At 50.3% G+C, this 71,356-nt stretch overlaps 2 protein-coding genes and 2 long non-coding RNA genes across 6 annotated transcripts in view; all 4 read right to left on the reverse strand.

Annotated features, from left to right (window-relative positions):
* The window catches only part of LOC142922485 (U3 small nucleolar ribonucleoprotein IMP4-like), a 6,439-nt gene extending 1,997 nt beyond the window's left edge, over positions 1–4,442 (reverse strand). Inside the window, exons 1-4 of the mRNA XM_076063299.1 lie at positions 4,293–4,442; positions 2,993–3,179; positions 1,038–1,522; positions 13–122 (exon numbers count right to left, since the gene is read on the reverse strand). Of these exons, the coding sequence (XP_075919414.1) occupies positions 13–63 (51 nt within the window). The 5' untranslated portion in view covers positions 64–122; positions 1,038–1,522; positions 2,993–3,179; positions 4,293–4,442. The remainder of the gene's footprint in view (positions 1–12; positions 123–1,037; positions 1,523–2,992; positions 3,180–4,292) is intronic.
* A 22,101-nt stretch (positions 4,443–26,543) lies between these two features.
* On the reverse strand, positions 26,544–29,214 carry LOC142922486 (uncharacterized). The gene is made up of 2 exons (XR_012940082.1): positions 29,077–29,214; positions 26,544–28,643 (listed from the first exon to the last, which is right to left on the reverse strand). It is a non-coding gene; the product is annotated as an uncharacterized LOC142922486 (long non-coding RNA).
* A 773-nt stretch (positions 29,215–29,987) lies between these two features.
* Positions 29,988–36,489, reverse strand: LOC142922487 (U3 small nucleolar ribonucleoprotein IMP4-like). The gene is made up of 4 exons (XM_076063300.1): positions 36,265–36,489; positions 34,972–35,158; positions 31,998–33,508; positions 29,988–30,738 (listed from the first exon to the last, which is right to left on the reverse strand). Exons 3-4 carry the CDS (start codon positions 32,046–32,048, stop codon positions 30,565–30,567), a joined length of 225 nt encoding a protein of 74 aa, XP_075919415.1. The 5' UTR covers positions 32,049–33,508; positions 34,972–35,158; positions 36,265–36,489; the 3' UTR covers positions 29,988–30,564.
* A 21,781-nt stretch (positions 36,490–58,270) lies between these two features.
* LOC142922488 (uncharacterized) lies at positions 58,271–67,990 on the reverse strand. Of its 3 annotated transcripts, XR_012940084.1 has the most exons (7): positions 67,827–67,990; positions 66,585–66,765; positions 65,010–65,111; positions 63,606–64,707; positions 62,230–62,378; positions 60,697–60,767; positions 58,271–60,263 (listed from the first exon to the last, which is right to left on the reverse strand). It is a non-coding gene; the product is annotated as an uncharacterized LOC142922488 (long non-coding RNA). The 3 variants fall into 3 exon arrangements; XR_012940083.1 differs by having other exon boundaries at positions 66,585–67,989; XR_012940085.1 differs by lacking the exon at positions 65,010–65,111 and having other exon boundaries at positions 66,585–67,989.
* Between the last annotated feature and the right edge of the window lie 3,366 nt (positions 67,991–71,356).

The following is a 71,356-nucleotide window of genomic DNA, read 5'->3' on the forward strand; positions in this document are numbered from 1 at the left end:
CCGTGCCCGCACCTTGATGAACTGCTTGAGGAGGGAGCTGGGGTCGCGTGAGGTCGTCGCCATGATGTGTGGGTCCTTCACGCCGGCTCAGCGGTACTCGTCATCCATGTGGCTGCTCACTCCTACTGACACGGGGGGGGGGGTGGATAGAAAGAGGTGGTAGATGGGGCAGGGGGGACGGAGAGGGTAGGTTATCATTTGCCATACTTCACCGTGCAGGTGAGTGAAGGTGTGTGTGTGGGTGGATGGATGGAAGGAGCGACCAGGAATGGTTGAGAATATCACTCTGCAGTGATCGCGTTGATTTTGTGTAGCGAGCTGAGCAATAATGAGACCTGGATGAGTCCCAATTGCAAGAGTGGGTGGGTGATATGGCAGGTGAGTGGGTAAATTGAGTAAAATGATGAGTGAGTGAATGAGTGCGTCAGTGCATGTTAAACCTCTTTGTTACAGCACGTAGCCAACCGTGGTAATCGGAAGTGTGACAAACTAACCACAAAAAGTAGTTCTCAAGAAATGAGTTTGTCAATCTAGACGATGATTTAAAAGTGCAAAGCTCCAGTGGCTTCCTAATATTGTAAGGAAGACCGCTCCAGAAGGAAGACTGCTCCAGAAGCACACGTTATGTGATGACCACGGCCTTCATTTGACATTCCACAAAAATTTACGCCAGCCATCACACACACACGGCCGACTCTTTTTCCACGTTCACGCCACGGGATTTTTCAAAGTCCACTTGGGAAGCAATCGCCGTGCAGTATTTACGGTCAACGCAACTGCGGCATTAAACCCATTAAACCGGTGGGGGGGGGGGGGGGGGTTGAGGGCCCGCCGTTCTCGAACCGCGAACCTCCGCGGCAAAACACGGTGCCACCGCTTGGCAGGAAGGACCGACGGCGAGCCGGGGATGCGCGCCGACTCGGCGTGTCTAGCGGGCGGAGACGCGCGACGCTTATCCCTCTGCCTCGGGAGTCTCGCGGGAAGGAAGAGAGAGAGAGAGATGCGAGGAGACGTGATGGTGAGGGATGTGAGATCACCCTCCCCTCCCTGGTCGAATTCCACGGCCTTCTGGAGTTCAAGCACCTCCCACCGCAGGTCCGTAGGCAGCACCAGGTTTTCTTCGGTGACGACGTCAGGGGGACAGGGGGCAGTGGGTAGGGGGCGGGCAGGAGAGAATTAACAAGGAAGAAAAATCATGCGCACGCATGGATTCATTTGGAAACGCTTTCCACGCGCGGTTGTCTTCTCGCCTGTATTGTCAGACCGTTTTGTCCCATCTTAGTCCGTCTTGCGTGTCTCATTGTCTCTAGATCCGTCTCTAGTCTGTCTTGCGTGTCTCAACGTCTCTAGTCTGTCTCGCTGTCTCTCGTTCGTCTTGTCGTCGCGAGCCCATCTCTAGATCCGTCTCGCCGCCCGTTACCATCGAGCGCCCTCTTGAGCCGCGCCTTCTCCTCTACGAGAATCTTCTTGGCCTCCTGCGCCTTGCGGTAGAGGTACTCGCCGTGCAGTTGCGCCTCCTCAGCTGCACCACCAAACAAAGACAAAGATCCCCCATGTAGCCTTCGACAGGACTGTCGGGTACAAGTGCTGTTAACGAGCAGCACCTTTGATACACGAAGGGGGGTAGGTGGCCAGCACCACATCCGGCCGCCTTAATCTCCCCAGTGGCGATGTTTACACAACGCACCAGGTACTCATTTGAGGCTGAGTTGACCAAGGGGAGGCCCAGGAACGGAATCGTCACCAGTGTTGGCCATGAGCGGGAATTGAACTCGGGTCGCTGGGTTCGTAGTGCAGCGTAGTGCTAATCGCGAGACGACCATAAACAACAACCGCCATTCGCCACGAAGTGGTGGAGATGTCACCACGGCGCTCGTGCCAGGCTATGTGCAGGTTAAGGCCACATGAAGCGTCGAACGCCCGCTGGCAGCAGGAGGTCACAGACAGACAGACCCAGGTTGCCATTGGTTGCTTGACTGAGATGACTGGCCGATGCACCACCTGTGCCCCCGACTGTGCTACACCACCGCTCCCACCTACACAAACTCTCTTGGGCTATACTCTTTGGTTCTTTCGGTAAAGTCATATAGGCATAAAATATACAATAAATTAAATCACGACGTTTCGGGCGCAACACAAGCGTCCATCATCAGGTGGGACAAACCACAGCAAGAAACAATTGCCGACGTGGGCAAAAGAGCTGCTGTAAACAAGAGACTATATAGGTAAGAGAAGGGGGGAGGATCAGGGAGGAGAGATAGAGAGGGGGGGGGGGTATGAGGAGGGGAGTGCTGAAGAGAGCGGGGCTGGGAGTGGGAAGCTTAAGAAATTAGAGATGCGGAAAGTTAAGGCAACACCATAAAGCAGTTAAGGTTTTACCTGGTTAATAACATTCTTCCAATGATTACTCAATTTGTATCCATCTTCTCGGTTGAAGTTATGTCTGTGTTTATATATCTGGATGGCTTCATGAACAAACCTTTGATAGTAGCCCGAAGGTTTGCAGAGCGGCACCACGATACTCCTAGCGACGTCGTTGATTAATTTCTGTAATTAATATCGATGGTGAATCTCTGTAATTAATATCGATGATTCGATTCCACGAGAACAGATTCCACAATAATCGATTCCACAACTATTTTAGTAAAGCGAAGTACGCGATTCGATTCAAACGTGTTCGTTCCGGTCTCATCAGAATCGGTATTGATTCTGTGCTGGAGGAATCCAATGAGCTATAAAGCTCTTTGATCACAGATGTGCCAGTAGGGGGCACGGGGTCATAACGTCACAACAAACAATACAAAAACGATAGGAGTGCAAAGGGAATGGTAGCAAACCACTAAAAATAGGTTAAATAAACCATATAAGTTCATACTCTTTGGTTCTTTCGGTATGAAGTCTCGCTCTCTGTTCCACCCACTACAACTGGCGTCAGAAGTAGCCAAATAGTAAGATGAATCGCTATAATGGAGACGCGAAGAAAAACTCGTACCAGGGCTCCAGTGGAAGAGGAGGACGACTCAACACCACTGGGGTTGGCAGCCCCGGAAGGGGGAGGAGAAGCGACGCCGGCCGAGCTGCTCACTGCCCGGCTGCCCGGCGGCTCACCACCGTCGGAGAGGGCGCTTCAGGTGGCTCACTCCCGCCTCGCCCAACTCCTGCACGCGGCGGCATCCATCCTCGACGAAATACATCGCGGGTTATAACCACAACAAATATAATCACAATCACTGCGACCATAATCGCCATAACCACAAATATAACCATAACCACGAGCTACATAACCACAAGTATAAACACTACTGCCACAAATATAACCATAACCACGAGCTACATAACCACAAGTATAAACACTACTGCCACAAATATAACCATAACCACCACAACCATAACAACCAATATAACCACCACAACAACCACAATGATGCTGATACACTCTCACACCATGTGGGTCCCCTTGTCTCCTTGTGTCTCCCTGTGGGTGAGTGGATGGGTTGGCGAGAGAGTCGGTGGGTTGGCAAGAGAGTCGGTGGGTTGGTGAGAGAGTGGGTGGGTGGCAGAGTGAGTGACCGGTGGCAGAGTGAGTGACCGGTGGCAGTGGGCGACCGGTGACGAAGTGGGTGCGAGAGTGGGTTGCTGAGTGGGTGGCCGAGTGGGTGGCTGAGTGAATTGGTGAGTGGATGAGTGCCAGAGTGGGTGGGTGAATGGCTGAGTGGGTGGGTGAGAATCAGTATGTTTTTGCTGGAGGAATCCGATGAGCTATGAAGCTCTTTTTCATAGATGCCCAGAGAGTGGCTGAGTGGGTGGCTGAGTGAGTGTCGGTGGGTGTGAGTGGGAATGAAATCTAACCTGCACCTCTGCATTGCAAGTCCAGCGAGCTAACGCCCTGCGTGTGGTGGGGTAAAGTGTGGGCATGGCCACTTTGCTCCAACACGTCCGGACCAGCGTGGAAGAGTAGACCAAATACCTCTATATAGCGGCCTCTAGTGGATGCCTTTTCCAACAGCAGGCGATTCGCCTCCACAACAAACCCGTCCCTCCAGGGATAAAAACACACGGCAGTCTGGGAGTGCCTCTCATCAGCTATGGCTCAACACGAGGGCCACTCTGGAGCCGGTTTCCACCGTCAGCGCCTCATCAGCAGCAGCAGCAGGGCCGGGCTCTGCTTGAAGCAGCGCCGTGAACTCAGCAGGCGTCTAGGACGTGACGGCTGTGGGCCAGGCGCCTCCTCCTCTGTCTCCCCCCACCACCGCCGCCACTGCTGATGTGTGCACACCGCGCGAGGTTCTCACCTTCAGGCTGAGTCGACGTAGAGGAGGCCCAGCGAGCCGCCGCTTCAGAAAATTTCGCGACCCACTGACGGTGGCCGTGAGCGGGAAACCAAATCAGCCGCTCGCCACCCACAATCCACAGCGCGCGCCGCCTCCACTCGCCCCCTGCCTGACCGGAAGTAGCTGCGGGGGAGGGGGGTGGGCAATGGGGGCGTGAGGGGGGGGTTGAGGGGGAGCATGGGCGGGGGTTGCCAGGGGGGGCAAGGGGGGTCGCGAGAGGGGGGGGATGCTTGGGGGGGGTTTGCCAGGGGGGAGGGGCAGGGGGGGGAAAGGGCGAGCATGGGGGAGGAGCTTAGGTGAGGGGGAGGAGCTAATGGCTATTACACCACGCCGAGTCTCGCGCCACGTGCTTCCCCTGGCAGTTTGGCCGTTAGGCGTGGAACCGAGCTGTGGGTGAGTGGTGGCGGTGGTGGTGTGAGTCTTTCTATGTGAGTCTGTGTGTGAGTCTCTCTAAGTGAGTCTGTGTGAGTCTCTCTGTGTGAGTCTGTGTACGTGTGTGTGGGTCTGTGTGAGTCTGTGTGTAGCAGTGACCCGGTCTCAAATGAGTACCTGGTGCGATGCGTAAACATCGCCATTGGGGAGACAAAGGCGGTCGGGCGTGGTGCTAACCACCCACCCCTTCGTGTACCGTGCCGGCCTTCATACGTACTGCTGGCTAACAGGAACTTGCCCCTACTGCCTGTTAAGGCTCTATGAGGATCGTTGTCTTTGGTGTCCTGTATTAGCAGGAGGAGGAGTGGTGGTGTTAATGTTGGTGGTATTAGTGGTGGTGGTGTTAGTGATGGTGGTGTTAGTGGTGGTGTTTGTGGTGTTAATAATGGTGGTGTTGGTGTTAGTGATGGTGGTGTTAGTGGTGGTGGTTGTTCGAGGTATTGTTGCTGGTGTTAGTGATGGTGGTGTTGGTGGTATTAGTGGTGGTCGTGTTAGTGATGGTGGTATTATTGGTGGTATTATTGGTGGTAGTGTTAGTGGTGGTGGTGTTACTGGTGGTGGTGTTGGTGGTGGTGGAGTTGATGTTGGTGGTGGTGTTTTTAGGGTTCGTAGTGTTAGTGGTGGTGTTAGGAGTGGTGTTAGTGCTGGTGTTAGTTGTGGTGTTAGTTGAGGGGAGCGGTAGTGTAGCGGTTAACGTGCTGCGCTACAAACCTGGCGACCCGGGTTCGATTTCCGCTCACGGCCAACACCAGTAACGATTATCTGAACCGGTCCTGGGCCTCCCCTAGGTAGACTCAGCCTCAAATGAATACCTGGTACGATGTGTAAACATCGCCGCTAGGGAGACAAAGGCGGCCAGGCGTGGTGTTAGCCACCCACCCCCTCGTGTGCCATGCCGACCTTTATAGGTGCTCGCTAGCAGAAATTGCCCCTACAGTATATTCAGGCTATACGGGGGATCTGTCTTTGTTAGTGGTGGTGGTGTTAGTAGTGGTGTTAGTGGTGGTGCTAGTGGTGGTGTTTGTCGCGGTGTTGCTGGTGTCCGAACAAAGGAGCGATGCTCACAACAACGACCTTTGACCTGGGCGGCTGAAATGTAGCACGTTGGTACAGTCATCTCAGTCAGTCAACTCTTGGCACCTGGGTCTGACCTGTGACCTGTCAGTGAGCCTTCAGCATTTCACGTGGTCTCAAAGTGCACCTGGCCTGGCATTTGCCGCTACTTAGTGGCAAATGGCGGTCTTTGTTGTTTTTATTGTGTTTCGTGTTGTGGGTGAGTGGTGAGGTTGTGAGTCTGTGATGATGATGTGAGTCCGTGTTGATGATGAGAGTCCGCATTGTGACATGACGCGTGTTTAGACATGAGTATTGTCGCACACCATCGGTTTTGTGTGACCCTCACCTGCGTCTCCCGCTCTCCACGCAGAGACCCGGACCGTGCGAGAAACGCAGTGAGCTCTGAGCACCCTACTCTGCAAGTTGCTGCCATGGAGGTACGTGTGGCTCTTCAACTCGTGTGGTAAAATATGGGTGGACGTGTGTTTTCCCCTCGACTTGTGCCTACCTGTCACCTACCTGTATACCTGGATGTGCTTCTCCTTGTCCGCCTGAGTATGTGTATGTCTATCAGAGTGTGTCTCTGAGATCCTGTTGGTGTGCCTGCCTGTCTACGCGTGAGCATTTACAGCACTATTATCTATCCACTGATGAATGAGAATGCCTTCCTCCCTGAGACCTTGCTACCCCTCAAATGCTGTGATGGAATAATCCGCCAAGCGCCGATTTTGTCGCACCATCTCTCTGGTGGCTCTCCTCTCCGATGTGTTTCCTTCCTTGGCTGCCGCTCCGTTATTTTTCTTCACTATCAGCCATTGTTGTCCCTCCTTGCCATGGCTCGTCATGCCCGATCCCCAATCACTCTTTAACAATTTGAACAATCCCTGCGTGTGACCTCAAAATCCACGCATCTTTCATTGTGAATCCAAGCATGGCATCTGATATTGGCCAAATATCCCAATGCTGAGAAACGACAACATCTCGGCAGGACCCTCCTGAATGTGGAGCCCAGGATCTCAGAGATGCTGGCTCAGTGCTCGCCTTCTGCACTTGCTCCAACATCTTAATCAAGCCTATGTGGTGGACCTTTGTCTTTGTGTGTGTGTAGATGAGCCGAGCTGGAAAGGCTCGGAGTAACGACACGTCTTGCACCACGTGGAGTGCGCTGTCCTCAGACGGCACCGGCTCCATCTGTAGCAAATCGCCGAAAGGTAAGAACAGTAATGAGGGACGTCACAGTGGCCACGGTAAATAGTGGGACATCACGATGGCCATGTTGCATGGGGGACGTCACAGTGCCTTTGGTGTATGAGAGATTTAATGGTGATTGTATGGGTGATGTCAAGATAGCAATGCTACATGGGGGACTTAATGGTAATCATGTTTTGATTTAAAGCTTTCGTGGCTGCAGGGTATCATATTCTTGGTTCTTTCGGTAAACTCACGTAGAAGGGCAACAATAAAATTATAAAAATATAAAACAATAAAATTCTCACGACGTTTCGACTGCAACACAAGTAATCATCATCAGGTGTGAAAACCACAGCAAGAACCACAGCAAGAAAAATTGAAATTTTATTGCTGTGGTTTTCACACCTGATGATGATTGCTTGTGTTGCAGTCGAAACGTCGTGAGAATTGTATTATTTTATTATTTTATTGTTTCCCTTCTACGTGACTTTACCGAAAGAACCAAGAATATGGTAATCATGTTGCATTAGAGACTGCATCATGGTTGCCATGTTACATGGGGGACTTCATGGTGGCCATGTTGCATGGGGATAATTATCTGTGCTCTGGCCTCAGTACTGAAACAACATCAAACGCTTTCAGAATTGCTTCTGCGGCCATCTTGAATGCTCTTCCAATATTAGGAAACCACTGAAGCTATGCGCGTTTAAATCATCAAGTTTGACAACTAATATCTATACTCATTCGCTCTTTCGGTAATGTCACCTAGGTAGAAATAAAATAAAACAAATCACGACGTTTCTATCGCAACACAATCAATCTTCATCAGGTGGAACAACCACAGCAATAATAAAATGCTGAAGTAGGTGAGAGAGCTGCTGTGGCAAGAGGTTATCGGTAAGAAAGGGGGGAGGAGCAAGGGGGGGAGAGAGAGAGTGGAGCTGCGTGAGCGCTAGGGGGAGAAGAAGTGAGGCTGGGGGGGGACGTAGGCGGAGGTAGAAGTGGTAAGCTGAGTATGGGACATGGTGGGAAAGTAAATCTGAAAAATCTACTAGTACCTGGCGCGTGTGATGGAAACAACCACAACCAGTTAAGGCTTTACCTAGTTAATAACATCCATCGAATGATTGCTCAATTTGTATCCATCTTCTCGGTTGAAGTTATGTCTATGTTTGTATATCTGGATGGCTTCATGAAAAAACTTTTGATAGTTACCTGAAGGTTTGCAGAGTACCTTGGTCTCGGAAAAAAACAATATCACGCGAGCCCACAGCGTTATAACAATGGTCAGACACGGCAGAGGTATTGGTTCTGCGATGTTTCAGATCTGCCTTGTGTTCGCTAACACGGTGCGCGACATGTCAATTCGTTTTCCCAATGTAACTGCTACTGCAGGTACAACTCAGTTTGTCGACTCCAGGATATTGCATGTCAGGATGGGATTAGATCACGGATTTTGTGTACTGTATTGAATCGGACTTGGATCTTGTGTTTGTTTAAGATTTTGGAAATATTTTTGGTAACACCTGCTATGTATGGTAAAGTGATGGTCTTGATAGGCGTCTCAGTGGATTGTTTCTACATGGTTGGAGAAACAGCTTTGCGAATAATGCTGTCCCAGTACCCATTCATCTTAAGAGTCTGGTGTACGTGTTCCAGTTCACTGGCTTGGTGGTGTTGGTTGCAAATGCAGTGGCCCTATGGTGTAGTGGTTTGATGAGGGAATTCTTCTGCGCCGGATGGTGGTGGGAATTAGGTTTTAGATAGTTCTCTTCTCAAACAAAACATCCAGGAATTAGTAGCTTACCATCATTCTCCACTTCCATGGTGAATTTGATGGATGGGTGTATGGAATTTATGTTGTTGAGAAATTGATTCAATGTTGGCAGGCCATGTGGCCAAATGACGAAAGTGTGATCTACGTATCTCTTCCACAAGGAAGGACGTTGGGTGCATGTCTGGATGACATCAGTTTCAAATTTCTCCATGAAAACATTCGCTATCACTGGTGATAAGGGGGGACCCATGTGGGTACCTTCATTTTGTTTGTAGAAAGTACCATTCCTGGTGAAGTAAGTGCTGGTTCAGCGTTTCTACTGCTGCATGATTTTTTTTTCCGCCTGAGGACGACCGCTTGTGTTGCGATCGAAACGTCGTCATTTATTTTATTTTATCCATATGTGACTTTACCAAAAAAAACAAAGAGGAAGTGTTAGTAAGGCAGTTCCTAACCAAAGTTGGTACATCAGCATTCAGTCCATGTTGGACCAAGTCTTCAATTATTGCTAAGGTGTCAGGTACAGGAACCTTGGTGAACAGAGAGACTACATCAAAGCTGACGAGCAAATCATCTGGGGACAATGAAATGCCTTTGATTAGAGAGATAAAGTGAGCTGAGTTTCATACTGCTGAGGTAGTCTTGCCCGTGAATGGAAGCAAGGTCTCAGACAGAAATTGGGCCAGTTTGTAGGGAGGTGAGTTGATAGTGGAAACGATGGGTCGAAGTGGAGTATCTTCTTTATGGATTTTTGGAAGACCATATAATCTGGGTGGTCTATTAGCAGAAGGTTTTAGGGAGAACTGCTTGAATGGTTCGATTAGAGAAGTCGAATTGGTAATGATATTGTTTGTTTTTAAAGCCAGGCAGTTGGTCGGATCTTTGTTGATTTTGGTGTAATTGCTATCATTAAGAAAGTCCTGGATTATGTTGCTGAATGTGGTTTTATCCATGATGACAGTAGCATTGTCCTCTCTATTTTTTAATTTGGTGAGTTCAGAGCGCTCGTCCTTGCTGATGTTATTAATAGGATTCTTAGCATTTTTAAAGATGGTGGCAATTTTAAATCTTGCCACGTCTGTCGGGATGTGTCCCAAGCCTTTGAGGGCTACATCTACCTGGGTTTTTATATCATCCACTGGGATGTGTTTGAGGGTGACAGCAAAATTCAGCCCTCTAGCTAGTACCGATTTTAGGCTATCGGAGATTGTGCTGTTACTCTGATTAATAGCAGTCTTTTTTATGTGTGGATCTGGTTTCTTTTTTGACAAGTTATTGAATTTAGCAATAAGGTTAACCTTGCATTTGGAAGACATTGTTGTGGCAGAAGAAGCAGTCATGTTATCTACAAGGTTCCAATCAGATGCGGACATTTTATCTGTTAATGTTAAGTGTGATTGTAGGAGACATTTGTCTAAATTATCAAGTTCAAGCCGGAGTATTCTTATCCTCTCTGAGATTAGAGAAAGGCTAGCTCTGAATAAGATCCGTTTAGAGTTGGGTTAAGTGACAGAAGCAGATGTGAGTTTAAATGTGGTCGGTATTATCTTGTTGTCGCGGCATCTCTTCAGAAAGGTGAGTGACTCGATCATGTGAGCCTTCTTGTCTCGCAGTCTGTTAAAGGTTCTAACAGATGTGTGGAACCTATTTGCGTGGTTAGTTTATTAACCTTCCCCCACACTGTTGATTAGCACCATTGGCTACATGCGGTGCAAAAGAATTTCAACATACATAGCTGGGATTGGCAAAAACATCCCAATCCTGAAATATTTACCCTATAAATTGCTCAAAATTTTGGTTCACACACCTGTTGTTGTTATTCTCCTCGTGCCTACAGAAATCCTGGCTCACTTTGGCCCTCACTTGACCGACCGCGAAAAGCTGGAGCTTGCAGCCATGCAAGAAGTGTGGTACTTTGCACTCGACAACAAACCCAAGGGATGCAACAGGCATGGATATGATGACGACGAACGTAATTACATTCTGGTGAGGCTCACCACAAAACTACAGCCTTGGGGGCGGTCACAGGGCCCAGAGGTAGCGGGGTTTGTGGCTTCTTATTATTGCACCTGAATTACCAACCAGGGCACACACCAACGCGCTTCAAAATCAGAATGTTTAATCCCGAGTAAAGCCCTTTTAGATAAGAAGCAATTTTTCAAGGGAATCTTCGCCAACAGACAGTATCAAAGCATTCGACAATTACACCCACTCACACACTTACTCACCCACCCCCAGACGCACTCACTTGCTGACTCACTCACTCATTCACCCACTCAATCACTCACCGACCCACTCGCCCACTCACCAATGCACTCACCCGCACACATCTGAATCAGAAGTTTATTTCCCGAGTAAAGCCCATTGAGCTCAGAAGCTCTTTTTAAGGGTGACTCAGCTAGCAGACATCTGAGCATTCCAAATTATGGTTAAAAATAACTTCATAATTCCAAGCAAATGTTTTTGTTAAAATTACATTAGCACTTCTTAAACGTTGTGATTTTAACAATAGTCAGTTTAAATGATTATACCTTTTGTTCAGTTCCGACATGATCACCTCCACTACCGCTATGAGGTGCTCAAGATGATTGGGGAAGGAGGTCAAGGCCAGGTGATCCAGTGCCTTGACCACAAGAGGAACACCCTGGTAGCTGTAAAGATCCTGGTGTCACCGTCGAGGTAAGACTTCAGAGACGTGCTATCACGAGGCCGACGTTGTTAAGTCCATTGTCGTGCAATGCGGTGGTGACACTCATGCTTCACAGCGAGAAGGGGGGCCTTGGTTCGGCTCCTGACTCGGGCACCATCGTGTGTGGAGTGTGTACCTTCTACCCCTGTTCTGCATCGGTTCCTTCTAGGTACTCTGGTTTTTCGTCTCTAAAGCTTAAAATACATACACACACAGTGTGAACTGGTATCGGCCAAAACATCCCATTGCTACAAGATTACCTCCACATTACAGTAAGTCATCATTTAATGCTGTAGATACATTCATGAAAAGTTCCGCGTTAAGCGAAAAAGCATTGAGCGAAAAGAATCTCTCCATAAATAATGTAACAATAAAGTTTGCCGAGATGCAATGTATGCATACACTGTGAGATGATGAGACCAATAACTGAGGCTATGCTATAGTAATAGGTTTTACCCTTTTAACTGGCACAAAAACTGACACCTTCTTTGGTTCTTTCGGTAATGTCACGTAGAATGAGAATAAAATAATAAAATAATACAATAAATTTTCTCACGACGTTTCGGCCACAACGCAAGCGGCCGTCTTCAGGTGAAAGTTACAGACCTGTCAGGACGACAGAGCTCAACACACCCGAGACGGCTTTTCTTAGAGCTTAGTCTCCACTGGTGTTGGACCAGAAGAGTGGAGACTAGGCTCTAAGAAAAGCCGTCTCGGGTGTGGACCAATCAAATTTAAGGACAGTGCATATTATTATTATTATCAGAGTTGTCTCTTTTGTTTGCATTTTGACTGCTTGTGTTGTGGTTATTGCAAACATGATGCCTTGAATAAAGGTGTCAGTTTTTGTGCCAGTTAAAAGGGTAAAACCTATTACTATATCTTGTTACTGGCAAAGGAGGTCTCATAATGAGGCTATGCTGTCACGTTACTTTTATCATTCCGAGTACTGTATCATACCGCTCAACAGTGCAGCTCAAAAAAGTATTTTGTTGTCGACTACTCACAAACCACGTTATGATGGGCTTATTCCGTGTTATAATGGGTGCGTATCTTGTTAGAATGTGCGTGTTCCATGTTGTAATGGTCGCGTTTCTTGTTACAACGGACACATTCTGCATTGTGTAAAAAGTGTTGAAGAACCACGTTATAACGAAAACGCGTTGTTTTAACGGGCGTTTGCATTTAGTTTTCCCGAATGACCAATCCGATTTGAATGGCTCTTCACCTTCAAATCCTATTGGGTACCCTACGCCAGCTCCTGCGCCCCGTATGGTACCAATGAGAGTCGAGAACGCTACTCTAGCTCACAATGCCGTTAGACCTGGTGAAAGTATATTTAATTATTAATTCTGAATAGCATTTGCCTCTGGGTGTCCCTTAAGCAAGTGTAAGTTATTAATTTGTGGACTTTCTCTGCGCAGCTCCAAGGAAGAAACATTGCAGAGGATGGAGCTCCAGATAGCTCTGGAACTTCAGAGTGAGGACAGCAATGAAGATTACAACGTCATCAAAGTCCTAAACAGCTTTGATTTCAGGGGACACCACTGCCTTGTCCTGGAGCTGTTGAAGTATGTACCGCGTGTTCCATCTCCCCCTCCCTCCGCTAATAGCGTGGTTAACTGATTAACTAAACAAACTTTTTGTTTTCGTGGGAAAGTCCACTGACCTATTAGTTATTTTTTTGTAAGCGACCTGCCCACAAATGATAGCTTAACAAAGTAACTTATCACGTGGAAATGTATAGCAGCCAAATACTATGAATGCATGTCGATTCGAAATGTGGAGGGGAAAACCAGAGGACCTACAGAATAATCCACATGATCACAGGGAGAACATGCAAACTCCAAATGTACATGCGTCAGGTTCGGGATCAAACCCCACGACCTTACCAGGCGGAGTTGTTATCTTCTCCCCATGGATAACCCTCTACCACCTGGCAAAAATGCCAATGAAATCAAGTTGTCAAGTGGGCAAATGAGCCAACTAATTTGGTTCATCGACAAACCAACGACCTGAACCTACACTGAACTATGACTCTGAATATTGGTCGTGAACATGCACGAACAATATTAAGATTGTTGTTAGCAGAATCAGCACAGCATTTAAGGAGATGACACTGACACTGTGTTGGTGTTGTTTCTGCTTTTGTCTTTCTCACAGGGAGAGCCTTTATGATGTGATGAGAGAATCGGGGTTCCGGTTGGACATGGAAATGGTGAAAAGTTATACCAGGGGAATCCTCATGTTCCTGTCCCACATCTCTTCCAGGAACATAGTTCACGCGGACATCAAGCCAGTGAGTGGACACAGCATTCAGTATGATTTTGTTGCAGAGGCGTATTGTTAGTAGGGAATCGTTCCACGGAGAAAACCGGCCACATTAGTCACAAGGTCTATGCGTTCGCTGTTTCCATCTAACTGGAAGGAGGCAGGGTCATTGTACCCCTGGTGAAGATAATGCGGTATGAATTAAACTGTAGTGTAGAGTCGTGTCGGTATTGGGGACTCACCATAGACAAAACCGGCAACGTTGATCACAGCGTTGCCCCAGTCCTTCGGAGACAGAAACTGGAGCAAATAAAGACTATTTCCTAAGTGTGCCAAACGTGTATTTTGACCTGACAGCTGCCCGTTGTCGGCTTCCACACTGCGAATGGAAAACTTCCGAAGACAAACGCGCGGTGGATAGCGTCATGGAATACGCGAGCTCTCATGTGTAGCTTTTGGTCCGTAACCCGTTAAAGGGCACTCTTGCAGCTGTGAGCTCAATGCACTCTCCTGTCAGAGGAACCATGATCAGTTGTCAATAGAGCTGCCCTCCTTTACTTCGATGGTCCCTTAGAGTGCTTTGAACATGAGCCTCAAATCAAATCTCTTTTCTAGATGCAATTGAAAGGGGCAACCCCCAGTAATAGCTGTCAACAAACATCAAATGTTGCACTTGACTGACGCTCGTTGACGGCACTACGCCTCGTCTAGTTCCCCTGTTTAGCGTAGGTGGTGGTACGTGATCGTTCCACTGCTGGCTGAATGTTATCGGCATAACCTCTGCATTTGAATTCATTCTGCCCCTTCTCCTGCAGGAAAATGTTCTCATCAAGGACACCGTGACCGGCACTGTGAGGGTCACGGACTTTGGCACGAGCTTTTTTGTGGAAAGTCAACGTGAGTGACCTCTCCTGGGTGTGTGAGCGTCTGCGTGTGGGTGTTTGTCTGATTGTGGATATGTGTGAGTATCTGCATCTCTGTACATGTGACTGTTCATGTGTGTGATGAAGATGCTGTTTAAGAAACAGTGAGTACACAAACACATATATGTGTTGTTCTTGTGATTGGTGTGCAGCTATGAATGTTGGTGGGACTCTGGAATACTCGGCTCCGGAGCTGCACTTGGGCTACAGCTTGACCTGTGGCGTAGACATGTGGGCGCTGGGTTGCACGGTGGCGGAGTTGGCGACGGGCAGACAATTATTTCAGTCCGACAGTGACAAAGATTACCTCCCGCGCTGCATTGAGGTATTTCCCACTGGGCGTCCATCCGCTCGTGATGCCCCTCTCTTTCCTTGGAGTCGTGGGTTTTGGGGGTGGCAGGAGGGGAGGTGGCCACTTAGTGATCTGGCGAATAGCGGCCGTCGTATGTTGTGTATGAGTGTACACGTGTCCATCTTGTACGTGTGAGGGGAGCAGTAGTGTAGCGGTTAGCATGCTGCGCTCATGGCCCACACTAGTGATGATTATCTGAACCGGTCCTGGGCCTCCCTTAGTTAGACTCAGCCTTAAATGAGTACCTAGTGCAGTGTGTAAAATACCTGGGTCAATGTGGCCACCCACCCCCTGTCTCTGTGTGCCATAATGCTTGCCCTCAACAAGCGCTGCTGCTGTTGTTACGCTATACTAACAGCACTTGCCCCTACAGTCAGCCGAGGATACACGGGTGACCTTTGTCTTTGTCTCAACCATGTGCAGATTCTGGGAATGCCTCCACGATATATGGTGAATTCAGCTCCCGACAGAAGGCAGTTTTTTGGTGAGTTAAAGGGTGGTGCGAGTGACGGACCGGATTCAGTTTTAAGAAGAGGCCTGCGGCTGTTGTTATTTTTTTGGTGGGAGGGGGGGGGGGGAATGGCCTCTTTTTATTTTAAATTCCTTGGGTGAGTGGGTGGGTAAGTCGGTGTGTGGGCAAGTAGGTTGTAGGGTAAGTGGGCGAATTGGTCAGTGGGTAAGCGGGTGGGCGGGTGAGTGGGAGGTGGTTCGGTGATTGGGTAGGTGAGTGAGTGATTGTGTAGGTGGAAGAGTGGGTGGGTGGGTGAGTAGGTTGATGGATGGGTCGGTAAGTGGGTAAGTAGGTGACGTGGTGGTTGGTGACTGCATCTGTCCCGCTGTGCATGGCTCCCGCAGACCGTCAAGGGAAGATGTTGTGCCCAGGCAAGAAAAGGGTACCGGGGAGCTTCCCACTTGAAAGTGTGCTCAAAAGCCACGACCCGGCGTTTGTGGAATTCGTCAGCTTCTGTCTGCGGTAAGACACACCCACCACCCCCTCCCAATGAGGATCCCCCCCCCTCCAATTGATCGGCGATCACTCTCCACCGATCGCCAGGAAAATGTGGAGCTGAGTGGGACTGCCGATGTGCAGTACCACCGGTGTCAAGATCGCCCTCTGTGGAGGATGGGGAGGTCCGTGCAAGACGCTGCTGGCCAATGCGATGCTCGGGGCATTTTTAGTCTACTGGGCATCAGAGGATTGCCACTGTTCCTGCTGCTTCCGCTGCTGCCGTGCATTCCTGACCTTGTAGGAGAAGGGAAGCAACTTCAATGCTCTCACCACGCTTCTCTCACTACGTGTGGCGCGTGTGTCTCCCACGCGTCTCTCAACAGATGGGTTCCGGATTCTCGTATGACGCCAGCGCAGGCGCTGGATCACAGCTGGCTCCGGACCGCGGCCACCAGCACCACCAGCAATGCCACCACCACTGCTACTCCTGGCCGTGTCCAGTGCTTTGGAGCTGCTGAACGACGGTAACCCACATTCTGCTGACCAATTTTCAAGGCAGTCCATAGAGAGGTGTGGGGCCCAGGGCAAGTCACAACTCCCACATGGAGAAAGTGGCCCAAGTATGGGCATCAAACCCAGGTCCCTCTTTGGCTGTGAGTTCCAGCCCTGCCGCCCACAAACTAACACACGGAGAGTTCAAATCTCACCTGTACATTCGGTTATATACGGATGTATTTTTATAATTGCTTTCTGGGTGAGGACAAATAATGAAGTGGCCATATCTTTGCCATGTAGGTAACCCTTCATCCACTGTGACATCGCCAGCTCCCCCCCTCCCCCCCGATGGTGGGGGAGGGGATGGCTGCGATCTCTGCTGTAGCAGTAAGTTGGAACAATGTCGTGCGCATATCTTCACAGAGCGGAGCCGGCGCTGCCCCCATTCTCTTTGCTCGCCTGGGCCTCTGATTGGAGGCTGAAGGTTGTGGAGGAAGAGGAAACCCAGGTGGAGGAGCTGGTGTTGCAGGAGGAAGAGACCCTGGTGGAGGAGCTGGTGGTGCAAGAGGAGGAGACTCTGGTGGAAGAGCTGGTGGTGCAGGAGGAGGAGACCTTGGTTGAGGAGCTGGTTTTGCAGGAGGAGGAGGCCTTGGTGGAGGAGCTGGTGGTGCAGGAGGAGGAGACTCTGGTGGAGGAGCTGGTGGTGCAGGAGACCTTGGTGGAGGAGCTGGTTTTGCAGGAGGAGGAGACCTTGGTAGAGGAGCTGGTTTTGCAGGAGGAGGAGACCTTAGTGGAGGAGCTGGTTTTGCCAGAGGAGGAGACTCTGGTGGAGGAGCTGGTGGTGCAGGAGGAGGACACCCTGGTGGAGGAGATCGTTGTGGAAGAGATGGTGGTGGAGGAGAAGGAGAAAACAAGGAAAGAGGATCAAGTGATGGTGATGCAGGAGAAGAGGAAGCCAGGGGGCCTGGCCCGCATGGGGAGAGTCATCCGCTCACTCCTCCGACGCGTGCTGCTGTGTGGTGGCCGGTCCACCGCACAGTAGAGATGGAGGTGGTCGTTGATCGGTCTGATCCATGACCACTATCACCACACCTACCACACACACCCTGTACCCACCCACCCCGTGACACCCACCACACTCCACACACACCCTGCACCCACCCACCCCGTGACACCCACCATCCACCACACTCCACACACACCCTGCACCCACCCCATGACACCCGCCACACTCCACACACACCCTGCACCTACCCACACTGTGACACCCACCACCCACCACACTCCACACACACCCTGCACCCACCCACCCCGTGACACCCACCATCCACCACACTCCACACACACACCCTGCACCCACCCACCCCGTGACACCCGCCACCCACCACACTCCACACACACACCCTGCACCCACCCACCCCGTGGCACCAACCACCCATCACACACCACACACACCCTGCACCCATCCACCCCGTGACACCCACCATCCACCACATTCCACACACACCCTGCACCCACCCACCCCGTGACACCCATCACCCACCACACACCCTGCACCCACCCACCCCGTGACACCCACCACACTCCACACACCCTGCACCCACCCACACCGTTACACCCACCACACACCACACTCCACACACCCTGCACCCACCCACCCCGTGACACCCACCACACTCCACACACCACACACCCTGCACCCACCCACCCCGTGACACCCGCCACCCACCACACTCCACACACACACCCTGCACCCACCCACCCCGTGGCACCAACCACCCATCACACACCACTCACACCCTGCACCCATCCACCCCGTGACACCCACCATCCACCACATTCCACACACACCCTGCACCCACCCACCCCGTGACACCCATCATCCACCACACACCCTGCACCCACCCACCCCGTGACACCCACCACACTCCACACACTCTGTACCCACCCACGCCGTGACACCCACCACACACCACACTCCAAACACCCTGCACCCACCCACCCCGTGACACCCACCACACTCCACACACCACACACCCTGCAACCACCCACCCCGTGACACCCACCACACCCCACACACCCTGCACCCACCCACCCCCTTGACACCCACCACCCACCACAATCCACTCACACCCTGCACCCACCCACCCTGTGACACCCAACACACTCCACACACCCTGCACTCACCCACCCCATGACACCCACCACTCACCACACACCCTGCAACCACCCACCCCGTGGCACCCATCACCCACCACACACCCTGTACCCACCCACCCCATGACACCCACCACCCACCACACTCCACACACACCCTGCACCCACCCACCCCGTGACACCCATCACCCACCACATACCCTGCACCCACCCACCCCGTGACACGCACCACCAACCACACTCCACACACCCTGCACCAACTCACCCTGTGACACCAACCACACTCCACACACACCCTGCACCCACCCCGTGACACCCACCAGCCACCACACTCCACACACCCCCTGCACCCACCCACTCCGTGACACCCACCACCCACCACACTCCACACACACCCTGCACCCACCTACCCCGTGACAACCACCACACACCACACTCCACACAAAGGGTTAAGGGTTTTGAGGGTTACGTGTTTAAAGGATTAGGGGTGGAGAGATCTAGGGGTTTATAGAAATATGGTTTTAACAGTAAAGGGGTATAGAGTGTTAGGGGGTTTGGGATTTTTTGTTGTATTTGGGTTATGGTTTCAAAAGGTGAGGAGTTTAGATGGATAGGGTTTTATGGGTAAATCGGTTTAAAGGGTTAGGGATTTAGAGGATTATAAGTTAAGGGTTTAGAGGTTTACAGGGTGATGGGTTTAGGGGTTTAGAGGGTTAGGTATTTAGAGGGTGTGTGGTTTAGAGGTTTAGGGGTTTAGAGGCTGAGGGTTTTAAGGGTAAAATGTTTTAGAGGTTTAGCGGTTTAGAAGGTGATTAGCTTAGAGGGTTAGGGTTTTAGAGGGGTACAGTTTAGAAGGTTATGGGTTTATAGGGTTATAATTGTAAGGAGTTTGGTGTCCTGAGGTTTAGACGGTTTATGGGTTTCGATTGTTAAAGGGTTAGTGGTTTAGAGGGCTTGGAGTTTATAAGGTTACGTGTTAAGGGTTTAGAGGTTTTTTAGGGGATAAGCGTCTTCGATGTTTTGGGGGTTTCTAGGGTTATGGTGTTTAGGGGTTGAGCGTTTTAGGGGTTGAGGATTTTAATGGTTAGGGGTTTAGAGGGTTGGTGTTTAGAGGGTTAGGGGTGCAGAGATCTAGGGCTTTTGAGAATTCGGATTTTAACGGTAAAGGGGTTTAGAGTGTTAGGGGGTTTGGGGTTTCAGGGTATTTGGGTTCTGGTTTCAAAGGGTGAGGAGTTTAGAAAGGATTTGATTTAATGGGTAAAGGCGTTTAGAGGGTTTGGGATTTAGAGGATTATAAGTTGAGCCGTTTAGAGGTTTACAGGGTTATGGGTTTAGAGGTTTAGAGGTTTAGGGGGTTAGAGGGTGAAGGTTTTAAGGATAAAGGGGTTTAGAGTGTTATGGGTTTCGAGAAGTAGCTGTTTAATGGGTTTATGGGTTTCGATTGTTATAGGTTAAGTGGTTTAGAGGGTTAGGAGCTTAGAAGTTTCGGGGTGTTTCGGGGATAAGGGGTTTCGTGGTTTATAGACTTCGAGGGTTTAGGGGTTGAGAGTGTTAGCGCTTGAGGGGATTCAAGGGTTAGGGGTTTAGAGGGTTAGGGTTTTAAGGTTAAAGGGCTTTATAGTGTTAGGTGTTTAGAGGATTGGGCTATTAGTGGTGTAGGAGTTTAGAAGGTGAGGGGTTTAGCAGGTTAGGTGCCGAGAGGTTTACGGTTTTAGGGGTTGCGGAGTTTAGAGGGTTTGGTGTTTAGACAGTTAGAGTTTTGGGGGTTTATGGGTGGGGTTTTCGAGGGAGAGGTTTTTAGACAGTTAGGGTTTTAAGGGTAAGGTCGTTTAGAGGATTAGGTGTTTAGAATGTTAGAGTTTAGAAGATTTTGGGGTAAAGAGGGTTGGGGGTTTAGAGAGTTAGGTGTTTAGAGATGTATGGGTTTCGATTGTTAGAGGTTGAATGGTTTAGATGGTTAGGAGTTTAGGAGGTTATAATTGTATGTGTTTAGGGGTTTAGAGGTATGGGGGTTTTGAGGGTTAGGGGTTTATAGGGTAATGGGGTTTAGCGGTTTAGAGGGTTATGGGTTTTGGGATTTGGGAGTTTAGAGGGTTTAACACCAAGACTTTGACAACTAATATTATCCATACTAAAGGTGTTTTGGATTTCTCTCCAACACTTAATGGCACTTTTTTATTGTCATGACAAACTTTACTAATTGGCTGTGTCGGATGGTGTCTGGTTTAACGACACATTTATATTTACACGATCTAACCCGAAAATATATTTATTATGCGTTTAGAGGGTTAGGGGCTTAGAGTGTTATGTGTTTAGAGGGTTAGCGTTTTAGGGGTATAGGTGTTTTAAGGGTTAGGTGTCTTGAGGGTTAGTTCTTTAGAGGGTATGGGTGTTAAATGTAGATTTGAAGTTTTCGTGACTGCAGGGATCCATACTCTTTGGTTCTTTCGGTAAAGTCACATAGGTAGAAATAAAATAAAACAAATCGCGACGTTTTGATCGCAACACAAGCGATCTTCATCAGGTGGGACAACCACAGCAAGAAATGCTGAAGTCGGCGGGAGAGCTGCCATGGCAAGAGGTTATATAGTTTAGAGAGGGGGGAAGAGGCAAGGGGACAGAGAGAAAAGGGGGGGGTGTGGGGTAGGAAGAGGGGGGGGCACGTAAGCGCTAGGGGAAGAGGACGTTAGGCTGGTGGGGGGACATGGGCGGGGCAGCAGTAAAACCGGCAGGTAATGATGGAAACAACAACACAAGTTAAGGCATTACCTGGTTGATAACATCCTTCCAGTGATTGTTTAATTTGTATCCATCTTCTCGGTTGAAGTTTTGTCTATACCCTGGAGTCTACAAACTGAGTTGTAACTTCGGCCGCAGTTACGTTGGAGAAATAAAACGACACGTCTCGGACCGTGTTCGCGAACACAAGGCGGATCTGAAACATAGCAAACCAATACCTCTGCCGTAGTGGCCATTGTTATAACGCTGTGGGCTCGCATGATATTGTTATTTTCGGAGGCCAAGGACAAAACTTCAATCGAGAAGATGGATACAAATTAAACAATCACTGGAAGGATGTTATCAACCAGGTAATGCCTTAACTTGTGTTGTTGTTTCCATCATTACCTGCCGATTACTTCTAGCCCCGCCCACGTCCCCCCACCCCAGCCTCACGTCCTCTTCTCCTAGCGCTCACGCGGCTCCCCTTCCTCTCCCTACCCCACACCCTCCCCTCTCTCTCTCCCCCCTTGCCTCCGCCCCCATCTCATACCTGTATAACCTCTTGCCATGGCAGCTCTCCCGCCGACTTCAGCATTTTCTTGCTGTGGTTGTCCCACCTGAAAATATCACTTATGTTGCGATCGAAACGTCGTGATTTGTTTAATTTAATTTAATTTATACCTACGTGACTTTACTGAAAGAACCAAAGAGTATGGATTCCTGCAGTCACGAAAGCTTCAAATAAAGATTAAAATAGTTTAGTTTAATTTGTTTATTTTTGAACAGTTTGTCTTTCCTGTCATTTTTTGTATTTTTTTAGTTATGTTCTGACCTGCCCGATTGGACAGCTGTGAAAACAGATCTTTGTAGCTCATCGATTTCATCCAGTGTAAATAAATATTCAGATTTAAATTTTATTGACCTCTGTGCGAGTCTATGCATTTCTGAGTTTGTGGGCCTCTGTGAGTGTATGGGTCTCTGTCTGAGTCTATGGATCCCTGTGTCAGTATATAGGGTCGCCGTATGAGTCTGAGTGTCTGAAGGAATGTATGGGTCTCTGTTGGAGTCTATGGGTTTCTGGTTCTGGGTCTGAGTGGGAATCTATGGTTCTCTGAGTATGGTTGTTTGTGCGAGTCTTAAGTGCACAAACTGAACTTAAAAAGGGCATTGAGGGGTGCGGAATCCAAGTTGACTATTAAGCTCCCCGCAGTGCAAGCCAGCTCTCTAGTCGTGTCATCATACAGCCCCTGTAATTCTTTATAATAATAATTAGACTTACTCCAGGAAAGCCACGCTGAGTCATAGTAAGGTCCTGAATTTGGTTTTTATTGTAAGATCTTTTCAATCAATGAATAACGAATGCTTACACAAGTGGGGGGAAACCGGAGCACCCGGAGAAAACAAACGTATGTGAAGGGGCAGCAGGCAGCATTTTAAACCGTACAGGTGACGATGGCGATGATCCCACTTGCTATAATGCCTTCTCCTGGCCAGTCAGATGCTTTCTCCTGGCCAGCCAGGAGAAGGCACCTCAATGTCCACGGGAAGGGGGTTTCACAATATTTACTGTGTGATCCACCAACCCTTGCTGCCTTCTACAGTGCTGGATCGCAGGCTTGCGTCACCACCTTCTGGCGAGTATTTGTAGTTATTATTTAAAGCTATATAGCACTCACAAGAACGACTCAAGAGGCGCGAGGAGCCACAGACATGCAGGAAGGAAGCCACGTGGTGAGCCAGCACCAACGATTGTCCAGGCTCTACGGTACTCTATGTATGGAGGCATTATTGGCTAATTAATAACGAGTGTTTGTACAAGTGGGGGAAATCGGAGCACCCAGAGAAAAGCCACGTGTGTGAAGGGGCAGCATTTTAAACCGTACAGGTGACGATGGCGATGAGTCCACTTGCTGTACTGCCTTCTCCTGGCGAGGCAGGTTATGCACCTCGACTTCCACGGGAAGAGGATTTCACAACATCATTGTGCGGTGATTTACGAACCCTCGCTGCCTTCCCCAGTGCTGGATTTGAGACGTGCACCACTAACATCAGGCGAATGATAACAACAACAATAACTATACGTATTACTTGGTAGCAACAGGCGAAATAAAACAACAGGCAAATTATAACAGGCCAATTAAAACAGGCGAATGATAACAGGCAAATGAAAACAGGCGAATGATAACAGGCGAATGATAACAACAGGCATATGTTTAGAACAGGCGAGTAATAACAACAACAATTATTATTTACACTTAGAACTTGATAACAACAATATTTATACTTATAACGTGATCAAGCAGGCCTCAGAGGTGCGAGGAACCACAGACAATCAGGAAGGAAGCCACTTGGTAAGCTGGCACCAACGATTGCCCAAGCTCTGTGACCCTATTGATACGTTTTGATCGACCAGATAGGGAGCGTTACGTGTGGGGGGGAAACCGCCCCCTTCGGTGCCTCCATGGTCCAATAGCTGGTCTTCTTGGCGCCACGGTCCCGAGCCCCCTAAAAGTTCCTCATGGAGCAAATCAACGGGTGGGCCATTGCCTTGTCAGGGCTCATTCATTGCTCCGGATCCCACCTGAAAATGCCAGGCGCAGATCCCCACATCATTAAAGCCACGGGTGCATTTATCCCAGATATAAACAATTGCAAACTATTTGACTATTTTTTTTTACTTTAACCAGGCAAGGCCCACTGAGCTATACAGCTCTCTTTCAGAAGCGGCCACACAATTACAGCTCAACAAATTGGCTTATTACGTGGACATTAGTAGCCAAATACTCTAAACATGTGCTAATAAATGTGGAGGGAAAACCCGGAGGATCCGGAGAAAAATACACGCGACCACGGGGAGATAGCATACAAACTCCAAATACAAAGGTGTCAGGGTAAGGATTTAATACACGACCTCCTGTATACCCTACAAAATAGTTAACATCTCGCCACCGTGGCGCCCAATTCTGATCACATGACATAGCAAAACGAACGTCGCGGTGCATAGCAATAATTCAATTGGGCAATTACTGAGCGTTCATAAACGTGAGGGGATACAGGAGTACCCAGAGAAAACCCACTCGTGCAAGGGGGCAACCCTCTATCCCATGCAGACAGAGATGGTGCTTATCCCACTTGCTGTACTGCCTTCTCCTGGCCAGCCAGGATATGCCACCTCAACACCCACTACACCATGAACTTTGTGAACCGAGTTTAAATTTCTGGCCACGGCGAACATCAGTGGCTATCTCCCTCTTCCTCTCTCGTCCCTGCTATTATCTCCCTCTTCTTCCCGCGTCCCTCCCACTATCTACCTCTCCAATCCGTCCCACCATCTCCCTCTTCCTCCCTCGTCCCTCCCACCATCTCCCACTTCCTCCCCAGTACCTTCCACTATCTCCCTCTTCCTCCCACTTGGCTCTACTAGTAATCTCCCTCTTCTCCCATCCCTCGCACTATCTCCCTTTTCTTCCCCCATCCTTCCCACTATCTCCCTCTGCATCTCCAATCCCTCGCACTCTCTCCCTCTTCCTTCCTCTTCCTTCCCACTATCACCTTCTTACTCTAACCGATCTGCCTAATCCTCCCAAATAACTCCCACTATCTCCCTCTACTTCCCCAGTCGCTCCAACTATCTCCCTCTTCATTCCCCTTTCCTGCCACTATCTCCCTCTTCCGCCCCCTTCCCTCCCACCATCTCCCTCTTCCTCTCCCGTCCCCCCCGCTATCTCCTTCTTTCTCTCACATCCCTCCCACCTCCTTCCTCCCCCGTCCCTCCCACTATCTTCTCATCCTCCCCCATCCATCCCACGATCTTCCTCATCCTCTCCCGTACCTTCCGCACCTTCCTTATTTAACACCATCAGGTTCACAGACTCGCCCTCGCTTCTCCCAGTCAAATAGCCTAGCTTAGACACAACCCCCACCATGTTACACTGACGGCATCGACCGAGACAGCCAACAACTATCCGGCCGCCCAATTATCTAGTGAAGACGGCAGCGACCAAGTCGGCAAAGACGACAGTGCCGACGAGACGACTCCACTTCCCAGAACGTGCAACCACGAGCTCTCGCTCTCCGCTGCTTTTATCCGACTCGGCCGCGCCTCCCTTCTCCAACCCACGAGCGGGTTCCAGTGTCTTCCAGGGAGGGTCTCTGTGATCCTTGCCCCAGTGCCTCCGCCCTGCTGACAAACCCGCATGAGGCTCACTGGCGTGTGTACTCCCCGTCCACCGCAGTTGCCGCTGCTGGACAACAACTATTACTCTACAGTTGTACTGCCCCTCTGTACCGTGCCCCCGAGCCATCAACACGGACTCACAGCATCAACACAGGCGCACATGATCAACACAGACTCACAGCATCAACAGACTCACACGATCAACAGACTCACAGCATCAATACGGACTCACACCATCAACACGGAAACAGGGTCAGTGAGCAAGATGGCGGATGAGTGCATACATGATGTGAGTGGTGGTGAGTTCAAGTTAAGCACCCAGTTTTAAATCTCATTTACTCCCACCATCACCACCACCACCCTACATACAACAGTCGGAAGTAAATGCCTACACACCCTACATACAATCGTCAGTAGTAGTGGGGAGAAGAGGGCATCAGTGGGGGCGAGGCATGAAGCGTTGAGAAGCCCTCAGATACTCCATAAAACCCCGAGTTTCATGGAGTATAATTTTCAGCATTACAGTTCCATTTTTTTTACGTTAACAAATGTCTCGCCATATATTACACCGTATAGGTAACTAGATTGGGCGAGGGATGGTCTTTTTTGTTGAACAATCAATAAAGCTACGGTGTTGTACTGTGCCCGTATCCGTGTACGGTACTGTGCACTAAAGGAAGAAAAATGGAGCGGCTGAACCTCACTGCCTCCTTACCGGAGGCTGTAAACATCAAGTGACCTGAAAACTGCGATGGGACGTGAAAGACAACATGGAGAGACAAGAGGGCGCCACGTGTGTTCTTCCATGGCAGCAGCAGCATCATCGCAGGCAATGAGGTTCAAATGGGCACAGGAACTTTGAGGTGGACCCACGAGTGTTTGAGCCATAGCGGCGTGCAATCGGCGAACTCTATACGCTTGGCGCAATCCGCACCGTCATTTCACGGAGCCCTTGTCCACTCGACGAGTGCGACGACGCCGTCCCACCGTCATTCGGCGCCTCGTGGTGACATCACAACAGCAAAGCGACAGGTGTTGTTTATTCATTTCTTGAGGCAATTCGAGGGCCCGGTTACATCGCGTTGTGATACACGCACACACCGTCAACATATACTACACCGGTTATAAAAAAAAAAGCAGGGGATAGAAAGGTGGGGGAGCGGACCCGACCACAGGTATTGTTTAAAAGACGTCAAGCGGACCGGGGGTTTTAAATGCAAGTCCATGCGGACACCAACATCCGAACGATTGTACCAATAAATCCTGAACCTTCTGGAAGATTTCAGCTCCCGCTGGTTTGGATCAGGGTGATGTTGGGGCAAATTCCATTAATTGGGAAAGGTGGCAATCTTGTGGGAATGTCCTCGCCAGAGAAGAAACTTGTCGCTTCCATGTTTTATTTTCATCCGACGTCCCATTAGCGAGATCCAGAGCGTGACGGACTCATATGGAGTCGGCCTCCTGTAATTTTTCTGGTCTCATTCTCACCACAGGTGAAGGCAGAGCCACACATCAACGTGCCAATGGGGCCACGGTTGAAGTGGTGGGGCCACGGTTGAAGTGGCGGTGGCCACGGGTCATGTGGCCTCTATGTATTTTCCATGTTGAAGGCCGATTGCCCCAAACATTGCCCGTCATATGCAGTGTCACTGAATAACGTGTGAAACATACTGTAGCATATACAAAATTGTATTTTCTTCATACATTAAATACAATAAACACAATAAACATGAAATGCGTATAGGACATTTATAACTCTCTCAATGACCAAACTTGTATTTTATGAACACACTTATACGAGCAAAATATGACAAAAGTGTTCCAGATTTCAGTTTCAATTGAGACTGAAATCCGGAATCATTACCCCCTACTGACAGACTAATAATACCCGCTCGCAGGCCAAGTGCTGATTCACCTTGGGGCCTCGCCTGGTATAGAGGTCGTGGGTTAAATCCCGACGCCTGTATATCTGGAGTTTGCATGTTCTCCCCGTGACCGCGTGGATTTTTCTCTGGGTCCTTCGGTTTTTCCCTCCACATTTAGAAACATGCGTTTAAAAGTATTTGGCTGCTATATATTTCTGCGTGACAAGCCACTTTATAGCGCTTTCATTTGTGGCCCGGTCGTTCCTGAAAGAGAGCTATACAGCTGAGTGGGCCTTACCTGGTAAAATAAAAAGAGATTAGTTTTGTTAGTTTATTTTGTGCCACAGGGGGACAGCTACAGGGGGGGGGTGCCCATTAAAATGGTCGAGATGAGATGCAACTTAAGGCGCTTGTGACTTCCCAAAAATATTATTTATGGCAGGTTTTCACATCTAAACATCCCGGGTGGCATTGAAGCCAAGAGCTCCCACCCTAGGTGAGTAGCTACGAGAGCGGTGCTGTGCACGGCGACACGCCACTTTCTCCATCTGCCTGACTTGGTATTTTCTTTTTTGTTACTTAAATAAATGTTAATGTTTCGTTTTGTGTGCGCGTGTATGTACACCGTTTGGGGAGCGGTGGTGCAGCAGTTAGCGCACTACGAACTCAGCCATCTGAGTACGTGGTGTGGGGTGTGTATAACATCGCAAAACTGGGGAGGACAAAGGCAGCCAGACGTGGGGCTGGCCACACAACCACTTCTGTGCCATGCCGGCCATCATAGGTGCTACCCGTTAACAGCACTTGCCCCAGCAATCTGTTAACGGCGATACGGAGTACCTTTGTCTTTTTGTGCAATTGTGTGCTTCTGTGTGCGACGCATGCGACGATGTGCATGTTTGTGTTTGATAAATGTACATCCGCAATGTGTGTGTGACGCGTATGATGCACGTGTGTGACGACGGTTGGAACAGCGATTCACGCACTGCCCTATCCACGCGGCGACCTCTCCTCAACGTCTCGAGCCTCGGCGGAGAGCGCCGCGAGGTTCGACTCCAACTCCGGCTTTCCAGAGACAAACCCCCCCCCCCCAATGCCCCTCCCCCCAGGCCCATGGGGGGGGGGGGGAAGTCGCTCCCCTCCCTCACTCCACGCTCAGGAACTTCCTCTTCTTCGCCGTGTTCATGTACGGTCGCCAAGGCCACTCCACCTCGGCGGTGGCCGCGTTGTCCAGCGTGCCCAGTTTAATCTCATAGACTGCGCGACACACAAAAGCAAAGATCCCCCCCATGCAGCCTTTAACAGATGGCGTGGGAAAAGCGCTGTTCGTGTGTTAGCATGTAGGAAAGCCAGCACGGCACACCAAGGGGTGGGTGTGGGTGGCCAGCATTACGTCCGATCATCTTTGAATTTACACATTGCATCCGGGGTGGGGGAATGCGAGTCGGGTCACGGTACAGCGAATGCGACCAGAGCAGCGACCCCACCGACTCAAGTTCCGATCCGCTCTACAAGTCACCCGCGGGCCACCTAGCCCGAGGCTAGACTCTTACATTCAGCCCATCATCCTCTCAGGGGTCGATAAAATTTACAACCACTTCGTAGGGAAGTCCACAAGGAATGTGGAATTTCCACCGCCTCTGCAGGGGTGTAAAGTGGAGACGAGTAACAATGTGTCAGGCAGACTTACGCTCCATCTCGAATCACGGTCCCACCTCCTTCAACTCGATGTCCTTGCCGTCGCGCTTGTAGACGTTGTGCCTGTTGGGAGGGGGGAAGGGGGGCACAGAAGTCACGGGAGGGGTCGTGGCAAGTCACACGGACGGCGCTGGACTCTCATTACGTGTCCTCGCAGACGTTTGCCAGTTAGAGGCCAGCGGCCACCCTGTTTAAAACTGCGGATGCATTAGCAAATGAACAACATTACGCGCCTTCAGCTTCAGAGATGGCGTTAAATAAAAACTCTGTGCTGTTGCTCGAAAACTAAAGTAAAACGAAACTATTTTTATTTTACCACTGAGCTATGTAGCTCTTTTTCACATAAAAATGTATAGCAGCAAAATACTCGAAATTCAAGTTTCTAAATGTGTAGGGAAAAACCCGGAGGACCCGGAGAAAAATCAAAGTGACCAGGAGGAGAACATGCAAACTCCGAATATACAGGCGGACACACAGCACCTGGCCCAAAAGTCTGCTCACTCTTTCCCATTCCGAGACATCTGCAAGTTGCCGGGTGGTAGGTGTCACGTTCACCGCTGAATCTCGGTACGCGCGAGCGGCTCGGCGTTAATTTTATTTATAGAGGCGTAGCGCTGCTGTTTTTAAAAGGCGTTGCCCTCACCGCAGAGAACCGTAGTGACACGACCGGCACTCTATGGAACAAAACTGTGCCACACGCCCTCCCGCATAGTCTTATGGGAGCAAAAGGTATGTCTTCAGGTCAGAAGACGTACTTGAGTTTTTCTTACGGTTCCGTTTCGACGACGTATATGTACATCATGGAAATGAGAAAGGGTTATAGCCTATACGAGGGATCTTTGTGCTTTGGGGATGGGGGAGGAAGATGTGGGTGAGACTGGCACGGTGCCCGCACGCACCCTCTTTCCGAGTCGCGACGTGAAGTTGTGCATCACGAGGTGTTGGAATGCCTCGGACATCATGTCCACGTCCGGATGTCGTGCCGCATCACCACGCTCGAGAGTGTCAAGTACACCGTGGTATCGTACCACGTGTCACATGAACAGCATGCCGGAAAGTTAGACACACCAGAGGTGTCACACAGACTGTACTGGAGAGTTAAACAGACTGCCCTTCCATCTGCGGCATCATACCACATCACACCACATACACAGTTAAAACACCACAATTCCATGTCTGCAGCGTCATACTACACACCGCACATCGTACGCACAGCTAAATACACCTCCATCCCCGTCTGTTGCACCGCATCACACACGTCACACCATGCATCACACCGGGGAGCGGGAGCGGAGTGGCTATCTCATTACACTACAAATCCGGTGACCTGACTTCGATTTCCGGTGTGTCCAAGCATCGACAGTGGGGAGACAAAAGGGGCCAGATGCGGTAATGACCACACCACCCACCCCGCCGTGTGCCCTGCCGGCCTTCGTAGGTCGCTCGACAAACAGCACTTGCCCTGACAGCCTGTTAAAGGCTACACGGGGGAGCTTTGTCGACTGCGGTGCGTGCGCGTGCCTGGCATACCGCGGTGCTCATGCAGGACGATGAAGTCGTTGACGGCGTTGGCGCAGCACGCCCACACCAGCGCCTGCAGCTTGTGGCCTCCGTGGTTCATCGGCTGAGCGTTCGGCAGGATCAGCTTCATCTCCTGCGGTGGTGGTGGGAGGGTGGTGGTGGTGTGGTAACATGACAGCAAGTGGTCACACGCCGAGTCCGCTCTTCCCACCGGCGTCCGTCCCGGCCACGCTGCTTTCGCCCCCCCCACTACCCCGCCCCCCCACTGTATCCGACTCGGGTTGTGTTGTTTGTTTTTTCCATTGCGGAAGCCGAGCCGAGCCGTGCCGGTATACGGGGTCGCCAAACCCCGTGTTGGCACAACTGGGATGCACCATTGGAAAAACTTTACTATTTTTATTTTACCAGGTAAGACCCACTGAGCTATGCAGGCTCTTTTCCAGAAGCGACCTGGCCACAAATCATAGCTCAACTAAGTGGCTTATCGCCATGTGGAAATTTATAGCAGCCAAATACTCTTAAACGGACGTTGATTCTAAATGCGGAGGGAAAAACCGGAGGACCTGGAGAGAAATCCACGCGACTCCTCGGAAAGAGGCACGCAACTCCAAATATACAGCAGGCATCAGGGTCAGGATTGAACCTGCGACCTCCTGTATACCAGGTGAGGGAGTTAACATCTCGCCACAGTGGCGCCCCCAATGGTACATCTTTCCGTGACCACCGACCGTGCGTAGTGCTACAGTAGATACATTTTCGATGAATGGAAGGGATCGGTCATCGCGAAAAGGCGGACTGAATCGCGAGGAATGAAGTTGACAAAAGCTGCATGCACCAAACCAAAGTGTCCAACGCTCCACCACTTACGACCCCCCCCCCCCCCCACACAGCCTCCACCTTTCATCAACAACCAGATTTCTTCTGGTTAACTCAACGGATGCGAGTTGTCTCACACTGCACAAGCCCGATGATTGGTCGACACGACTCGTGTGAGGTGCAAGGAACTGATTCTAAAGCCGATAGAGAACACGTGTGTGTGTGCGGTAATTTAGCAGTTAGCATGCTGCCCCACAAACCTAGTGACCCGAGGTTTATTTCCGTTCATGGCCAACACCAGTGGCGATTATCTGAACTGGTCCTGGGCCTCCCCTAGATCAACTCAGCCTCAAACGAGTACCTAGTGCGGTGTTTAAACATCATTACCAGAGAGATAAAGGTGGCCAGTTGTGGTGCTAGCCACCTACACCCTCGCAAACAGCACCTGTCCCAAAAACCTGTTAAGGCTATATGGGGGACCTCTGTCTTTGCGCGCTTGTACACATGCAATACACGAGGACCCACATTCCTCGTGTGACCCCAAACCCTGTAGCCCCTGTGACCCCGTGCCCGCACCTTGATGAACTGCTTGAGGAGGGAGCTGGGGTCGCGTGAGGTCGTCGCCATGATGTGTGGGTCCTTCACGCCGGCTCAGCGGTACTCGTCATCCATGTGGCTGCTCACTCCTACTGACACGGGGGGGGGGGGGGGGGTGGATAGAAAGAGGTGGTAGATGGGGCAGGGGGGACGGAGAGGGTAGGTTATCATTTGCCATACTTCACCGTGCAGGTGAGTGAAGGTGTGTGTGTGGGTGGATGGATGGAAGGAGCGACCAGGAATGGTTGAGAATATCACTCTGCAGTGATCGCGTTGATTTTGTGTAGCGAGCTGAGCAATAATGAGACCTGGATGAGTCCCAATTGCAAGAGTGGGTGGGTGATATGGCAGGTGAGTGGGTAAATTGAGTAAAATGATGAGTGAGTGAATGAGTGCGTCAGTGCATGTTAAACCTCTTTGTTACAGCACGTAGCCAACCGTGGTAATCGGAAGTGTGACAAACTAACCACAATAGTTCTCAAGAAATGAGTTTGTCAATCTAGACGATGATTTAAAAGTGCAAAGCTCCAGTGGCTTCCTAATATTGTAAGGAAGACCGCTCCAGAAGGAAGACTGCTCCAGAAGCACACGTTATGTGGTGACCACGGCCTTCATTTGACATTCCACAAAAATTTACGCCAGCCATCACACACACACGGCCGACTCTTTTTCCACGTTCACGCCACGGGATTTTTCAAAGTCCACTTGGGAAGCAATCGCCGTGCAGTATTTACGGTCAACGCAACTGCGGCATTAAACCCATTAAACCGGTGGGGGGGGGGGGGGGTTGAGGGCCCGCCGTTCTCGAACCGCGAACCTCCGCGGCAAAACACGGTGCCACCGCTTGGCAGGAAGGACCGACGGCGAGCCGGGGATGCGCGCCGACTCGGCGTGTCTAGCGGGCGGAGACGCGCGACGCTTATCCCTCTGCCTCGGGAGTCTCGCGGGAAGGAAGAGAGAGAGAGAGATGCGAGGAGACGTGATGGTGAGGGATGTGAGATCACCCTCCCCTCCCTGGTCGAACTCCACGGCCTTCTGGAGTTCAAGCGCCTCCCACCGCAGGTCCGTAGGCAGCACCAGGTTTTCTTCGGTGACGACGTCAGGGGGACAGGGGGCAGTGGGTGGGGGGCGGGCAGGGGAGAATTAACAAGGAAGAAAAATCATGCGCACGCATGGATTCATTCGGAAACGCTTTCCAACGCGCGGTTGTCTTCTCGCCTGTATTGTCAGACCGTCTTGTCCCATCTTAGTCCGTCTTGCGTGTCTCATTGTCTCTAGATCCGTCTCTAGTCTGTCTTGCGTGTCTCAACGTCTCTAGTCTGTCTCGCTGTCTCTCGTCTGTCTTGTCGTCACGAGCCCATCTCTAGATCCGTCTCGCCGCCCGTTACCATCGAGCGCCCTCTTGAGCTGCGCCTTCTCCTCTACGAGGACCTTCTTGGCCTCCTGCGCCTTGCGGTAGAGGTACTCGCCGTGCAGTTGCGCCTCCTCAGCTGCACCACCAAACAAAGACAAAGATCCCCCATGTAGCCTTCGACAGGACTGTCGGGTGCAAGTGCTGTTAACGAGCAGCACCTTTGATACACGAAGGGGGGTAGGTGGCCAGCACCACATCCGGCCGCCTTAATTTCCCCAGTGGCGATGTTTACACAACGCACCAGGTACTCATTTGAGGCTGAGTTGACCAAGGGGAGGCCCAGGAACGGAATCGTCACCAGTGTTGGCCGTGAGCGGGAATTGAACTCGGGTCGCTGGGTTAGTAGTGCAGCGTAGTGCTAATCGCGAGACGACCATAAACAACAACCGCCATTCGCCACGAAGTGGTGGAGATGTCACCACGGCGCTCGTGCCAGGCTACGTGCAGGTTAAGGCCACATGAAGCGTCGAACGCCCGCTGGCAGCAGGAGGTCACAGACAGACAGACCCAGGTTGCCATTGGTTGCTTGACTGAGATGACTGGCCGATGCACCACCTGTGCCCCCTACTGTGCTACACTACCGCTCCAACCTACACAAACTCTCTTGGGCTATACTCTTTGGTTCTTTCGGTAAAGTCACATAGGCATAAAATATAAAATAAATTAAATCACGACGTTTCGGGCACAACACAAGCGTCCATCATCAGGTGGGACAAACCACAGCAAGAAACAATTGCCGACGTGGGCAAAAGAGCTGCTGTAAACAAGAGACTATATAGGTAAGAGAAGGGGGGAGGATCAGGGAGGAGAGATAGAGAGGGGAGGTATGAGGGGAGTGCTGAAGAGAGCGGGGCTGGGAGTGGGAAGCTTAAGAAATTAGAGATGCGGAAAGTTAAGGCAACACCATAAAGCAGTTAAGGTTTTACCTGGTTAATAACATTCTTCCAATGATTACTCAATTTGTATCCATCTTCTCGGTTGAAGTTATGTCTGTGTTTATATATCTGGATGGCTTGATGAACAAACCTTTGATAGTAGCCCGAAGGTTTGCAGAGCGGCACCACGATACTCCTAGCGACGTCGTTGATTAATGTCTGTAATTAATATCGATGGTGAATCTCTGTAATTAATATCGATGATTCGATTCCACGAGAACAGATTCCACAAAAATCGATTCCACAACTATTTTAGTAAAGCGAAGTACGCGATTCGATTCAAACGTGTTCGTTCCGGTCTCATCAGAATCGGTATTGATTCTGTGCTGGAGGAATCCAATGAGCTATAAAGCTCTTTGATCAAAGATGTGCCAGTAGGGGGCACGGGGTCATAACGTCACAACAAACAATACAAAAACGATAGGAGTGCAAAGGGAATGGTAGCAAACCACTAAAAATAGATGAAATAAACCATATAAGTTCATACTCTTTGGTTCTTTCGGTAAGAAGTCTCGCTCTCTGTTCCACCCACTACAACTGGCGTCAGAAGTAGCCAAATAGTAAGATGAATCGCTATAATGGAGACGCGAAGAAAAACTCGTACCAGGGCTCCAGTGGAAGAGGAGGACGACTCAACACCACTGGGGTTGGCAGCCCCGGAAGGGGGAGGAGAAGCGACGACGGCCGAGCTGCTCACTGCCCGGCCGCCCGGCGGCTCACCACCGTCGGAGAGGGCGCTTCAGGTGGCTCACTCCCGCCTCGCCCAACTCCTGCACGCGGCGGCATCCATCCTCGACGAAATACATCGCGGGTTATAACCACAACAAATATAATCACAATCACTGTGACCATAATCGCCGTAACCACAAATATAATCATAACCACCAGCTACATATCCACAAGTATAAACACTACTGCCACAAATATAACCATAACCACCACAACCATAACAACCAACATAACCACCACAACAACCACAATGATGCTGATACACTCTCACACCATGTGGGTCCCCTTGTCTCCTTGTGTCTCCCTGTGGGTGAGTGGATGGGTTGGCGAGAGAGTCGGTGGGTTGGCAAGAGAGTCGGTGGGTTGGTGAGAGAGTGGGTGGGTGGCAGAGTGAGTGACCGGTGGCAGTGGGTGACCGGTGACTAAGTGGGTGGGTGGCAGTGGGTGACCGGTGACCAAGTGGGTGGGTGGCAGTGGGTGACCGGTGACGAAGTGGGTGAGAGAGTGGGTGGCTGAGTGGGTGGCCGAGTGGGTGGCTGAGTGAATTGGTGAGTGGATGAGTGCCAGAGTGGGTGGGTGAATGGCTGAGTGGGTGGGTGAGAATCAGTATGTTTTTGCTGGAGGAATCCGATGAGCTATGAAGCTCTTTTTCATAGATGCCCAGAGAGTGGCTGAGTGGGTGGCTGAGTGAGTGTCGGTGGGTGTGAGTGGGAATGAAATCTAACCTGCACCTCTGCATTGCAAATCCAGCGAGCTAACGCCCTGCGTGTGGTGGGGTAAAGTGTGGGCATGGCCACTTTGCTCCAACACGTCCGGACCAGCGTGGAAGAGTAGACCAAATACCACTATATAGCGGCCTCTAGTGGATGCCTTTTCCAGCAGCAGGCGATTCGCATCCACAACAAACCCGTCCCTCCAGGGATAAAAACACACGGCAGTCTGGGAGTGCCTCTCATCAGCTATGGCTCAATACGAGGGCCACTCTGGGGCCGGTTTCCACCGTCAGCGCCTCATCATCAGCAGCAGCAGGGCCGGGCTCTGCTTGAAGCAGCGCCGTGAACTCAGCAGGCGTCTAGGACGTGACGGCTGTGGGCCAGGCGCCTCCTCCTCTGTCTCCCCCCACCACCGCCGCCACTGCTGATGTGTGCACACCGCGCGAGGTTCTCACCTTCAGGCTGAGTCGACGTAGAGGAGGCCCAGCAAGCCGCCGCTTCAGAAGCTTTCGCGAGCCACTGACGGTGGCCGTGAGCGGGAAACCAAATCAGCCGCTCGCCACCCACAATCCACAGCGCGCGCCGCCTCCACTCGCCCCCTGCCTGACTGTAAGTAGCAGCGGGGGGAGGGGGGTGGGCAATGGGGGCGTGAGGGGGGGGGGTTTGAGGGGGAGCATGGGCGGGGGTTGCCAGGGGGGGCAAGGGGGGTCGCGAGGGGGGGGATGCTTGGGGGGGGGGGTTGTGAAGGGGGAGGGGCAGGGGGGGAAAGGAGGAGCATGGGGGAGGAGCTTAGGTGAGGGGGAGGAGCTAATGGCTATTACACCACGCCGCGTCTCGCGCCACGTGCTTCCCCTGGCAGTTTGGCCGTTAGGCGTGGAACCGAGCTGTGGGTGAGTGGTGGCGGTGGTGGTGTGAGTCTTTCTATGTGAGTCTGTGTGTGAGTCTCTCTAAGTGAGTCTCTGTGTGAGTCTCTCTGTGTGAGTCTGTGTACGTGTGTGTGGGTCTGTGTGAGTCTGTGTGTAGCAGTGACCCGGTCTCAAATGAGTACCTGGTGCGATGCGTAAACATCGCCACTGGGGAGACAAAGGCGGTCGGGCGTGGTGCTAACCATCCACCCCTTCGTTTACCGTGCCGGCCTTCATACGTACTGCTTGCTAACAGCACTTGCCCCTACAGCCTGTTAAGGCTCTATGAGGATCGTTGTCTTTGGTGTCCTGTATTAGCAGGAGGAGGAGTGGTGGTGTTAATGTTGGTGGTATTAGTGGTGGTGGTGTTAGTGATGGTGGTGTTAGTGGTGGTGTTTGTGGTCTTAATAATGGTGGTGTTGGTGTTAGTGATGGTGGTGTTAGTGGTGGTGGTTGTTCGAGGTATTGTTGCTGGTGTTAGTGATGGTGGTGTTGGTGGTATTAGTGGTGGTCGTGTTAGTGATGGTGGTATTATTGGTGGTATTATTGGTGGTAGTGTTAGTGGTGGTGGTGTTAGTGGTAGTGGTGTTGGTGGTGGTGGAGTTGATGTTGGTGGTGGTGTTTGTAGGGTTCGTAGTGTTAGTGGTGGTGTTAGGAGTGGTGTTAGTGCTGGTGTTAGTTGTGGTGTTAGTTGAGGGGAGCGGTAGTGTAGCGGTTAACGTGCTGCGCTACAAACCTGGCGACCCGGGTTCGATTTCCGCTCACGGCCAACACCAGCAACGATTATCTGAACCGGTCCTGGGCCTCCCCTAGGTAGACTCAGCCTCAAATGAATACCTGGTACGATGTGTAAACATCGCCGCTAGGGAGACAAAGGCGGCCAGGCGTGGTGTTAGCCACCCACCCCCTCGTGTGCCATGCCGACCTTTATAGGTGCTCGCTAGCAGAAATTGCCCCTACAGTATATTCAGGCTATACGGGGGATCTGTCTTTGTTAGTGGTGGTGGTGTTAGTAGTGGTGTTAGTGGTGGTGCTAGTGGTGGTGTTTGTCGCGGTGTTGCTGGTGTCCGAACAAAGGAGCGACGCTCACAACAACGACCTTTGACCTGGGCGGCTGAAATGTAGCACGTTGGCACAGTCATCTCAGTCAGTCAACTCTTGGCACCTGGGTCTGACCTGTGACCTGTCAGTGAGCCTTCAGCATTTCACGTGGTCTCAAAGTGCACCTGGCCTGGCATTTGCTGCTGCTTAGTGGCAAATGGCGGTCTTTGTTGTTTTTGTTGTGTTTCGTGTTGTGGGTGAGTGGTGAGGTTGTGAGTCTGTGATGATGATGTGAGTCCGTGTTGATGATGAGAGTCCGCATTGTGACATGACGCGTGTTTAGACATGAGTATTGTCGCACACCATCGGTTTTGTGTGACCCTCACCTGCGTCTCCCGCTCTCCACGCAGAGACCCGGACCGTGCGAGAAACGCAGTGAGCTCTGAGCACCCTACTCTGCAAGTTGCTGCCATGGAGGTACGTGTGGCTCTTCAACTCGTGTGGTAAAATATGGGTGGACGTGTGTTTTCCCCTCGACTTGTGCCTACCTGTCACCTACCTGTATACCTGGATGTGCTTCTCCTTGTCCGCCTGAGTATGTGTATGTCTATCAGAGTGTGTCTCCGAGATCCTGTTGGTGTGCCTGCCTGTCTACGCGTGAGCATTTACAGCACTATTATCTATCCACTGATGAATGAGAATGCCTTCCTCCCTGAGACCTTGCTACCCCTCAAATGCTGTGATGGAATAATCCGCCAAGCGCCGATTTTGTCGCACCATCTCTCTGGTGGCTCTCCTCTCCGATGTGTTTCCTTCCTTGGCTGCCGCTCCGTTATTATTCTTCACTATCAGCCATTGTTGTCCCTCCTTGCCATGGCTCGTCATGCCCGATCCCCAATCACTCTTTAACAATTTGAACAATCCCTGCGTGTGACCTCAAAATCCACGCATCTTTCATTGTTAATCCAAGCATGGCATCTGATATTGGCCAAATATTCCAATGCTGAGAAACGACAACATCTCGGCAGGACCCTCTTGATTGTGGAGCCCAGGATCTCAGAGATGCTGGCTCAGTGCTCGCCTTCTGCACTTGCTCCAACATCTTAATCAAGCCTATGTGGTGGACCTTTGTCTTTGTGTGTGTGTAGATGAGCCGAGCTGGAGAGGCTCGGAGTAACGACACGTCTTGCACCACGTGGAGTGCGCTGTCCTCAGACGGCACCGGCTCCATCTGTAGCAAATCGCCGAAAGGTAAGAACAGTAATGAGGGACGTCACAGTGGCCACGGTAAATAGTGGGACATCATGATGGCCATGTTGCATGGGGGACGTCACAGTGCCTTTGGTGTATGAGAGATTTTATGGTGATTGTATGGGTGATATCAAGATAGCAATGCTACATGGGGGACTTAATGGTCATCATGTTTTGATTTAAAGCTTTCGTGGCTGCAGGGATTCATATTCTCTGTTCTTTCGGTAAAATCACGTAGAAGGGCAACAATAAAATTATAAAAATATAAAACAATAAAAATCTCACGACGTTTCGACTGCAACACAAGTAATCATCATCAGGTGTGAAAACCACAGCAAGAACTACAGCAAGAAAAATTGAAATTTTCTTGCTGTGGTTTTCACACCTGATGATGATTGCTTGTGTTGCAGTCGAAACGTCGTGAGAATTGTATTATTTTATTATTTTATTGTTTCCCTTCTACGTGACTTTACCGAAAGAACCAAGAATATGGTAATCATGTTGCATTAGAGACTGCATCATGGTTGCCATGTTACATGGGGGACTTCATGGTGGCCATGTTGCACGGGGATAATTATCTGTGCTCTGGCCTCAGTACTGAAACAACATCAAACGCTTTCAGAATTGCTTCTGCGGCCATCTTGAATGCTCTTCCAATATTAGGAAACCACTGAAGCTATCCGCGTTTAAATCATCAAGTTTGACAACTAATATCTATACTCATTCGCTCTTTCGGTAATGTCACCTAGGTAGAAATAAAATAAAACAAATCACGACGTTTCTATCGCAACACAATCAATCTTCATCAGGTGGAACAACCACAGCAATAATAAAATGCTGAAGTAGGTGAGAGAGCTGCTGTGGCAAGAGGTTATCGGTAAGAAAGGGGGGAGGAGCAAGCGGGGGAGAGAGAGGGGAGCTGCGTGAGCGCTAGGGGGAGAAGAAGTGAGGCTGGGGGGGGACGTAGGCGGAGGTAGAAGTGGTAAGCTGAGTATGGGACATGGTGGGAAAGTAAATCTGAAAAATCTACTAGTACCTGGCGCGTGTGATGGAAACAACCACAACCAGTTAAGGCTTTACCTAGTTAATAACATCCATCGAATGATTGCTCAATTTGTATCCATCTTCTCGGTTGAAGTTATGTCTATGTTTGTATATCTGGATGGCTTCATGAAAAAACCTTTGATAGTTACCTGAAGGTTTGCAGAGTACCTTGGTCTCGGAAAAAAACAATATCACGCGAGCCCACAGCGTTATAACAATGGTCAGACACGGCAGAGGTATTGGTTCTGCGATGTTTCAGATCTGCCTTGTGTTCGCTAACACGGTCCGCGACATGTCAATTCGTTTTCCCAATGTAACTGCTACCGCAGGTACAACTCAGTTTGTCGACTCCAGGATATTGCATGTCAGGATGGGATTAGATCACGGATTTTGTGTACTGTATTGAATCGGACTTGGATCTTGTGTTTGTTTAAGATTTTGGAAATATTTTTGGTAACACCTGCTATGTATGGTAAAGTGATGGTCTTGATAGGCGTCTCAGTGGATTGTTTCTACATGGTTGGAGAAACAGCTTTGCGAATAATGCTGTCCCAGTACCCATTCATCTTAAGAGTCTGGTGTACGTGTTTCAGTTCACTGGCTTGGTGGTGTTGGTTGCAAATGCAGTGGCCCTATGGTGTAGTGGTTTGATGAGGGAATTCTTCTGCGCCGGATGGTGGTGGGAATTAGGTTTTAGATAGGTCTCTTCTCAAACAAAACATCCAGGAATTAGTAGCTTACCATCATTCTCCACTTCCATGGTGAATTTGATGGATGGGTGTATGGAATTTATGTTGTTGAGAAATTGATTCAATGTTGGCAGGCCATGTGGCCAAATGACGAAAGTGTGATCTACGTATCTCTTCCACAAGGAAGGACGTTGGGTGCATGTCTGGATGACATCAGTTTCAAATTTCTCCATGAAAACATTCGCTATCACTGGTGATAAGGGGGGACCCATGTGGGTACCTTCATTTTGTTTGTAGAAAGTACCATTCCTGGTGAAGTAAGTGCTGGTTCAGCGTTTCTACTGCTGCATGCATTTTTTTTCCGCCTGAGGACGACCGCTTGTGTTGCGATCGAAACGTCGTCATTTATTTTATTTTATCCATATGTGACTTTACCGAAAAAAACAAAGAGGAAGTGTTAGTAAGGCAGTTCCTAACCAAAGTTGGTACATCAGCATTCAGTCCATGTTGGACCAAGTCTTCAATTATTGCTAAGGTGTCAGGTACAGGAACCTTGGTGAACAGAAAGACTACATCAAAGCTGACGAGCAAATCATCTGGGGACAGTGAAATGCCTTTGAATAGAGAGATAAAGTGAGCTGAGTTTCATACTGCTGAGGTAGTCTTGCCCGTGAATGGAAGCAAGGTCTCAGACAGAAATTGGGCCAGTTTGTAGGGAGGTGAGTTGATAGTGGAAACGATGGGTCGAAGTGGAGTATCTTCTTTATGGATTTTTGGAAGACCATATAATCTGGGTGGTCTATTAGCAGAAGGTTTTAGGGAGAACTGCTTGAATGGTTCGATTAGAGAAGTCGAATTGGTAATGATATTGTTTGTTTTTAAAGCCAGGCAGTTGGTCGGATCTTTGTTGATTTTGGTGTAATTGCTATCATTAAGAAGGTCCTGGATTATGTTGCTGAATGTGGTTTTATCCATGACGACAGTAGCATTGCCCTTGTTGGCTGAGAGGATGACTTTGTCCTCTCTATTTTTTAATTTGGTGAGTTCAGAGCGCTCGTCCTTGCTGATGTTATTAATAGGATTCTTAGCATTTTTAAAGATGGTGGCAATTTTAAATCTTGCCACGTCTGTCGGGATGTGTCCCAAGCCTTTGAGGGCTACATCTACCTGGGTTTTTATATCATCCACTGGGATGTGTTTGAGGGTGACAGCAAAATTCAGCCCTCTAGCTAGTACCGATTTTAGGCTATCGGAGATTGTGCTGTTACTCTGATTAATAGCAGTCTTTTTTATGTGTGGATCTGGTTTCTTTTTTGACAAGTTATTGAATTTAGCAATAAGGTTAACCTTGCATTTGGAAGACATTGTTGTGGCAGAAGAAGCAGTCATGTTATCTACAAGGTTCCAATCAGATGCGGACATTTTATCTGTTAATGTTAAGTGTGATTGTAGGAGACATTTGTCTAAATTATCAAGTTCAAGCCGGAGTAGTCTTATCCTCTCTGAGATTAGAGAAAGGCTAGCTCTGAATAAGATCCGTTTAGAGTTGGGTTAAGTGACAGAAGCAGATGTGAGTTTAAATGTGGTCGGTATTATCTTGTTGTCGCGGCATCTCTTCAGAAAGGTGAGTGACTCGATCATGTGAGCCTTCTTGTCTCGCAGTCTGTTAATGGTTCTAACAGATGTGTGGAACCTATTTGCGTGGTTAGTTTATTAACCTTCCCCCACACTGTTGATTAGCACCATTGGCTACATGCGGTGCAAAAGAATTTCAACATACATAGCTGGGATTGGCAAAAACATCCCAATCCTGAAATATTTACTCTATAAATTGCTCAAAAGTTTGGTTCACACACCTGTTGTTGTTATTCTCCTCGTGCCTACAGAAATCCTGGCTCACTTTGGCCCTCACTTGACCGACCGCGAAAAGCTGGAGCTCGCAGCCATGCAAGAAGTGTGGTACTTTGCGCTCGACAACAAACCCAAGGGATGCAACAGGCATGGATATGATGACGACGAACGTAATTACATTCTGGTGAGGCTCACCACAAAACTACAGCCTTGGGGGCGGTCACAGGGCCCAGAGATAGCGGGGTTTGTGGCTTCTTATTATTGCACCTGAATTACCAACCAGGGCACACACCAACGCGCTTCAAAATCAGAATGTTTAATCCCGAGTAAAGCCCTTTTAGATAAGAAGCAATTTTTCAAGGGAATCTTCGCCAGCAGACAGTATCAAAGCATTCGATAATTACACCCACTCACACACTTACTCACCCACTCCCAGACGCACTCACTTGCTGACTCACTCACTCATTCACCCACTCAATCACTCACCGACCCACTCGCCCACTCACCAATGCACTCACCCGCACACATCTGAATCAGAAGTTTATTTCCCGAGTAAAGCCCATTGAGCTCAGAAGCTCTTTTTAAGGGTGACTCAGCCAGCAGACATCTGAGCATTCCAAATTATGGTTAAAATAACTTCATAATTCCAAGCAAATGTTTTTGTTAAAATTACATTCTCACTTCTTAAACGTTCTGATTTTAACAATAGTCAGTTTAAATGATTGTACCTTTTGTTCAGTTCCGACATGATCACCTCCACTACCGCTATGAGGTGCTCAAGATGATTGGGGAAGGAGGTCAAGGCCAGGTGATCCAGTGCCTTGACCACAAGAGGAACACCCTGGTAGCTGTAAAGATCCTGGTGTCACCGTCGAGGTAAGACTTCAGAGACGTGCCATCACGAGGCCGACGTTGTTAAGTCCATTGCCGTGCAATGCGGTGGTGACACTCATGCTTCACAGCGAGAAGGGGGGCCTTGGTTCGGCTCCTGACTCGGGCACCATCGTGTGTGGAGTGTGTACCTTCTACCCCTGTTCTGCATCGATTCCTTCTAGGTACTCTGGTTTTTCGTCTCTAAAGCTTAAAATACATACACACACAGTGTGAACTGGTATCGGCCAAAACATCCCATTGCTACAAGATTACCTCCACATTACAGTAAGTCATCATTTAATGCTGTAGATACATTCATGAAAAGTTCCGCGTTAAGTGAAAAAGCATTGAGCGAAAAGAATCTCTCCATAAATAATGTAACAATAAAGTTTGGCGAGATGCAATGTATGCATACACTGTGAGATGATGAGACCAATAACTGAGGCTATGCTATAGTAATAGGTTTTACCCTTTTAACTGGCACAAAAACTGACACCTTCTTTGGTTCTTTCGGTAATGTCACGTAGATAGAGAATAAAATAATAAAATAATACAATAAAATTCTCACGACGTTTCGGCCACAATGCAAGCGGCCGTCTTCAGGTGAAAGTTACAGACCTGTCGGGACGACAGAGCTCAACACACCCGAGACGGCTTTTCTTAGAGCTTAGTCTCCACTGGTGATGGACCAGAAGAGTGGAGACTAGGCTCTAAGAAAAGCCGTCTCGGGTGTGGACCAATCAAATTCAAGGACAGTGCATATTATTATCAGAGTTGTCTCTTTTGTTTGCATTTTGACTGCTTGTGTTGTGGTTATTGCAAACATGATGCCTTGAATAAAGGTGTCAGTTTTTGTGCCAGTTAAAAGGGTAAAACCTATTACTATATCTTGTTACTGGCAAAGGAGGTCTCATAATGAGGCTATGCTGTCACGTTACTTTTATCATTCCGAGTACTGTATCATACCGCTCAACAGTGCAGCTCAAAAAAGTATTTTGTTGTCGACTACTCACAAACCACGTCATGATGGGCTTATTCCGTGTTATAATGGGTGCGTATCTTGTTAGAATGTGCGTGTTCCATGTTGTAATGGTCGCGTTTCTTGTTACAATGGACACATTCTGCATTGTGTAAAAAGTGTTGAAGAACCACGTTATAACGAAAACGCGTTGTTTTAACGGGCGTTTGCATTTAGTTTTCCCGAATGACCAATCCAATTTGAATGGCTCTTCACCTTCAAATCCTATTGGGTACCCTACGCCAGCTCCTGCGCCCCGTATGGTACCAATGAGAGTCGAGAACGCTACTCTAGCTCACAATGCCGTTAGACCTGGTGAAAGTATATTTAATTATTAATTCTGAATAGCATTTGCCTCTGGGTGTCCCTTAAGCAAGTGTAAGTTATTAATTTGTGGACTTCCTCTGCGCAGCTCCAAGGAAGAAACATTGCAGAGGATGGAGCTCCAGATAGCTCTGGAACTTCAGAGTGAGGACAGCAATGAAGATTACAACGTCATCAAAGTCCTAAACAGCTTTGATTTCAGGGGACACCACTGCCTTGTCCTGGAGCTGTTGAAGTATGTACCGCGTGTTCCATCTCCCCCTCCCTCCGCTAATAGCGTGGTTAACTGATTAACTAAACAAACTTTTTTTGTTTTCGTGGGAAAGTCCACTGACCTATTAGTTATTTTTTTGTTTAAGCGACCTGCCCACAAATGATAGCTTAACAAAGTAACTTATCACGTGGAAATGTATAGCAGCCAAATACTACGAATGCATGTCGATTCGAAATGTGGAGGGGAAAACCAGAGGACCTACAGAATAATCCACATGATCACAGGGAGAACATGCAAACTCCAAATGTACATGCGTCAGGTTCGGGATCAAACCCCACGACCTTACCAGGCGGAGTTGTTATCTTCTCCCCATGGATAACCCTCTACCACCTGGCAAAAATTCCAATGAAATCAAGTTGTCAAGTGGGCAAATGAGCCAACTAATTTGGTTTATCGACAAACCAACGACCTGAACCTACACTGAACTATGACTCTGAATATTGGTCGTGAACATGCACGAACAATATTAAGATTGTTGTTAGCAGAATCAGCACAGCATTTAAGGAGATGACACTGACACTGTGTTGGTGTTGTTTCTGCTTTTGTCTCTCTCACAGGGAGAGCCTTTATGATGTGATGAGAGAATCGGGGTTCCGGTTGGACATGGAAATGGTGAAAAGTTATACCAGGGGAATCCTCATGTTCCTGTCCCACATCTCTTCCAGGAACATAGTTCACGCGGACATCAAGCCAGTGAGTGGACACAGCATTCAGTATGATTTTGTTGCAGAGGCGTATTGTTAGTAGGGAATCGTTCCACGGAGAAAACCGGCCACATTAGTCACAAGGTCTATGCGTTCACTGTTTCCATCTAACTGGAAGGAGGCAGGGTCATTGTACCCCTGGTGAAGATAATGCGGTATGAATTAAACTGTAGTGTAGAGTCGTGTCGGTATTGGGGACTCACCATAGACAAAACCGGCAACGTTGATCACAGCGTTGCCCCAGTCCTTCGGAGACAGAAGCTGGAGCAAATAAAGACTATTTCCTAAGTGTGCCAAACGTGTATTTTGACCTAACAGCTGCCCGTTGTCGGCTTCCACACTGCGAATGGAAAACTTCCGAAGACAAACGCGCGGTGGATAGCGTCATGGAATATGCGAGCTCTCATGTGTAGCTTTTGGTCCGTAACCCGTTAAAGGGCACTCTTGCAGCTGTGAGCTAAATGCACTCTCCTGTCAGAGAAACCATGATCAGTTGTCAATAGAGCTGCCCTCCTTTACTTCGATGGTCCCTTAGAGTGCTTTGAACATGAGCCTCAAATCAAATCTCTTTTCTAGATGCAATTGAAAGGGGCAACCCCCAGTAATAGCTGTCAACAAACATCAAATGTTGCACTTGACTGACGCTCGTTGACGGCACTACGCCTCGTCTAGTTCCCCTGTTTAGCGTAGGTGGTGGTACGTGATCGTTCCACTGCTGGCTGAATGTTATCGGCATAACCTCTGCATTTGAATTCATTCTGCCCCTTCTCCTGCAGGAAAATGTTCTCATCAAGGACACCGTGACCGGCACTGTGAGGGTCACGGACTTTGGCACGAGCTTTTTTGTGGAAAGTCAACGTGAGTGACCTCTCCTGGGTGTGAGCGTCTGCGTGTGGGTGTTTGTCTGATTGTGTATATGTGTGAGTATCTGCGTGTCTGTACATGTGACTGTTCATGTGTGTGATGAAGATGCTGTTTAAGAAACAGTGAGTACACAAACACATATATGTGTTGTTCTTGTGATTGGTGTGCAGCTATGAATGTTGGTGGGACTCTGGAATACTCGGCTCCGGAGCTGCACTTCGGCTACAGCTTGACCTGTGGCGTAGACATGTGGGCGCTGGGTTGCACGGTGGCGGAGTTGGCGACGGGCAGGCAATTATTTCAGTCCGACAGTGACAAAGATTATCTCCCGCGCTGCATTGAGGTATTTCCCACTGGGCGTCCATCCACTCGTGATGCCCCTCTCTTTCCTTGGAGTCGTGGGTTTTGGGGGTGGCAGGAGGGGAGGTGGCCACTTAGTGATCTGGCGAATAGCGGCCGTCGTATGTTGTGTATGAGTGTACACGTGTCCATCTTGTACGTGTGAGGGGAGCAGTAGTGTAGCGGTTAGCATGCTGCGCTCATGGCCCACACTAGTGATGATTATCTGAACCGGTCCTGGGCCTCCCTTAGTTAGACTCAGCCTTAAATGAGTACTTAGTGCAGTGTGTAAAATACCTGGGTCAATGTGGCCCACCATCCCCTGTCTCTGTGTGCCATAATGCTTGCCCTCAACAAGTGCTGCTGCTGTTGTTACGCTATACTAACAGCACTTGCCCCTACAGTCAGCCGAGGATACACGGGTGACCTTTGTCTTTGTCTCAACCATGTGCAGATTCTGGGAATGCCTCCACGATACATGGTGAATTCAGCTCCCGACAGAAGGCAGTTTTTTGGTGAGTTAAAGGGTGGTGCGAGTGACGGACCGGATTCAGTTTTAAGAAGAGGCATGCGGCTGTTGTTATTTTTTTGGTGGGAGGGGGGGGGATGGCCTCTTTTTATTTTAAATTCCTTGGGTGAGTGGGTGGGTAAGTCGGTGTGTGGGCAAGTAGGTTGTAGGGTAAGTGGGCGAATTGGTCAGTGGGTAAGCGGGTGGGCGGGTGAGTGGGGGGTGGTTCGGTGATTGGGTAGGTGGGTAGGTGAGTGAGTGATTGTGTAGGTGGAAGAGTGGGTGGGTGGGTGAGTAGGTTGATGGATGGGTCGGTAAGTGGGTAAGTAGGTGACGTGGTGGTTGGTGACTGCATCTGTCCCGCTGTGCATGGCTCCCGCAGACCGTCAAGGGAAGATGTTGTGCCCAGGCAAGAAAAGGGTACCGGGGAGCTTCCCACTTGAAAGCGTGCTCAAAAGCCACGACCCGGCGTTTGTGGAATTCGTCAGCTTCTGTCTGCGGTAAGACACACCCACCACCCCCTCCCAATGAGGATCCCCCCCCCCCCCTCCAATTGATCGGCGATCACTCTCCACCGATCGCCAGGAAAATGTGGAGCTGAGTGGGACTGCCGATGTGCAGTACCAACCGGTGTCAAGATCGCCCTCTGTGGAGGATGGGGAGGTCCGTGCAAGATGCTGCTGGCCAATGCGATGCTCGGGGCATTTTTAGTCTACTGGGCATCAGAGGATTGCCACTGTTCCTGCTGCTTCCGCTGCTGCCGTGCATTCCTGACCTTGTAGGAGAAGGGAAGCAACTTCAATGCTCTCACCACGCTTCTCTCACTACGTGTGGCGCGTGTGTCTCCCACGCGTCTCTCAACAGATGGGTTCCGGATTCTCGTATGACGCCAGCGCAGGCGCTGGATCACAGCTGGCTCCGGACCGCGGCCACCAGCACCACCAGCAATGCCACCACCACTGCTACTCCTGGCCGTGTCCAGTGCTTTGGAGCTGCTGAACGACGGTAACCCACATTCTGCTGACCAATTTTCAAAGCAGTCCATAGAGAGGTGTGGGGCCCAGGGCAAGTCACAACTCCCACATGGAGAAAGTGGCCCAAGTATGGGCATCAAACCCAGGTCCCTCTTTGGCTGTGAGTTCCAGCCCTGCCGCCCACAAACTAACACACGGAGAGTTCAAATCTCACCTGTGCATTCGGTTATATACGGATGTATTTTTATAATTGCTTTCTGGGTGAGGACAAATAATGAAGTGGCCATATCTTTGCCATGTAGATAACCCTTCATCCACTGTGACATCGCCAGCTCCCCCCCTCCCCCCCCGATGGTGGGGGAGGGGATGGCTGCGATCTCTGCTGTAGCAGTAAGTTGGAACAATGTCGTGCGCATCTCTTCACAGAGCGGAGCCGGCGCTGCCCCCATTTTCTTCGCTCGCCTGGGCCTCTGAATGGATGCTGAAGGTTGTGGAGGAAGAGGAAACCCTGGTGGAAGAGCTGGTGTTGCAGGAGGAAGAGACCCTGGTGGAGGAGCTGGTGGTGCAAGAGGCGGAGCCTCTGGTGGAAGAGCTGGTGGTGCAGGAGGAGGAGACCTTGGTTGAGGAGCTGGTTTTGCAGGAGGAGGAGGCCTTGGTGGAGGAGCTGGTGGTGCAGGAGGAGGAGACTCTGGTGGAGGAGCTGGTGGTGCAGGAGGAGGAGACCTTGGTGGAGGAGCTGGTTTTGCAGGAGGAGGAGACCTTGGTGGAGGAGCTGGTTTTGCAGGAGGAGGAGACCTTAGTGGAGGAGCTGGTTTTGCCAGAGGAGGAGACTCTGGTGGAGGAGCTGGTGGTGCAGGAGGAGGACACCCTGGTGGAGGAGATCGTTGTGGAAGAGATGGTGGTGGAGGAGAAGGAGAAAACAAGGAAAGAGGATCAAGTGATGGTGATGCAGGAGAAGAGGAAGCCAGGGGGCCTGGCCCGCATGGGGAGAGTCATCCGCTCACTCCTCCGACGCGTGCTGCTGTGTGGTGGCCGGTCCACCGCACAGTAGAGATGGTGGTGGTCGTTGATCGGTCTGATCCATGACCACTATCACCACACCTACCACACACACCCTGTACCCACCCACCCCGTGACACCCACCACACTCCAAACACACCCTGCACCCACCCACCCCGTGACACCCACCATCCACCACACTCCACACACACACCCTGCACCCACCCACCCCATGACACCCGCCACACTCCACACACACCCTGCACCTACTCACACTGGTGACACCCACCACCCACCCCACTCCACACACACCCTGCACCCACCCACCCCGTGACACCCACCATCCACCACACTCCACACACACACCCTGCACCCACCCACCCCGTGACACCCGCCACCCACCACACTCCACACACACACCCTGCACCCACCCACCCCTTGGCACCAACCACCCATCACACACCACACACACCCTGCACCCATCCACCCCGTGACACCCACCATCCACCACATTCCACACACACCCTGCACCCACCCACCCCGTGACACCAATCACCCACCACACACCCTGCACCCACCCACCCCGTGACACCCACCACACTCCACACACCCTGCACCCACCCACGCCGTGACACCCACCACACACCACACTCCACATACCCTGCACCCACCCACCCCGTGACACCCACCACACTCCACACACCACACACCCTGCACCCACCCACCCCGTGACACCCACCACACACCACACACCCTGCAACCACCCACCCCGTGACACCCACCACACACCACACACCCTGCACCCACCCACCCCCTTGACACCCACCACCCACCACAATCCACTCACACCCTGCACCCACCCACCCTGTGACACCCACCACACTCCACACACCCCATGACACCCACCACTCACCACACACCCTGCACCCACCCACCCCGTGGCACCCATCACCCACCACACACCCTGTACCCACCCACCCCATGACACCCACCATCCACCACACTCCACACACACCCTGCAACCACCCACCCCGTGACACCCATCACCCACCACATACCCTGCACCCACCCACCCCGTGACACGCACCACCCACCACACTCCACACACCCTGCACCCACTCACCCTGTGACACCAACCACACTCCACACACACCCTGCACCCACCCCGTGACACCCACCAGCCACCACACTCCACACACCCCCTGCACCCACCCACTCCGTGACACCCACCACACTCCACACACACCCTGCACCCACCTACCCCGTGACAACCACCACACACCACACTCCACACAAAGGGTTAAGGGTGTTGAGGGTTACGTGTTTAAAGGATTAGGGGTGGAGAGATCTAGGGGTTTATAGAATTATGGTTTTAACAGTAAAGGGGTATAGAGTGTTAGGGGGTTTGGGATTTTGTGTTGTATTTGGGTTATGGTTTCAAAAGGTGAGGAGTTTAGATGGATAGGGTTTTATAGGTAAATCGGTTTAAAGGGTTAGGGATTTAGATGATTATAAGTTAAGGGTTTAGAGGTTTACAGGGTGATGGGTTTAGGGGTTTAGAGGGTTAGGTATTTAGAGGGTGTGTGGTTTAGGGGTTTAGAGGCTGAGGGTTTTAAGGGTAAAATGTTTTAGAGGTTTAGCGGTTTAGAGGGTGATTAGCTTAGAGGGTTAGGGTTTTAGAGGGGTACAGTTTAGAAGGTTATGGGTTTATAGGGTTATAATTGTAAGGAGTTTGGTGTCCTGAGGTTTAGACGGTTTATGGGTTTCGATTGTTAAAGGGTTAGTGGTTTAGAGGGCTTGGAGTTTATAAGGTTACGTGTTAAGGGTTTAGAGGTTTTGGGGGTTTTTAGGGGATAAGCGTCTTCGATGTTTTGGGGGTTTCTAGGGTTATGGTGTTTAGGGGTTGAGCGTTTTAGGGGTTGAGGATTTTAAGGGTTAGGGGTTTAGAGGGTTGGTGTTTAGAGGGTTAGGGGTGCAGAGATCTAGGGCTTTTGAGAATTCGGATTTTAACGGTAAAGGGGTTTAGAGTGTTAGGGGGTTTGGGGTTTCAGGGTATTTGGGTTCTGGTTTCAAAGGGTGAGGAGTTTAGAAAGGATTTGATTTAATGGGTAAAGGCGTTTAGAGGGTTTGGGATTTAGAGGATTATAAGTTGAGCCGTTTAGAGGTTTACAGGGTTATGGGTTTAGGGGTTTAGAGGTTTAGGGGGTTAGAGGGTGAAGGTTTTAAGGATAAAGGGGTTTAGAGTGTTATGGGTTTCGAGAAGTAGCTGTTTAATGGGTTTATGGGTTTCGATTGTTATAGGTTAAGTGGTTTAGAGGGTTAGGAGCTTAGAAGTTTCGGGGTGTTTCGGGGATAAGGGGTTTCGTGGTTTATAGACTTCGAGGGTTTAGGGGTTGAGAGTGTTAGCGCTTGAGGGGATTCAAGGGTTAGGGGTTTAGAGGGTTAGGGTTTTAAGGTTAAAGGGCTTTATAGTGTTAGGTGTTTAGAGGATTGGGCTATTAGTGGTGTAGGAGTTTAGAGGGTGAGGGGTTTAGCAGGTTAGGTGCCGAGAGGGTTACGGTTTTAGGGGTTGCGGAGTTTAGAGGGTTTGGGGTTTAGACAGTTAGAGTTTTGGGGGTTTATGGGTGGGGTTTTCGAGGGAGAGGTTTTTAGACAGTTAGGGTTTTAAGGGTAAGGTCGTTTAGAGGATTAGGTGTTTAGAATGTTAGAGTTTAGAAGATTTTGGGGTAAAGAGGGTTGGGGGTTTAGGGAGTTAGGTGTTTAGAGATGTATGGGCTTCGATTGTTAGAGGTTGAATGGTTTAGATGGTTAGGAGTTTAGGAGGTTATAATTGTATGTGTTTAGGGGTTTAGAGGTATGGGGGTTTTGAGGGTTAGGGGTTTATAGGGTAATGGGGTTTAGCGGTTTAGAGGGTTATGGGTTTTGGGATTTGGGAGTTTAGAGGGTTTAACACCAAGACTTTGACAACTAATATTATCCATACTAAAGGTGTTTTGGATTTCTCTCCAACACTTAATGGCGCTTTTTTTATTGTCATGACAAACTTTACTAATTGGCTGTGTCGGGTGGTGTCTGGTTTAACGACACATTTATATTTACACGATCTAACCCGAAAATATATTTATTATGGGTTTAGAGGGTTAGGGGCTTAGAGTGTTATGTGTTTAGAAGGTTAGCGTTTTAGGGGTATAGGTGTTTTAAGGGTTAGGTGTCTTGAGGGTTAGTTCTTTAGAGGGTATGGGTGTTAAATGTAGATTTGAAGTTTTCGTGACTGCAGGGATCCATACTCTTTGGTTCTTTCGGTAAAGTCACATAGGTAGAAATAAAATAAAACAAATCGCGACGTTTTGATCGCAACACAAGCGATCTTCATCAGGTGGGACAACCACAGCAAGAAATGCTGAAGTCGGCGGGAGAGCTGCCATGGCAAGAGGTTATATAGTTAAGAGAGGGGGGAAGAGGCAAGGGGACAGAGAGAAAAGGGGAGGGGTGTGGGGTAGGAAGAGGGGGGGGGCACGTAAGCGCTAGGGGAAGAGGACGTTAGGCTGGTGGGGGGACATGGGCGGGGCAGCAGTAAAACCGGCAGGTAATGATGGAAACAACAACACAAGTTAAGGCATTACCTGGTTGATAACATCCTTCCAGTGATTGTTTAATTTGTATCCATCTTCTCGGTTGAAGTTTTGTCTATACCCTGGAGTCTACAAACTGAGTTGTAACTTCGGCCGCAGTTACGTTGGAGAAATAAAACGACACGTCTCGGACCGTGTTCGCGAACACAAGGCGGATCTGAAACATGGCAGAACCAATACCTCTGCTGTAGTGGCCATTGTTATAACGCTGTGGGCTCGCATGATATTGTTATTTTCCGAGGCCAAGGACAAAACTGCAATCGAGAAGATGGATACAAATTAAACAATCACTGGAAGGATGTTATCAACCAGGTAATGCCTTAACTTGTGTTGTTGTTTCCATCATTACCTGCCGATTACTGCTAGCCCCGCCCACGTCCCCCCACCCCAGCCTCACGTCCTCTTCTCCTAGCGCTCACGCGGCCCCCCTTCCTATCCCTACCCCACACCCTCCCCTCTCTCTCTCCCCCCTTGCCTCCTCCCCCATCTCATACCTGTATAACCTCTTGCCACGGCAGCTCTCCCGCCGACTTCAGCATTTTCTTGCTGTGGTTGTCCCACCTGAAAATATCACTTATGTTGCGATCGAAACGTCGTGATTTGTTTAATTTTATTTAATTTATACCTACGTGACTTTACTGAAAGAACCAAAGAGTATGGATTCCTGCAGTCACGAAAGCTTCAAATAAAGATTAAAATAGTTTAGTTTAATTTGTTTATTTTTGAACAGTTTGTCTTTCCTGTCATTTTTTGTATTTTTTTAGTTATGTTCTGACCTGCCCGATTGGACAGCTGTGAAAACAGATCTTTGTAGCTCATCGGATTCATCCAGTGTAAATAAATATTCAGATTTAAATTCTATTGACCTTTGTGCGAGTCTATGGATTTCTGAGTTTGTGGGTCTCTGTGAGTGTATGGATCTCTGTCTGAGTCTATGGATCCCTGTGTCAGTATATAGGGTCGCCGTATGAGTCTGAGTGTCTGAAGGAATGTATGGGTCTCTGTTGGAGTCTATGGGTTTCTGGTTCTGGGTCTGAGTGGGAATCTATGGTTCTCTGAGTATGGTTGTTTGTGCGAGTCTTAAGTGCACAAACTGAACTTAAAAAGGACATTGAGGGGTGCGGAATCCAAGTTGACTATTAAGCTCCCCGCAGTGCAAGCCAGCTTTCTAGTCGTGTCATCATACAGCCCCTGTAATTCTTTATAATAATAATTAGACTTACTCCAGGAAAGCCACGCTGAGTCATAGTAAGGTCCTGAATTTGGTTTTTATTGTAAGATGTTTTCAATCAATGAATAAAGAATGCTTACACAAGTGGGGGGAAACCGGAGCACCCGGAGAAAACAAACGTATGTGAAGGGGCAGCATTTTAAACCGTACAGGTGACGATGGCGATGATCCCACTTGCTATAATGCCTTCTCCTGGCCAGTCAGATGCTTTCTCCTGGCCAGCCAGAAGGCACCTCAATGTCCACGGGAAGGGGGTTTCACAATATTTACTGTGTGATCCACCAACCCTTGCTGCCTTCTACAGTGCTGGATCGCAGGCTTGCGTCACCACCTTCTGGCGAGTATTTGTAGTTATTATTTAAAGCTATATAGCGCTCACAAGAACGACTCAAGAGGCGCGAGGAGCCACAGACATGCAGGAAGGAAGCCACGTGGTGAGCCAGCACAAACGATTGTCCAGGCTCTACGGTACTCTATGTATGGAGGCATTATTGGCTAATTAATAACGAGTGTTTGTACAAGTGGGGGAAATCGGAGCACCCAGAGAAAAGCCACGTGTGAAGGGGCAGCATTTTAAACCGTACAGGTGACGATGGCGATGAGTCCACTTGCTGTACTGCCTTCTCCTGGCGAGGCAGGTTATGCACCTCGACGCCCACGGGAAGAGGATTTCACAACATCATTGTGCGGTGATTTACGAACCCTCGCTGCCTTCCCCAGTGCTGGATTTGAGACGTGCACCACTAACACCAGGCGAATGATAACAACAACAATAACTATACTTATTACTTGGTAGCAACAGGCGAAAGAAAACAACAGGCAAATTATAACAGGCCAATTAAAACAGGCGAATGATAACAGGCAAATGAAAACAGGCGAATGATAACAGGCGAATGATAACAACAGGCGTATGTTTAGAACAGGCGAGTAATAACAACAATTATTATTTACACTTAGAACTTGATAACAATATTTATACGTATAACGTGATCAAGCAGGCCTCAGAGGTGCGAGGAACCACAGACAATCAGGAAGGAAGCCACTTGGTAAGCTGGCACCAACGATTGCCCAAGCTCTGTGACCCTATTGATACGTTTTTATCGACCAGATAGCGAGCGTTACGTGTGGGGGGGAAACCGCCCCCTTCGGTGCCTCCATGGTCCAATAGCTGGTCTTCTTGGCGCCACGGTCCTGAGCCCCCTAAAAGTTCCTCATGGAGCAAATCAACGGGTGGGCCATTGCCTTGTCAGGGCTCATTCATTGCTCCGGATCCCACCTGAAAATGCCAGGCGCAGATCCCCACATCATTAAAGCCACGGGTGAATTTATCCCAGATATAAACAATTGCAAACTATTTGACTTTTTTTTTTTACTTTAACCAGGCAAGGCCCACTGAGCTATACAGCTCTCTTTCAGAAGCGGCCACACAATTACAGCTCAACAAATTGGCTTATTACGTGGACATTAGTAGACAAATACTCTAAACATGTGTAAAAAATGTGGAGGGAAAACCCGGAGGATCCGGAGAAAAATACACGCGACCACGGGGAGATAACATACAAACTCCAAATACAAAGGTGTCAGGGTAAGGATTTAATACACGACCTCCTGTATACCCTACAAAATAGTTAACATCTCGGCACCGTGGCGCCCAATTCTGATCACATGACATAGCAAAACGAACGTCGCGGTGCATAGCAATAATTCAATTGGGCAATTACTGAGCGTTCATAAACATGAGGGGATACAGGAGTACCCAGAGAAAACCCACTCGTGCAAAAGGGCAACCCTCTATCCCATGCAGACAGAGATGTTGCTTATCCCACTTGCTGTACTGCCTTCTCCTGGCCAGCCAGAATATGCCACCTCAACACCCACTACACCATGAACTTTGTGAACCGAGTTTAAATTTCTGGCCACGGCGAACATCAGTGGCTATCTCCCTCTTCCTCTCTCGTCCCTGCTATTATCTCCCTCTTCTTCCCGCGTCCCTCCCACTATCTACCTCTCCAATCCGTCCCACCATCTCCCTCTTCCTCCCTCGTCCCTCCCACCATCTCCCACTTCCTCCCCAGTACCTTCCACTATCTCCCTCTTCCTCCCACTTGGCTCTACTATCTCCCTCTTCTGCCGTCCCTCGCACTATCTCCCTTTTCTTCCCCCATCCTTCCCACTATCTCCCTCTGCATCTCCAATCCCTCGCACTCTCTCTCTCTCTTCCTTCCCCTTCCTTCCCACTATCACCTTCTTACTCTAACCGATCTGCCTAATCCTCCCAAATCACCCCCACTATCTCCCTCTACTTCCCCAGTCGCTCCAACTATCTCCCTCTTCATTCCCCTTTCCTGCCACTATCTCCCTCTTCCGCCCCCTTCCCTCCCACTATCTCCCTCTTCCTCTCCCGTCCCCCCCCCCCCCCCCGCTATCTCCTTCTTTCTCTCCTATCCCTCCCACTTTCTTCCTCCCCCGTCCCTCCCACTATCTTCTCATCTTCCCCCATCCATCCCACGATCTTCCTCATCCTCTCCCGTACCTTCCGCACCTTCCTTATTTAACACCATCAGGTTCACAGACTCGCCCTCGCTTCTCCCAAGTCAAATAGCCTAGCTTAGACACAACCCTCACCATGTTACACTGACGGCATCGACCGAGACAGCCAACAACTATCCGGCCGCCCAATTATCTAGTGAAGACGGCAGCGACCAAGTCGGCAAAGACAGTGCCAACGAGACGACTCCACTTCCCAGAACCTGCAACCACGAGCTCTCGCTCTCCGCTGCTTTTATCCGACTCGGCGCGGCCTGGCTCCGCCCTGGCCGCGCCTCCCTTCTCCAACCCACGAGCGGGTTCCAGGGTCTTCCAGACAGGGTCTCTGTGATCCTTGTCCCAGTGCCTCCGCCCTGCTGACAAACCCGCATGAGGCTCACTGGCGTGTGTACTCCCCGTCCACCGCAGTTGCCGCTGCTGGACAACTATTACTCTACAGCTGTACTGCCCTTCTGTACCGTGCCCCCAAGCCATCAACACGGACTCACAGCATCAACACAGACTCACATGATCAACACAGACTCCCACGATCAACACAGACTCACAGCATCAACAGACTCACACGATCAACAGACTCACAGCATCAATACGGACTCACACCATCAACACGGAAACAGGGTCAGTGAGCAAGATGGCGGATGAGTGCATACATGATGTGAGTGGTGGTGAGTTCAAGTTGAGCACCCAGTTTTAAATCTCATTTACTCCCACCACCACCACCCCACCACCCTACATACAACAGTCGGAAGTAAATGCCTACACACCCTACATACAATCGTCAGTAGTAGGAGTGGGGAGAAGAGGGCATCAGTGGGGGCGAGGCATGAAGCATTGAGAAGCCCTCAGATACTCCATAAAACCCCGAGTTTCATGGAGTATAATTTTCAGCATTACAGTTCCATTTTTTTTACGTTAACAAATGTCTCGCCATATATTACACCGTATAGGTAACTAGATTGGGCGAGGGATGGTCTTTTTTGTTGAACAATCAATAAAGCTACGGTGTCGTACTGTGCCCGTATCCGTGTACGGTACTGTGCACTAAAGGAAGAAAAATCGAGCGGCTGAACCTCACTGCCTCCTTACCGGAGGCTGTAAACATCAAGTGACCTGAAAACTGTGATGGGACGTGAAAGACAACATGGAGAGACAAGAGGGCGCCACGTGTGTTCTTCCACGGCAGCAGCAGCATCATCGCAGGCAATGAGGTTCAAATGGGCACAGGAACTTTGAGGTGGACCCACGAGTGGTCGAGCCACAGGGGCGCGCAATCAGCGACCTCTATACGCTTGGCGCAATCCGCACCGTCATTTCACGGAGCCCTTGTCCACTCGACGAGTGCGACGACGCCGTCCCACCGTCATTCGGCGCCTCGTGGTGACATCACAACAGCAAAGCGACAGGTGTTGTTTATTCATTTCTTGAGGCAATTCGAGGGCCCGGTTACATCGCGTTGTGATACACGCACACACCGTCAACATATACTACACCGGTTATAAAAAAAAGCAGGGGATAGAAAGGTGGGGGAGCGGACCCGACCACAGGTATTGTTTAAAAGACGTCAAGCGGACCGGGGGTTTTAAATGCAAGTCCATGCGGACACCAACATCCGAACGATTGCACCAATAAATCCTGAACCTTCTGGAAGATTTCAGCTCCCGCTGGTTTGGATCAGGGTGATGTTGGGGCAAATTCCATTAATTGGGAAAGGCGGCAATCTTGTGGGAATGTCCTCGCCAGAGAAGAAACTTGTCGCTTCCATGTTTTATTTTCATCCGACGTCCCATTAGCGAGATCCAGAGCGTGACGGACTCATATGGAGTCGGCCTCCTGTCATTTTTCTGGTCTCATTCTCACCATAGGTGAAGGCAGAGCCACACATCAACGTGCCAATGGGGCCACGGTTGAAGTGGTGGGGCCACGGTTGAAGTGGCGGTGGCCACGGGTCATGTGGCCTCGATGTATTTTCCATGTTGAAGGCCGATTGCCCCAAACATTGCCCGTCATATGCAGTGTCACTGAATAACGTGTGAAACATACTGTAGCATATACAAAATTGTATTTTCTTCATACATTAAATACAATAAACACAATAAACATGAAATGCGTATAGGACATTTATAACTCTCTCAATGACCAAACTTGTATTTTATGAACACACTTATACGAGCAAAATATGACAAAAGTGTTCCAGATTTCAGTTTCAATTGAGACTGAAATCCGGAATCATTACCCCATACTGACAGACTAATAATACCCACTCGCAGGCCAAGTGCTGATTCACCTTGGGGCCTCGCCTGGTATAGAGGTCGTGGGTTAAATCCCAACGCCTGTATATCTGGAGTTTGCATGTTCTCCCCGTGACCACGTGGATTTTTCTCTGGGTCCTTCGGTTTTTCCCTCCACATTTAGAAACATGCGTTTAAAAGTATTTGGCTGCTATATATTTCTGCGTGACAAGCCACTTTATAGCGCTTTCATTTGTGGCCCGGTCGTTCCTGAAACAGAGCTATACAGCCCATTAAAATGGTCGAGATGAGATGCAACTTAAGGCGCTTGTGACTTCCCAAAAATATTATTTATGGCAGGTTTTCACATCTAAACATCCCGGGTGGCATTGAAGCCAAGAGCTCCCACCCTAGGCGAGTAGCTACGAGAGCGTTGCTGTGCACGGCGACACGCCACTTTCTCCATCTGCCTGACTTGGTATTTTCTTTTTTGTTACTTAAATAAATGTTAATGTTTCGTTTTGTGTACACGTGTATGTACACTGTTTGGGGAGCGGTGGTGCAGCAGTTAGTGCACTACGAACTCAGCCATCTGAGTACGTAGTGTGGTGTGTATAACATCGCAAAACTGGGGAGGACAAAGGCAGCCAGACGTGGGGCTGGCCACACAACCACTTCTGTGCCATGCCGGCCATCATAGGTGCTACCCGTTAACAGCACTTGCCCCAGCAATCTGTTAACGGCGATACGGAGTACCTTTGTCTTTTTGTGCAATTGTGTGCTTCTGTGTGCGACGCATGCGACGATGTGCATGTTTGTGTTTGATAAATGTACATCCGCAATGTGAGTGTGACGCGTATGATGCGCGTGTGTGACGAGGGTTGGAACAGCGATTCACGCACTGCCCTATCCACGCGGCGACCTCTCCTCAACGTCTCGAGCCTCGGCGGAGAGCGCCGCGAGGTTCGACTCCAACTCCGGCTTTCCAGGGACAACCCCCCCCCCCCATGCCCCTCCCCCCAGGCCCGTGGGGGGGGGGAAGTCGCCCCCCTCACTCCACGCTCAGGAACTTCTTCGCCGTGTTCATGTACGGTCACCAAGGCCACTCCACCTCGGTGGTGGCCGCGTTGTCCAGCGTGCCCAGTTTAATCTCATAGACTGCGCGACACACAAAAGCAAAGATCCCCCCCATGCAGCCTTTAAAAGACGGTGTGGGAAAAGCGCTGTTCGTGTGTTAGCATGTAGGAAAGCCAGCACGGCACACCAAGGGGTGGGTGTGGGTGGCCAGCATTACGTCCGATCATATTTGAATTTACACATCGCATCCGGGGTGGGGGAATGCGAGTCGGGTCACGGTACAGCGAATGTGACCAGAGCAGCGACCCCACCGACTCAAGTTCCGATCCGCTCTACAAGTCACCCGCGGGCCACCTAGCCCGAGGCTAGACTCTTACATTCAGCCCATCATCCTCTCAGGGGTCGATAAAATTTACAACCACTTCCTAGGGAAGTCCACAAGGAATGTGGAATTTCCACCGCCTCTGCTGGGGTGTAAAGTGGAGACGAGTAACAATGTGTCAGGCAGACTTACGCTCCATCTCGAATCACGGTCCCACCTCCTTCAACTCGATGTCCTTGCCGTCGCGCTTGTAGACGTTGTGCCTGTTGGGAGGGGGGGGGGCACAGAAGTCACGGGAGGGGTCGCGGCAAGTCACACGGACGGCGCTGGACTCTCATTACGTGTCCTCGCAGACGTTTGCCAGTTAGAGGCCAGCGGCCACCCTGTTTAAAACTGCGGATGCATTAACAAATGAACAACATTACGCGCCTTCAGCTTCAGAGATGGCGTTAAATAAAAACTCTGTGCTGTTGCTCGAAAACTAAAGTAAAACGAAACTATTTTTATTTTACCACTGAGCTATGTAGCTCTTTTTCACAAAAAAATGTATAGCAGCAAAATACTCGAAATTCAAGTTTCTAAATGTGTAGGAAAAACCCGGAGGACCCGGAGAAAAATCAAAGTGACCAGGAGGAGAACATGCAAACTCCGAATATACAGGCGGACACACAGCACCTGGCCCAAAAGTCTGCTCACTCTTTCCCATTCCGAGACATCTGCAAGTTGCCGGGTGGTAGGTGTCACGTCCACCGCTGAAGCTCGGTACACGCGAGCGGCTCGGCGTTAATTTTATTTATAGAGGCGTAGCGCTGCTGTTTTTAAAAGGCGTTGCCCTCACCGCAGAGAACCGTAGTGACACGACCGGCACTCTATGGAACAAAACTGTGCCACACGCCCTCCCGCATGGTCTTATGGGAGCCTCGGTATGTCTTCAGGTCAGAAGACGTACTTGAGTTTTTCTTACGGTTCCGTTTCGACGACGTATATGTACATCATGGAAATGAGAAAGGGTTATAGCCTATACGAGGGACCTTTGTGCTTTGGGGATGGGGGAGGAAGATGTGAGTGAGACTGGCACGGTGCCCGCATGCACCCTCTTTCCGAGTCGCGACGTGAAGTTGTGCATCACGAGGTGTGGGAATGCCTCGGACATCATGTCCACGTCCGGATGTCGTGCCGCATCACCACGCTCGAGAGTGTCAAGTACACCGTGGCATCGTACCACGTGTCACATGAACAGCACGCCGGAAAGTTAGACACACCACAGGTGTCACACAGACTGTACTGGAGAGTTAAACACACTGCCCTTCCATCAGCGGCATCATACCACATCACACCACATACACAGTTAAGACACCACAATTCCCCGTCTGCAGCGTCATACTACACACCGCACATCGTACGCACAGCTAAATACACCTCCATCCCCCGTCTGTTGCACCGCATCACACACGTCACACCATGCATCACACCGGGGAGCGGGAGCGGAGTGGCTATCTCATCACACTACAAATCCGGTGACCTGACTTCGACTTCCGGTGTGTCCAAGCATCGACAGTGGGGAGACAAAAGGGGCCAGATGCGGTAATGACCACACCACCCACCCCGCCGTGTGCCCTGCCGGCCTTCGTAGGTCGCTCGGCAAACAGCACTTGCCCTGACAGCCTGTTAAAGGCTACACGGGGGAGCTTTGTCGACTGCGGTGCGTGCGCGTGCCTGGCATACCGCGGTGCTCATGCAGGACGATGAAGTCGTTGACGGCGTTGGCGCAGCACGCCCACACCAGCGCCTGCAGCTTGTGGCCTCCGTGGTTCATCGGCTGAGCGTTCGGCAGGATCAGCTTCTTCTCCTGCGGTGGTGGTGGTGGTGGTGTGCTAACAAGACAGCAACCGGTCACACACCGAGTCCGCTCTGCCCACTGGCGTCCGTCCCGGCCACGCTGCTTTCGCCCCCCCCCACTTCCCCGCCCCCCCACTGTATCCGACTCGGGTTGTGTTGTTTGTTTTTTCCATTGCGGAAGCCGAGCCGAGCCGAGCCGTGCCAGTATACGGGGTCGCCAAACCCCGTGTTGGCACAACTGGGATGCACCATTGGAAAAACTTTACTATTTATATTTTACCAGGTAAGGCCCACTGAGCTATGCAGCTCTTTTCCAGAAGCGACCTGGCCACAAATCATAGCTCAACTAAGTGGCTTATCGTCATGTGGAAATTTATAGCAGCCAAATACTCTTAAACGGACGTCGATTCTAAATGCGGAGGGAAAAACCGGAGGACCTGGAGAGAAATCCACGCGACTCCTCGGAAAGAGGCACGCAACTCCAAATATACAGCAGGCATCAGGGTCAGGATTGAACCTGCGACCTCATGGATACCAGGTGAGGGAGTTAACATCTCGCCACAGTGGCGCCCCCAATGGTACATCTTTCCGTGACCACCGACCGTGCGTAGTGCTACAGTAGATACATTTTCGATGAATGGAAGGGATCGGTCATCGCGAAAAGGCGGACTGAATCGCGAGGAATGAAGTTGACAAAAGCTGCATGCCCCAAACCAAAGTGTCCAACGCTCCACCACTTACGACCCCCCCCCACACAGCCTCCACCTTTCATCAACAACCAGATTTCTTCTGGTTAACTCAACGGATGCGAGTTGTCTCACACTGCACAAGCCCGATGATTGGTCGACACGACTTGTGTGAGGTGCAAGGAACTGATTCTAAAGCCGATAGAGAACACGTGTGTGTGTGTGCGGTAATTTAGCAGTTAGCATGCTGCCCCACAAACCTAGTGACCCGAGGTTGATTTCCGTTCATGGCCAACACCAGTGGCGATTATCTCAACTGGTCCTGGGCCTCCCCTAGATCAACTCAGCCTCAAATGAGAACCTAGTGCGGTGTTTAAACATCATTACCAGAGAGATAAAGGTGGCCAGTTGTGGTGCTAGCCACCTACACCCTCGCAAACAGCACCTGTCCCAAAAGCCTGTTAAGGCTATATGGGGGACCTCTGTCTTTGCGCGCTTGTACACATGCAATACACGAGGACCCACATTCCTCGTGTGACCCCAAACCCTGTAGCCCCTGTGACCCCGTGCCCGCACCTTAATGAACTGCTTGAGGAGGGAGCTGGGGTCGCGTGAGGTCGTCGCCATGATGTGTGGGTCCTTCACGCCGGCTCAGCGGTACTCGTCATCCATGTGGCTGCTCACTCCTACTGACACGGGGGGGGGGGGGGGGGTGGATAGAAAGAGGTGGTAGATGGGGCAGGGGGGACGGAGAGGGTAGGTTATCATTTGCCATACTTCCCCGTGCAGGTGAGTGAAGGTGTGTGTGTGGGTGGATGGAAGGAGCGACCAGGAATAATTTAGAATATCACTCTGCAGTGATCGCGTTGATTTTGTGTAGCGAGCTGAGCAATAATGAGACCTGGATGAGTCCCAATTGGAAGAGTGGGTGGGTGATATGGCAGGTGAGTGGGTAAATTGAGTAAAATGATGAGTGAGTGAATGAGTGGGTCAGTGCCTGTTAAACCTCTTTGTTACAGCACGTAGCCAACCGTGGTAATCGGAAGTGACAAACTAACCACAAAAAGTAGTTCTCAAGAAATGAGTTTGTCAATCTAGACGATGATTTAAAAGTGCAAAGCTCCAGTGGCTTCCTAATATTGTAAGGAAGACCGCTCCAGAAGGAAGACTGCTCCAGAAGCACACGTTATGTAGTGACCACGGCCTTCATTTGACATTCCACCAAAATTTACGCCAGCCACCACACACACACACGGCCGACTCTTTTCCGCGTTCACGCCATGGGATTTTTCAAAGTCCACTTGGGAAGCAATCGCCGTGCAGTATTTACGGTCAACGCAACTGCGGCATTAAACCCATTAAACCGGTTGGGGGGGGGGAGGTTGAGGGCCCGCCGTTCTCGAACCGCGAACCTCCGCGGCAAAACACGGTGCCACCGCTTGGCAGGAAGGACCGACGACGAGCCGGGGATGCGCGCCGACTCGGCGTGTCTAGCGGGCGGAGACGCGCGACGCTTATCCCTCTGCCTCGGGAGTCTCGCGGGAAGGAAGAGAGAGAGAGATGCGAGGAGACGTGATGGTGAGGGATGTGAGATCACCCTCCCCTCCCTGGTCGAACTCCACGGCCTTCTGGAGTTCAAGCGCCTCCCACCGCAGGTCCGTAGGCAGCACCAGGTTTTCTTCGGTGACGACGTCAGGGGGACAGGGGGCAGTGGGTGGGGGGCGGGCAGGGGAGAATTAACAAGGAAGAAAAATCATGCGCACGCATGGATTCATTCGGAAACGCTTTCCACGCGCGGTTGTCTTCTCGCCTGTATTGTCAGACCGTTTTGTCCCATCTTAGTCCGTCTTGCGTGTCTCATTTTCTCTAGATCCGTCTCTAGTCTGTCTTGCGTGTCTCAACGTCTCTAGTCTGTCTCGCTGTCTCTCGTCCGTCTTGTCGTCGCGAGCCCATCTCTAGATCCGTCTCGCCGCCCGTTACCATCGAGCGCCCTCTTGAGCCGCGCCTTCTCCTCTACGAGGATCTTCTTGGCTTCCTGCGCCTTACGGTAAAGGTACTCGCCGTGCAGTTGCACCTCCTCAGCTGCACCACCAAACAAAGACAAAGATCCCCATGTAGCCGTCGACAGGACTGTCGGGTGCAAGTGCTGTTAACGAGCAGCACCTTTGATACACGAAAGGGGGGTAGGTGGCCAACACCACATCCGGCCGCCTTAATCTCTCCAGTGGCGATGTTTACACAACGCACCAGGTACTCATTTGAGGCTGAGTTGACCAAGGGGAGGCCCAGGAACGGAATCGTCACCAGTGTTGGCCGTGAGCGGGAATTGAACTCGGGTCGCTGGGTTCGTAGTGCAGCGTAGTGCTAATCGCAAGACGACCATAAACAACAACCGCCATTCGCCACAAAGTGGTGGAGATGTCACCACGGCGCTCGTGCCAGGCTACGTGCAGGTTAAGGCCACATGAAGCGTCGAACGCCCGCTGGCAGCAGGAGGTCACAGACAGACAGACCCAGGTTGCCATTGGTTGCTTGACTGAGATGACTGGCCGATGCACCACCTGTGCCCCCTACTGTGCTACACCACCGCTCCCACCTACACAAACTCTCTTGGGCTATACTCTTTGGTTCTTTCGGTAAAGTCACGTAGGCATAAAATATACAATAAATTAAATCACGACGTTTCGGGCGCAACACAAGCGTCCATCATCAGGTGGGACAAACCACAGCAAGAAACAATTGCCGACGTGGGCAAAAGAGCTGCTGTAAACAAGAGACTATATAGGTAAGAGAAGGGGGGAGGATCAGGGAGGAGAGATAGAGAGGGGGGGGGGGTATGAGGAGGGGAGTGCTGAAGAGAGCGGGGCTGGGAGTGGGAAGCTTAAGAAATTAGAGATGCGGAAAGTTAAGGCAACACCATAAAGCAGTTAAGGTTTTACCTGGTTAATAACATTCTTCCAATGATTACTCAATTTGTATCCATCTTCTGGGTTGAAGTTATGTCTGTGTTTATATATCTGGATGGCTTGATGAACAAACCTTTGATAGTAGCCCGAAGGTTTGCAGAGCGGCACCACAATACTCCTAGCGACGTCGTTGATTAATGTCTGTAATTAATATCGATGGTGAATCTCTGTAATTAATATCGATGATTCGATTCCACGAGAACAGATTCCACAATAATCGATTCCACAACTATTTTAGTAAAGCGAAGTACGCGATTCGATTCAAACGTGTTCGTTCCGGTCTCATCAGAATCGGTATTGATTCTGTGCTGGAGGTATCCAATGAGCTACAAAGCTCTTTGATCACAGATGTGCCAGTAGGGGGCACGGGGTCATAACGTCACAACAACAAACAATACAAAAACGATAGGAGTGCAAAGGGAATGGTAGCAAACCACTAAAAATAGGTTAAATAAACCATATAAGTTCATACTCTTTGGTTCTTTCGGTAAGAAGTCTCGCTCTCCGTTCCACCCACTACAACTGGCGTCAGAAGTAGCCAAATAGTAAGATGAATCGCTATAATGGAGACGCGAAGAAAAACTCGTACCAGGGCTCCAATGGAAGAGGAGGACGACTCAACACCACCGGGGTTGGCAGCCCCGGAAGGGGAAGCGACGCCGGCCGATCTGCTCACTGCCCGGCCGCCCGGCGGCTCACCACCGTCGGAGAGGGCGCTTCAGGTGGCTCACTCGCGCCTCGCCCAACTCCTGCACGCGGCGGCATCCATCCTCGACGAAATACATCGCGGGTTATAACCACAACAAATATAACCACAATCACTGCGACCATAATCGCCATAACCACAAATATAACCATAACCACCAGCTACATAACCACAAGTATAAACACCACTGCCACAAATATAACCATAACCACCACAACCATAACAACCAACATAACCACCACAACAACCACAATGATGCTGATACACTCTCACACCATGTGGGTCCCCTTGTCTCCTTGTGTCTCCCTGTGGGTGAGTGGATGGGTTGGCGAGAGAGTCGGTGGGTTGGCAAGAGAGTCGGTGGGTTGGTGAGAGGGTGGGTGGGTGGCAGAGTGAGTGACCGGTGGCAGAGTGAGTGACCGGTGGCAGTGGGTGACCGGTGAGGAAGTGGGTGCGAGAGTGGGTGGCTGAGTGGGTGGCCGAGTGGGTGGCTGAGTGAATTGGTGAGTGGATGAGTGCCAGAGTGGGTGGGTGAATGGCTGAGTGGGTGGGTGAGAATCAGTATGTTTTTGCTGGAGGAATCCGATGAGCTATGAAGCTCTTATTCATAGATGCCCAGAGAGTGGCTGAGTGGGAGGCTGAGTGAGTGTCGGTGGGTGTGTGAGTGGGAATGAAATCTAACCTGCACCTCTGCATTGCAAGTCCAGCGAGCTAACGCCCTGCGTGTGGTGGGGTAAAGTGTGGGCATGGCCACTTTGCTCCAACACGTCCGGACCAGCGTGGAAGAGTAGACCAAATACCACTATATAGCGGCCTCTAGTGGATGCCTTTTCCAGCAGCAGGCGATTCGCATCCACAACAAACCCGTCCCTCCAGGGATAAAAACACACGGCAGTCTGGGAGTGCCTCTCATCAGCTATGGCTCAACACGAGGGCCACTCTGGGGCCGGTTTCCACCGTCAGCGCCTCATCATCAGCAGCAGCAGGGCCGGGCTCTGCTTGAAGCAGCGCCGTGAACTCAGCAGGCGTCTAGGACGTGACGGCTGTGGGCCAGGCGCCTCCTCCTCTGTCTCCCCCCACCACCGCCGCCACTGCTGATGTGTGCACACCGCGCGAGGTTCTCACCTTCAGGCTGAGTCGACGTAGAGGAGGCCCAGCGAGCCGCCGCTTCAGAAGATTTCGCGACCCACTGACGGTGGCCGTGAGCGGGAAACCAAATCAGCCGCTCGCCACCCACAATCCACAGCGCGCGCCGCCTCCACTCGCCCCCTGCCTGACTGTAAGTAGCAGCGGGGGGAGGGGGGTGGGCAATGGGGGCGTGAGGGGGGGGGGTTTAAGGGGGAGCATGGGCGGGGGTTGCCAGGGGGGGCAAGGGGGGTCGCGAGGGGGGGGATGCTTGGGGGGGGGGTTGTGAAGGGGGAGGGGCAGGGGGGGAAAGAGGGAGCATGGGGGAGGAGCTTAGGTGAGGGGGAGGAGCTAATGGCTATTACACCACGCCGCGTCTCGCGCCACGTGCTTCCCCTGGCAGTTTGGCCGTTAGGCGTGGAACCGAGCTGTGGGTGAGTGGTGGCGGTGGTGGTGTGAGGCTTTCTATGTGAGTCTGTGTGTGAGTTCTCTAAGTGAATCTCTGTGTGAGTCTCTCTGTGTGAGTCTGTGTACGTGTGTGTGGGTCTGTGTGAGTCTGTGTGTAGCAGTGACCCGGTCTCAAATGAGTACCTGGTGCGATGCGTAAACATCGCCACTGGGGAGACAAAGGCGGTCGGGCGTGGTGCTAACCACCCACCCCTTCGTTTACCGTGCCGGCCTTCATACGTACTGCTTGCTAACAGCACTTGCCCCTACAGCCTGTTAAGGCTCTATGAGGATCGTTGTCTTTGGTGTCCTGTATTAGCAGGAGGAGGAGTGGTGGTGTTAATGTTGGTGGTATTAGTGGTGGTGGTGTTAGTGATGGTGGTGTTAGTGGTGGTGTTTGTGGTCTTAATAATGGTGGTGTTGGTGTTAGTGATGGTGGTGTTAGTGGTGGTGGTTGTTCGAGGTATTGTTGCTGGTGTTAGTGATGGTGGTGTTGGTGGTATTAGTGGTGGTCGTGTTAGTGATGGTGGTATTATTGGTGGTAGTGTTAGTGGTGGTGGTGTTAGTGGTAGTGGTGTTGGTGGTGGTGGAGTTGATGTTGGTGGTGGTGTTTTTAGGGTTCGTAGTGTTAGTGGTGGTGTTAGGAGTGGTGTTAGTGCTGGTGTTAGTTGTGGTGTTAGTTGAGGGGAGCGGTAGTGTAGCGGTTAACGTGCTGCGCTACAAACCTGGCGACCCGGGTTCGATTTCCGCTCACGGCCAACACCAGCAACGATTATCTGAACCGGTCCTGGGCCTCCCCTAGGTAGACTCAGCCTCAAATGAATACCTGGTACGATGTGTAAACATCGCCGCTAGGGAGACAAAGGCGGCCAGGCGTGGTGTTAGCCACCCACCCCCTCGTGTGCCATGCCGACCTTTATAGGTGCTCGCTAGCAGAAATTGCCCCTACAGTATATTCAGGCTATACGGGGGATCTGTCTTTGTTAGTGGTGGTGGTGTTAGTAGTGGTGTTAGTGGTGGTGCTAGTGGTGGTGTTTGTCGCGGTGTTGCTGGTGTCCGAACAAAGGAGCGACGCTCACAACAACGACCTTTGACCTGGGCGGCTGAAATGTAGCACGTTGGCACAGTCATCTCAGTCAGTCAACTCTTGGCACCTGGGTCTGACCTGTGACCTGTCAGTGAGCCTTCAGCATTTCACGTGGTCTCAAAGTGCACCTGGCCTGGCATTTGCTGCTGCTTAGTGGCAAATGGCGGTCTTTGTTGTTTTTGTTGTGTTTCGTGTTGTGGGTGAGTGGTGAGGTTGTGAGTCTGTGATGATGATGTGAGTCCGTGTTGATGATGAGAGTCCGCATTGTGACATGACGCGTGTTTAGACATGAGTATTGTCGCACACCATCGGTTTTGTGTGACCCTCGCCTGCGTCTCCCGCTCTCCACGCAGAGACCCGGACCGTGCGAGAAACGCAGTGAGCTCTGAGCACCCTACTCTGCAAGTTGCTGCCATGGAGGTGCGTGTGGCTTTTCAACTCGTGTGGTAAAATATGGGTGGACGTGTGTTTTCCCCTCGACTTGTGCCTTCCTGTCACCTACCTGTATACCTGGATGTGCTTCTCCTTGTCCGCCTGAGTATGTGTATGTCTATCAGAGTGTGTCTCCGAGATCCTGTTGGTGTGCCTGCCTGTCTACGCGTGAGCATTTACAGCACTATTATCTATCCACTGATGAATGAGAATGCCTTCCTCCCTGAGACCTTGCTACCCCTCAAATGCTGTGATGGAATAATCCGCCAAGCGCCGATTTTGTCGCACCATCTCTCTGGTGGCACTCCTCTCCGATGTGTTTCCTTCCTTGGCTGCCGCTCCGTTATTATTCTTCACTATCAGCCATTGTTGTCCCTCCTTGCCATGGCTCGTCATGCCCGATCCCCAATCACTCTTTAACAATTTGAACAATCCCTGCGTGTGACCTCAAAATCCACGCATCTTTCATTGTGAATCCAAGCATGGCATCTGATATTGGCCAAATATCCCAATGCTGAGAAACGACAACATCTCGGCAGGACCCTCCTGAATGTGGAGCCCAGGATCTCAGAGATGCTGGCTCAGTGCTCGCCTTCTGCACTTGCTCCAACATCTTAATCAAGCCTATGTGGTGGACCTTTGTCTTTGTGTGTGTGTAGATGAGCCGAGCTGGAGAGGCTCGGAGTAACGACACGTCTTGCACCACGTGGAGTGCGCTGTCCTCAGAGGGCACCGGCTCCATCTGTAGCAAATCGCCGAAAGGTAAGAACAGTAATGAGGGACGTCACAGTGGCCACGGTAAATAGTGGGACATCACGATGGCCATGTTGCATGGGGGACGTCACAGTGCCTTTGGTGTATGAGAGATTTTATGGTGATTGTATGGGTGATGTCAAGATAGCAATGCTACATGGGGGACTTAATGGTAATCATGTTTTGATTTAAAGCTTTCGTGGCTGCAGGGATTCATATTCTTGGTTCTTTCGGTAAACTCACGTAGAAGGGCAACAATAAAATTATAAAAATATAAAACAATAAAATTCTCACGACGTTTCGACTGCAACACAAGTAATCATCATCAGGTGTGAAAACCACGGCAAGAACCACAGCAAGAAAAATTGAAATTTTCTTGCTGTGGTTTTCACACCTGATGATGATTGCTTGTGTTGCAGTCGAAACGTCGTGAGAATTGTATTATTTTATTGTTTCCCTTCTACGTGACTTTACCGAAAGAACCAAGAATATGGTAATCATGTTGCATTAGAGACTGCATCATGGTTGCCATGTTACATGGGGGACTTCATGGTGGCCATGTTGCATGGGGATAATTATCTCTGCTCTGGCCTCAGTACTGAAACAACAGCAAACGCTTTCAGAATTGATTCTGCGGCCATCTTGAATGCTCTTCCAATATTAGGAAACCACTGAAGCTATGCGCGTTTAAATCATCAAGTTTGACAACTAATATCTCTACTCATTCGCTCTTTCGGTAATGTCACGTAGGTAGAAATAAAATTAAACAAATCACGACGTTTCTATCGCAACACAATCAATCTTCATCAGG

Source organism: Petromyzon marinus, unplaced genomic scaffold (assembly GCF_048934315.1).
Source record: "Petromyzon marinus isolate PM22_M1 ecotype Great Lakes invasive population unplaced genomic scaffold, UKy_Petmar_22M1.pri1.0 PM_Scaffold_1, whole genome shotgun sequence".
NCBI lineage: Eukaryota > Metazoa > Chordata > Hyperoartia > Petromyzontiformes > Petromyzontidae > Petromyzon > Petromyzon marinus.

What these genes read in the sequence shown, in the direction of transcription:
- LOC142922487 (XM_076063300.1), bottom strand. Translation starts at nt 32,048, where the DNA reads ATGGCGACGACCTCACGCGACCCCAGCTCCCTCCTCAAGCAGTTCATC. An exon ending in TCCTCAAGCAGTTCATCAAG is followed by an intron (nt 30,739 to 31,997) that starts GTGCGGGCACGG and finishes CCACCACCGCAG; the next exon opens with GAGATGAAGCTGATCCTGCC.